The sequence below is a fragment of the Aegilops tauschii genome, chromosome 7 (genome assembly GCF_002575655.3).
Source record: "Aegilops tauschii subsp. strangulata cultivar AL8/78 chromosome 7, Aet v6.0, whole genome shotgun sequence".
Taxonomy (NCBI): domain Eukaryota; kingdom Viridiplantae; phylum Streptophyta; class Magnoliopsida; order Poales; family Poaceae; genus Aegilops; species Aegilops tauschii.
Genome location: NC_053041.3, coordinates 509,637,074 through 509,709,162, shown reverse-complemented (window position 1 = coordinate 509,709,162; position 72,089 = coordinate 509,637,074). Strand labels below are relative to the sequence as shown.

The 72,089-nt window shown below is 45.5% G+C and overlaps 1 protein-coding gene across 2 annotated transcripts; it reads right to left on the bottom strand.

The window, feature by feature from the left end:
- Positions 1 to 32,479: 32,479 nt before the first annotated feature.
- Positions 32,480 to 35,144, bottom strand: LOC109767966 (protein RDM1). 2 transcript variants are annotated; one of them, XM_020326702.4, is made up of 3 exons: positions 34,974 to 35,144; positions 34,745 to 34,894; positions 32,480 to 33,617 (listed from the first exon to the last, which is right to left on the bottom strand). In XM_020326702.4, the coding sequence occupies exons 2-3, from the start codon at positions 34,890 to 34,892 to the stop codon at positions 33,241 to 33,243; spliced, it is 525 nt and encodes a 174-aa protein (XP_020182291.1). In that variant the 5' UTR covers positions 34,893 to 34,894; positions 34,974 to 35,144; the 3' UTR covers positions 32,480 to 33,240. The 2 variants fall into 2 exon arrangements, with proteins under 2 accessions (XP_020182291.1, XP_020182290.1); XM_020326701.3 differs by having other exon boundaries at positions 32,480 to 33,068.
- Positions 35,145 to 72,089: the final 36,945 nt, after the last annotated feature.

The following is a 72,089-nucleotide window of genomic DNA, read 5'->3' as shown; positions in this document are numbered from 1 at the left end:
AATGACCCGTGAAAAAATGAAATTCCTCTTTTTTACACAAGCCACAAATAATTTATTTTTAGTGGATTTTTGATTTACATTATTCCATGAACAAAAACAAGTAAGAGAATTTTTGAAACGTTAAAAGAAGTAAATTTTCTATGAGCTAACACAAGTAAAACGAGCCCAAGTAAAACATGTGCCATGTGCTACCTCTGCATTTTGCCGCATTTTTATTTACATTGTTCCACGAAAAAAATTGGCCAAAGTAAAAACAAGTCGAGAAGTATATGTTCGTTAGAGGTTTATTTGCCCAAGCAACATTTTATTTAGTCGAACCATTTTTCGTTAAACATGGGTGCCTCTATGCTAAAAAAAGGGCTGGTGCCCCTATGCGGGTGGGCTGGTTTCTCTTTGGGCCTGGTTATTTCCTCACGGCCCAACATCTATTTGGCAGCCCAGGTTTTTTTTACTAGAAACTGAATTTGGGTGTGCACTCTGTTAACTGAAGAACAAAAATAGGGGCATGAACATTGAATAATTTTCCAAATTGCTGCTTCGACTCAGTTGCATCAACTTAGCATGGCGCACAGATCGCGTCCTCTGCCTTGACAGGCCTAAATGCCCATTCTAATGACGGATGAACAACAAGTACAAGAAGAACATAGCAATGATACAACAATAGAACCCCCCCTGCCCTGATATTTTCTTGCTTCTGCAAATCGATCATCTGCATTAGATGTTTGTTGATCTTCTTCAGTTCCTCGTTCAGTTCGGACTGCGCATGTAGTTCAGCATCATGCGCATACCTCAGCATCGACAGGACTCTGCCCGCCCCTCGCCCGTCCGAGCTCCTCAAATTCTCCACAGCAATCGGTGGCACCCCACTCAAATTGAGCTCATAGATTGCGGCCCCGCTCGAATCATTGTAGCCCTCAAACTGAATCCTCTCAATATAATCATCCATCCACTCTTAATGTGTACATTTCTTCAGGATCTGAAAACAACAACATGAACCCTAAATCCCAAATTCGACGAGAAAAAAGTAAATCTGGAGAAATGAGAGAAAACGACAGCGAAAGAACGGGCTAAGAACTGAGATCTAACCTTGCCATCCCTTCCTGCCATTGTTTTGCTCAAGCATTTCACAAATTCGCGCCCAAGATTGCCATTTCCGTCTTACTGACCCGTCGTTTAAGAAGCTCTGGGCGTGGGCACTCAGGGCACCTTGTGAGCGGCACTGGACCATGTTGTTGCCATTTTGAGTGCGTGTCAGAGGAGCTAGACATCTGCGCTAGGTCGCCGGAGAAGAGAAAGATTGGGGAAAGGGGAAGCAATGGGCGGCGGCGGGCGGACGGGCACGGGTGCTCGTCTCTTCTAGCTGCGGAGAGGTGGGTCCCGCTCTTACGTGGACAAGTGGTGGGTCTAGCGCATACATGGATAAGTGGTGGGTCCAACCCATAACACCTAACGAGGGCATCAGTTGAGTTTAAGGGCCATGTTGTGCCTTGGCTATTTACGGGCTCAAATGTGTCGCACCAGAGCCATTCGCTCGAACAACGTTGCACCCCTTCCAATTCACATGAAATGTGTCGCACAGGAGCTATTGACCCTGATGTGGATGGGATCAGGGAACCGTAGTGATCAGGAATTGGGATGTGCTTCATGTACTCTGTATACATTTTATCCCTCCTAAATAATGCACCTGCATATAGTAAGAGTACAAATATGCAACTCTATGCAGAAAAATAATAATCCTGTAGATAAGTTGTTCCAACGTAGACCTCTATTGTCCATGGCTGGTATGTGCAAACTCTAGCTCAGGAACCTTTTTGCTGACACTAGTTCCTGGTTTATTCCACTGATATATAGAGAAGGCAGCACTGAGGGTCGAGGCTAGCACTAAACTCAGTATACAATTTGAAGCGAACAGGTTTAAGAAATACTGAGGTTTCTTGCCCGGGATACCATTACAAAATTAAATACTTCTTTGCGAGAAATAAATTGAATCTTGAGAATCTCTAACTACAAGAGTGCTGATCTTTCGAGTTTTTAGTCACTATGCCACACTGGCTTTTGTGACCATTCCTCACGGGTTGTCCATGGTCCGTTGATCTCACTTGAGAAATCCACTTGAAACTGGTGTTCCCATAGCTTAGGGAGACCCACAAGAATTGGATGAAACAGACCACAAGCACAAACAAATTGTGCTTCTTGCTTGTGAAGATTACATTCCTTCTCTAGAACGGCAATATACGCATGAGAACTGGGCAAGAAGTGCATGAGACGATTTTGTGTTGGGATGCACCTGATCACTTGTATATGTCTATAAATAGTGTGTGGCTAGGAGCTGTGATAGCATGTTTCTCCTTATCAAAAGATAGCTTAGGATGAATGAAAATGTTTTTTTGTCTCTACGACATTTGATGAGATATTTGAGTAAACCAAACAAATAGGTATCGGCCTCCACCTTCCTCAATTCCGCATCCGCTACCTCCGCCCTCCCAAGCACCAAATCCAATGTCGCCGCTATCCAGCTCTTGAATCCTAGGTTATCCTTTGTTGTTCACGTCGCGTGCAATGTAATGCGAGGCCGCGATGTGGAGGCATGAGACATCCCTATCGCCACGGTAGGGGAGAGGAAGCTTCTTCCCCTCGATCAAGTCGAGGTCTTTAGTTTGCATCCAGGCTTATGCGGATCATGGCATCAGGATGTTCTCATTAGTATTTTCGACTGGAAAAGTAAGACCGGTGCATCCACATCAACCGATGCAGTTATCTGATGCGAGCTATGGACTCTGTTGATGCACTATAGGAATGACTCTACTGGGAAGGTGTTATTATATTGATGATCATGCTGAAGGCTCCATGGAGAGGAAGGACATTTTTACTAATAGGTGATGAATGCATTATGGCAGTCAAGCAACCACGTCATACTCACGACTTGGATGAAATTACTGGGAAATGGAAACCGCGTGGAATCTGGTTGTTTCCCCAGGTGTTTTCTTCACATGAAGAGAAACATTGTTTACCTCTATCAGTCAGGAAGAAATAGTATGACTTTGAGATCAAATCCTCCTAGATGATAGAAGTTAATATGTGGAACAATTTTTTTGGGGGGAGAGATCACTTGCAAGCCCGATTTCTGAATTATGGTATATAGTGTGACATACCTCCCCAAGATGGAAATCAAATAGTAGACTTGTAGATAGCAGAAACGTCAAAATCAGCTTTTCAAAATAAGAACATCGAGCCTAGCATGACCCACTTAGCCCTGAACAAGTATTGTGTCTCACCTGATGGGAAGCGGTTTGCATCTGTTATATAAGCATGTGAGGCTTAGAGCATCTCTAGCCCATCCACAGTAACATAATTTACCGCTCTATTCCCCATGCTATAATTGCTCATTTTGTAGGAATTAAACTTTCGTTCATATAGCCCAACGCCTAAAATTTAATCGACATTTTTTTGTTTTTCCCATTCATCCAAACGTTTGCATACAAACTTCATTTGAAGATATATGTTTGCAACATATTAATTCAAAACTTAAAAATTCAAGTATACACAGTTTAGATACATATCAAATTTAACGTTTCCTTCTCAATTGAAACCAATGATCATGTTTCACCACAACTCTTGCAATAGTGTTGAAGAGATCTTGATGCATCCAGAATTAGCGCCAAAAATAGTGAAGGGGGTATACTCGTTGGGTGCAAAGAAATTGATGGTTCATAATACTGGCATATCCCTTTATAGGATTTCTCGTGGGGCACAATACACATGAATATCATATTGGGAGCACACAGGATGAATGGTTTACCCAGGTTCAGGACCTCATGGTGGAGGTAATACCCTACGTCATGCATGTCAAATTATATTGATTGATATTTTGTATGAGAGATCTTGACATAAACCGACTTGGGAGGCCCCTACCTCCCCCTATATAGGTCAATGAGGGGCAGGATATGCTCTATGTCATTTGACCAGATATGCAACTTGTTGGTCGGATATGCTCTATGTGTTGCTCATTGTCCATATGCACCTTCGTGACAATGTCTTTTTTAATGCCCTCCCATGCATGCAACTTGTCTTTGAAAGTGAAAAAGAAGATTTTCGTCCTCATACATTACTTGTTGAAGTTGAATATGCAACCTAGGTGGCAAAATTGCATTGCCAATTCTATCAATACTGTTGACATTGGCAATGAGGAAGAAGCGAGTGATCCAACTAACCCAACAAAACAGCTGTGCAAGAAGTCTAGAAGAGGGATCTGGAGAAACAAGTGGGAGGATAAAAAGTTTAAGCGAGAAGGTGCAGCGGCCAAGATGGCGGAGGGATTCGAGGACTTTCGGGCGAAGAAGGAGGAGGCATGTGTCAAGCACTATGACGTGAAGGGGGGAAAGAAGGCGGGGAGGTTTAACATCTTGATGGCGGCGACCGAGAAGAATATCAAGCTCGAAGAGAAGAAGACCAACCTCGAAGAGAAGAAGGTGAGCTCGCGGCCTCTTAGGAGGATACCAAGCTGTTGACCATAAGGGTGGACCAGTAGGATCCTGATGCGGCAATGATCGTGCGTGTTGTCCATGTTAGTGTTGGGAACGTAGAATGCAATTTCAAAAAAAAATCCTACGCCCACTCAAGATCTATCTAGGAGATGCATAGCAATGAGAGGGGGAGAGTGTGTCCACGTAGCCTCGTAGAACGAAAGCGGAAGCGTTAGGTTAACGCGGTTTATGTAGTCGAACGTCTTCATGATCCAACCGATCCAAGTACCGAACGTACGGCACCTCCATGTTCAGCACATGTTTAGCTCGATGACGTCCCTCGAACTCTTGATCCAGTAGAGGGTCGAGGGAGAGTTCCGTCAGCATGACGGCGTGGTGAGGGTATTGATGATGTGATCCGCGCAGGGCTTCGCCTAAGCACTACGACACTACGACCGGAGGAGTAAACTGTGGAGGGGGGCACCGCACACGGCTATGAGAATAACTGATGTGCCTTTGGGGTGCCCCCCACCCCCATATATAAAGGAGGGGGAGGAGGCCGGCGGCCAGGAGGGGCGCGCCATGGGGGGGAGTCCTACTTGGACTCCTAGTCCAAGTAGGATTCGCCCCCCTTCCTTTCTCCACCGGAGGGAAAAGGAAGGAGAGGGAGAGGGAAAGGGAAAGGGAAAGGGGGGCGCCGCCCCCTCCCCTAGTCCAATTCGGACAGACATGGGGGGCGCGCGACCACCCCTTGTGGCCCTCCTCTCTCTCCACTAAGGCCCATATTTCCCCCGGGGGGTTCCGGTCACCCCTCGGTACTCCGGTAAAATACCCGAATCACTCTGAACCATTCCGATGTTCGAATATAACCTTCCAATATATGAATATTTACCTCTGGACCATTTCGAGACTCCTCGTCATGTCCGTGATCTCATCCGGGACTCCGAACAAACTTCGGTCACCAAAACACATAACTCATAATACAAATCGTCATTGAACGTTAAGCGTGCGGACCCTATACGGGTTCAAGAACTATCTAGACATGACCGAGACACATCTCCGGTCAATAACCAATAGCAGAACCTAGATGCTCATATTGGCTCCTACATATTCTACGAAGATCTTTATCGGTCAAACCGCATAACAGCATACATCATTCCCTTTGTCATCGGTATGTTACTTGCCCGAGATCCGATCGTCGGTATCATCATACCTAGTTCAATATCGTTACCGGCAAGTCTCTTTACTCGTTCCGTAATGCATCATCCCGCAACTAACTCATTAGTCACATGGCTTGCAAGGCTTATAGTGATGTGCATTACCGAGAGGGCCCAGAGATACCTCTCCAATACACGGAGTGACAAATCCTAATCTTGATCTATGCCAAGCCAACAAACACCTTCGGAGACATCTGTAGAGCATCTTTATAATCACCCAGTTACGTTGTGACGTTTGATAGCACACAAGGTATTCCTCCGGTATTCGGGGGTTGCATAATCTCATAGTTAGAGGAATATGTATAAGTCATAAAGAAAGCAATAGCAATAAAACTAAACGATCATAATGCTAAGCTAACGGATGGGTCTTGTCCATCACATCATTCTCTAATGATGTGATCCCGTTCATCAAATGACAACACATGTCTATGGTCAGGAAACATAACCATATTTGATCAATGAGCTAGTCAACTAGAGGCATACTAGGGACACTCTATTTTGTCTATGTATTCACACATGTACTATGTTTTCGGTTAATACAATTCTAGCATGAATAATAAACATTTATCATGATATAAGGAAATATAAATAACAACTTTATTGTTGCCTCTAGGGCATATTTCCTTCAATCTCCCACTTGCACTAGAGTCAATAATCTAGATTACATAGTAATGATTCTAACACCCATGGAGTCTTGGTGCTAATCATGTTTTGCTCGTGGAAGAGGCTTAGTCAATGGGTCTGCAACATTCAGATCTGTATGTATTTTTCAAATATGTGTGTCTCCCTTATTGACTTGATCGTGGATGGAATTGAAGCTTCTCTTGATGTGTTTGGTTCTCTTGTGAAATCTGGATTCCTTCGCCAAGGCTATTGCTCCAGTATTGTCACAAAAGATTTTCATTGGACCCGATGCACTAGGTATTACACCTAGATCGGATATGAACTCCTTCATCCAAACTCCTTCATTTGTTGCTTCCGAACCAGCTATGTACTCCGCTTCACATGTAGATCCCACCACGACGCTCTGCTTGGAACTGCACCAACTCACAGCTCCACCATTCAATATAAATACGTATCCGGTTTGCGACTTAGAGTCATCTGGATCAGTGTCAAAGATTGCATCAACGTAACCATTTACGACAAGCTCTTTGTCACCTCCATAAATGAGAAACATATCCTTAGTCCTTTTCAGGTATTTCAGGATGTTCTTGACCGTTGTCCAGTGATCCACTCCTGGATTACTTTGGTACCTCCCTGCTAGACTTATAGCAAGGCACACATCAGGTCTGGTACACAGCATTGCATACATGATAGAACCTATGGTTGAGGCATAGGGAATGACTTTCATTTTCTCTCTATCTTCTGCGGTGGTCGGGCATTGAGTCTGACTCAACTTCACACCTTGTAACACAGGCAAGAACCCTTCCTTGGACTGGTCCATTTTGAACGTCTTCAAAACTTTATCAATGTATGTGCTTTGTGAAAGTCCAATTAAGCGTCTTGATCTATCTCTATAGATCTTGATGCCCAATATATAAGCAGCTTCACCGAGGTCTTTCATTGAAAAATTCTTATTCAAGTATCCTTTTATGCTATCCAGAAATCATGTATTATTTCCAATCAACAATATGTCATCCACATATCATATTAGAAATGCTACAAAGCTCCCACTCACTTTCTTGTAAATACAGGCTTCTCCAAAAGTCTATATAAAACCATATGCTTTGATCACATTATCAAAGCGTATATTCCAACTCCGAGAGGCTTGCACCAGTCCATAAATGGAACGCTGGAGCTTGCACACTTTGTTAGCACCATTTGGATCGACAAAACCTTCTGGTTGCATCATATACAACTCTTCTTTAAGAAATCCATTAAGGAATGCAGTTTTGACATCCATTTGCCAAATTTCATAATCATAAAATGCGGCAATTGCTAACATGATTCGGGCAGACTTAAGTATCGCTACGGGTGAGAAGCTCTCATCGTAGTCAACTCCTTGAACTTGTCAAAAACCTTTCGCAACAAGTCGAGCTTTGTAGACAGTAACATTACCGTCAGCGTCAGTCTTCTTCTTGAAGGTCCATTTATTCTCTATGGCTTGCCGATCATTGGGCAAGTCAACCAAAGTCCACACTTTGTTCTCATACATGGATCCCATCTCAGATTTCATGGCCTCAAGCCATTTCGCGGAATCTGGGCTCATCATCGCTTCCTCATAGTTCGTAGGCTCATCATGGTCTAGCAACATGACTTCCAGAACAGGATTACCGTACCACTCTGGTGCGGACCGTACTCTGGTTGACCTATGAGGTTCGATAGTAACTTGATCTGAAGTTTCATGATCATCATCATTAGCTTCCTCACTAATTAGTGTAGGAATCACTGGAACTGATTTCTGTGATGAACTACTTTCCAATTCGGGAGAAGGTACAATTACCTCATCAAGTTCTACTTTCCTCCCACTCACTTCTTTCGAGAGAAACTCCTTCTCTAGAAAGGATCCATTCTTAGCAACGAATATTTTGCCTTCGGAACTGTGATAGAAGGTGTACCCAACAGTTTCCTTTGGGTATCCTATGAAGACACATTTCTCCAATTTGGGTTCGAGTTTATCAGGTTGAAGCTTTTTCACATAAGCATCGCAGCCCCAAACTTTAAGAAACGACAGCTTAGGTTTCTTGCCAAACCACAGTTCATACGGTGTCGTCTCAACGGATTTAGATGGTGCCCTATTTAAAGTGAATGCAGCCGTCTCTAAAGCATAACCCCAAAACGATAGTGATAAATCGGTAAGAGACATCATATATCGCACCATATCTAATAAAGTACGGTTACGATGTTCGGACACACCATTACGCTGTGGTGTTCCAGGTGGCGTGAGTTGCGAAACTATTCCACATTGTTTCAAATGAAGACCAAACTCATAACTCAAATATTCACCTCCACGATCAGATCGTAGAAACTTTATTTTCTTGTTACGATGATTTTCTACTTCACTCTGAAATTCTTTGAACTTTTCAAATATTTCAGACTTATGTTTCATTAACTAGATATACCCATATCTGCTCAAATCCTCTGTGAAGGTCAGAAAATAACGATACCCGCCGCGAGCCTCAACACTCATCGAACCGCATACATCGGTATGTACTATTTCCAATAAGTCAGTGGCTCACTCCATTGTTCCGGAGAACGGAGTCTTAGTCATCTTGCCCATGAGGCATGGTTCGCAAGCATCAAGTGATTCCAAAAGCCCATCAGCATGGAGTTTCTTCATGCGCTTTACACCAATATGACCTAAACGGCAGTGCCACAAATAATTTGCACTATCATTACTAACTTTGCATCTTTTGGCTTCAATATTATGAATATGTGTATCACTACGATCGAGATTCAATAAAAATAGACCACTCATCAAGGGTGCATGACCATAAAAGATATTACTCATATAAATAGAACAACCATTATTCTCCGATTTAAATGAATAACCGTCTCGCATCAAACAAGATCCAGATATAATGTTCATGCTCAACGCTGGCACCAAATAACAATTATTCAGGTCTAAAACTAATCCCGAAGGTAGATGTAGAGGTAGCGTGCCGGCGGTGATCACATCGACCTTGGAACCATTTTCGACGCGCATCGTCACCTCGTCCTTAGCCAATCTTTGTTTAATCTGTAGCCCTTGTTTCGAGTTGCAAATATGAGCAACAGAACCAGTATCAAATACCCAGGCGCTACTACAAGCATTAGTAAGGTACACATCAATAACATGTATATCAAATATACCTTTTGATACGCCTCCAACGTATCTATAATTTTTTATTGTTCCATGCTATATTATATTCTGTTTTGGATGTTTAATGGGCTTTATTATACACTTTTTATTATTTTTGGGACTAACCTATTAACCGGAGGCCCAGCCCAGATTGCTGTTTTTTGGCCTATTTCAGTGTTTCGAAGAAAAAGGATATCAAACGGAGTCCAAACGGAATGAAACCTTCGGGAACGTGATTTTCGGAACAAACGTGATCTAGAGGACTTGGAGTCTACGTAAAGTAATCAACAAGGAAGGCACGAGGCAGGGGCGCGCGCCTACCCCCTGGGCGCGCCCTCCACCCTCGTGGGCCCCTCGTTGCTCCACCGACGTACTTCTTCCTCCTATATATACCCATGTACCCTGGAAACACCATATACGGAGCCAAAACCCTATTTCCACCGCCGCAACCTTCTGTACCCGTGAGATCCCATCTTGGGGCCTTTTCCGGCGCTCCGCTGGAGGGGGCATCGATCACGGAGGGCTTCTACATCAACACCATAGCCTCTCCGATGATGTGTGAGTAGTTTACCTCAGACCTTCGGGTCCATAGTTATTAGCTAGATGGCTTCTTCTCTCTCTTTGGATCTCAATACAAAGTTCTCCTCGATCTTCTTGGAGATCTATTCGATGTAATCTTCTTTTGTGGTGTGTTTGTCGAGATCCGATGAATTGTGGGTTTATGATCAAGTTTATCTATGAACAATATTTGAATCTCCTCTGAATTCTTTTATGTATGATTGGTTATCTTTGCAAGTCTCTTCGAATTATCAGTTTGGTTTGGCCTACTAGATTGATCTTTCTTGCAATGGGAGAAGTGCTTAGCTTTGGGTTCAATCTTGCGGTGCTCGATCCCAGTGACAGAAAGGGAAACGACACGTATTGTATTGTTGCCATCGAGGATAAAAAAGATGGGGTTTATATCATATTGCATGAGTTTATCCCTCTACATCATGTCATCTTACTTAAAGCATTACTATGTTCTTTTGAACTTAATACTCTAGATGCATGCTGGATAGCGGTCGATGTGTGGAGTAATAGTAGTACATGCAGAATCGTTTCGGTCTACTTGTCGCGGACGTGATGCCTATATACATGATCATACCTAGATATTCTCATAACTATGCTCAATTCTATCAATTGCTCAACAGTAATTCGTTTACTCACCGTAATACTTATGCTCTTGAGAGAAGCCACTAGTGAAACATATGGCCCCCGGGTCTATTTTCCATCATATTAATCTCCCGTCAACAAGGTATTTTTGGCGCCGTTTATTTTACTTTGCATCTTTATTTCTCTTTATCATAAAATTACCAAAAATATTATCTTATCATATCTATCAGATCTCACTCTCGTAAGTGACCGTGAAGGGATTGACAACCCCTTTATCGCGTTGGTTGTGAGGTTCTTATTTGTTTGTGTAGGTGCGTGGGACTCGAGCGTGGTCTCCTACTGGATTGATACCCTCGTTCTCAAAAACTGAGGGAAATACTTACGCTACTTTACTGCATCACCCTTTCCTCTTCAAGGGAAAACCAACGCAGTGCTCAAGAGGTAGCAAGAAGGATTTCTGGCGCCGTTGCCGGGGAGGCTGACGCGAAGTCAAGTCAAGATTTGATTGCCCGACAACGAGCCATTTCTGGCGCCGTTGCTGGGGAGTCTACGCACAAGTCAAGACATACCAAGTACCCATCACAAACTCTTATCCCTCGCATTACATTATTTGTCATTTGCCTCTCGTTTTCTTCTCCCCCACTTCACCCTTGCCGTTTTATTTGCCCTCTCTTTTCCGTTCGTCGCTTTCTTGCTTGCCTTGTCGTTATGGCTAGTCCCTTATCTTCTCCGTTGTCTCCTGAGAATGAAGTTCTTAATTTTAAGCAAAGGGAGGGAGAAAATCTAAAAGACGCTTGGTATAGAATTTGCAATGCTCAAAATAGATCTACCGGGAAGCAATCTACTTCCGTTCTTCTCCGCAATTTTTATGTAGGCGCTAATCCTTGGTACAGATATATTCTGGATACCATTACCGGAGGGAATTTCTTGGGTAGCCATACTTTTGATTCTTATAATGCTATGATAGATTTGTTTGGCTCACCAGCTCTTTTGGTTAATGGAACTATGTTAACTTTGGAACATGTGATGCAAAGGCTTGAAATTATTGAAAATAAAGTTGCTACTGTAGAGTTGACTGAGATAAAAAGATCCACAACCAAATTACCCAATATGGATCTAAGGTGGGAGTTGCTCTGAAAAGTTTTAAGGAAAAAGAACCCATAGTTAATGAAAGAATAGATCAAGATTCTACTAGACTCGATAAACTTGAGGGAATTATCACCAACTTGGGGTCCGCTTTTTCTTCTGTTAAAAATACTCCAAATCCTCCTACCAAAATTGCCAACCTTGTTTATGTTCCTAAAAATAAGGGTGAATCCTCTAGTAAGGAAACTGCGGATTTAAAATCAATAAGTGTTCATCCCAATCTTTTTGCTATCATTAAGGAACCGTTTGCTACAAATGATTTTCTTGATTTTGTGCCTAGGAGTTTGATAATTAATAAAAAGAAAGAAACTCCTAAGGGTTATAGGTGTCTTATTGAAGAATTGCTCACCAAAGATGGCAATACCTAGATCTATCCTTGCTTTTATGCCTAGCTAGGGGCGTTAAACGATAGCGCTTGTTGGGAGGTAACCCAATTTTATTTTAGTTTTTTGCTTGTTGCTTATGTTTAGTAATAAATATTTTATCTATCCTCTGGTTAAATTTGTTTTTATGTTTTAATTAGTGTTTGTGCCAAGTTAAACCTATAGGACCTTCTTGGATGATAGTTATTTGATCTTGCTGAAAATTCCAGAAACTTTCTGTTCACGAAAAAAATTGTTTAAAATCAGCAGAACGTGATAAAATACTGATTCCAATTGCAGTAGATCAATAAACAAATTATTTAGGTAGTCCTATTTTGGTAGATTTTTCTGAGCTCCAGAAGTTTGCGTTAGTTACAGATTACTACAGACTGTTCTGTTTTTGACAGATTCTGTTTTTCGTGTGTGGTTTGCTTATTTTGATGAATCTACGGCTAGTAAAATAGTTTATAAACCATAGAAAAGTTGGCATACAGTAAGTTTAACACCAATATAAATAAAGAATGAGTTCAATACAGTACCTTGAAGTGGTGTTTTGTTTTCTTTCGCTAACGGAGCTCACGAGATTTTCTGTTGAGTTTTGTGTTGTGAAGTTTTCAAGTTTTGGGTAAAGATTTGATGGATTATGAAACAAGGAGTGGCAAGAGCCTAAGCTTGGGGATGCTTATGGCACCCCAAGGTAATCTAAGGACACCAAAAAGCCAAAGCTTGGGGATGCCCCGGAAGGCATCCCCTCTTTCGTCTTCGTCGGTAACTTTATTTGGAGCTCTATTTTTATTCACCACATGATATGTGTTTTGCTTGGAGCGTCTTGTATGATTTGAGTCTTTACTTTTTATTTTACCACAATCATCCTTGGTGTACACACCTTTTGAGAGAGACCCACATGATTCAGAATTTATTAGAATACTCTATGTGCTTCACTTATATCTTTTGAGCTATATAGTTTTTGCTCTAGTGCTTCACTTATATCTTTTAGAGCACGGCGGTGGTTTTGTTTTATAGAAACTATTGTTCTCTCCTGATTCACTTATATTATTTTGAGATTCCTACAAAACAGCATGGTAATTTGCTTTAATCATAAAATTAGTCCTAATATGATAGGCATCCAAGATTAGTAAAAAAAATCTTATAAGTGTGTTGAATACTATGAGAAGTTTGATGCTTGATAATTGTTTTGAGATATGAAGATGATGATATTAGAGTCATGCTAGTTGAGTGGCTATGAATTTGAGAAATACTTGTGTTAAAGTTTGTGATTCCCGTAGCATGCACGTATGGTGAACCGTTATGTGATGAAGTCGGAGCATGATTTATTTATTGATTGTCTTCCTTATGAGTGGCGGTCGGGGACGAGCGATGGTCTTTTCCTACCAATCTATCCCCCTAGGAGCATGCGCGTAATACTTTGCTTTGATAACTTGTAGATTTTTGCAACAAGTATATGAGTTCTTCATGACTAATGTTGAGTCCATGGATTATACGCACTCTCATCCTTCCACCATTGCTAGCCTCTCTAATACCGCGAACTTTTCGCCGGTATCATACACCCACCATATACCTTCCTCAAAACAGCCACCATACCTACCTATCATGGCATTTCCATAGCCATTCCGAGATATATTGCCATGCAACTTACCACCGTTTCGTTTACTATGACACGCTTCATCATTGTCATATTGCTTTGCGTGATCATGTAGTTGACATCGTATTTGTGGCAAAGCCACCGTTCATTATTTTCATACATGTCACTCTTGATTCATTGCATCCCGGTACACCGCCGGAGGCATTCACATAGAGTCATATTATGTTCTAAGTTTTGAGTTGTAATTCTTGAGTTGTAAGTAAATAAAGGTGTGATGATCATCATTATTAGAGCATTGTCCCATGTGAGGAAAGGATGATGGAGACTATGATTCCCCCACAAGTCGGGATGAGACTCCGGACTAAATAAAAAAAGAGGCCATAACAAAAGAGAAAAGGCCCAAAGAAAAAAATATGAGAGAAAAGGGAGAAGGGACAATGTTACCATCCTTTTACCACACTTGTGCTTCAAAGTAGCACCATGATCTTCATGATAGAGAGTCTCCTATGATATCACTTTCATATACTAGTGGGAATTTTTCATTATATAACTTGGCTTGTATATTCCAATGATGGGCTTCCTCAAAATGCCCTAGGTCTTCGTGAGCAAGCAAGTTGGATGCACACCCACTTAGTTTCTTTTTGAGCTTTCATATACTTATAGCTCTAGTGCATTCGATGCATGGCAATCCCTACCCACTCACATTGATATCTATTAATGGGCATCTTCATAGCCCGTTGATATGCCTAGTTGATGTGAGACTATCTTCTCCTTTTTGTCTTCTCCACAACCACCATTCTATTCCACATATAGTGCTATATCCATGGCTCACGCTCATGTATTGCGTGAAAATTGAAAATTTTGAGAACACCAAAAGTATGAAACAATTGCTTGGCTTGTCATCGGGGTTGTGCATGATTTAAATATTTTGTGCGGGGAAGATAGAGCATAGCCAGACTATATGATTTTGTAGGGATAACTTTCATTGGCCATGTTATTTTGAGAAGACATAATTACTTAGTTAGTATGCTTGAAGTATTATTATTTTTATGTCAATATTAAACTTTTATCTTGAATCTTTCGGATCTGAATATTCATATCACAATTAAGAGAATTACATTGAAAATTATGCTAAGTAGCATTCCACATCAAAAATTCTGTTTTTATCATTTACCTACTCGAGGACGAGCAGGAATTAAGCTTGGGGATGCTTGATACGTCTCCAACGTATCTATAATTTTTTATTGTTCCATGCTATATTATATTCTCTTTTGGATGTTTAATGGGTTTATTATACACTTTTATATTATTTTTGGGACTAACCTATTAACCGGAGGCCCAGCCCAGATTGCTGTTTTTTTGCCTATTTCAGTGTTTCGAAGGAAAACGATATCAAACGGAGTCCAAACGGAATGAAACCTTTGGGAACGTGATTTTCGGAACAAACGTGATCCAGAGGACTTGGAGTCTACGTAAAGTAATCAACGAGGAAGGCACGAGGCAGGGGGGCGCGCCTACCCCCCTGTGCGCGCCCTCCACCCTCATGGGCCCCTCGTTGCTCCACCGACGTACTTCTTCCTCCTATATATACCCATGTACCTTGGAAACACCATATACGGAGCCAAAACCCTATTTCCACCGCCGCAACCTTCTGTACCCGTGAGATCCCATCTTGGGGCCTTTTCCGGCGCTCCGCCGGAGGGGGCATCGATCACGGAGGGCTTCTACATCAACACCATAGCCTCTCCGATGATGTGTGAGTAGTTTACCTCAGACCTTCGGATCCATAGTTATTAGCTAGATGGCTTCTTCTCTCTCTTTGGATTTCAATACAAAGTTCTCCTAGATCTTCTTGGAGATCTATTCGATGCAATCTTCTTTTGCGGTGTGTTTGTCGAGATCCGATGAACTGTGGGTTTATGATCAAGTTTATCTATGAACAATATTTGAATCTCCTCTGGATTCTTTTATGTGTGATTGGTTATCTTTGCAAGTCTCTTCGAATTATTAGTTTGGTTTGGCCTACTAGATTGATCTTTCTTGCAATGGGAGAAGTGCTTAGCTTTGGGTTTAATCTTGCGGTGCTCGATCCCAGTGACAGAAAGGGAAACGACACGTATTGTATTGTTGCCATCGAGGATAAAAAGATGGGGTTTATATCATATTGCATGAGTTTATCCCTCTACATCATGTCATCTTACTTAAAGCATTACTCTGTTCTTTTGAACTTAATACTCTAGATGCATGCTGGATAGCGGTCAATGTGTGGAGTAATAGTAGTAGATGCAGAATCATTTCGGTCTACTTGTCGCGGACGTGATGCCTATATACATGATCATACCTAGATATTCTCATAACTATGCTCAATTCTATCAATTGCTCGACAGTAATTCGTTTACCCACCGTAATACTTATGCTCTTGAGAGAAGCCACTAGTGAAACCTATGGCCCCCGGGTCTATTTTCCATCATATTAATCTCCCGTCAACAAGCTATTTCTGGCGCCGTTTATTTTACTTTGCATCTTCATTTCTCTTTATCATAAAAATACCAAAAATATTATCTTATCATATCTATCAGATCTCACTCTCGTAAGTGACCGTGAAGGGATTGACAACCCCTTTATTGCGTTGGTTGCGAAGTTCTTATTTGTTTGTGTAGGTGCGTGGGACTCGAGCGTGGTCTCCTACTAGATTGATACATTGGTTCTCAAAAACTGAGGGAAATACTTACGCTACTTTACTGCATCACCCTTTCCTCTTCAAGGGAAAACCAACGCAGTGCTCAAGAGGTAGCAAGAAGGATTTCTCCTTTCACTTTGCCATCCTTCTTATCCGCCAAATACTTGGGGCAGTTCCGCTTCCAGTGACCAGTCCCTTGGCGGTAGAAGCACTCAGTTTCAGGCTTAGGTCCAGACTTGGGCTTCTTCCCGGGAGCAGCAACTTGCTTGCTATTCTTTTTGAAGTTCCCCTTCTTCCCTTTGCCCTTTTTCTTGAAACTAGTGGTCTCGTTAACCATCAACACTTGATGCTCCTTCTTGATTTCTACCTCCGCAGCCTTTAGCATCGCGAAGAGCTCGGGAATTGTCATTTCCATCCCTTGCATATTATAGTTCATCACGAAGCCTTTATAGCTTGGTGGTAGTGATTGAAGAACTCTGTCAATGACACTATCATCAGGAAGATTAACTCCCAGTTGAGTCAAGTGGTTATGGTACCCAGACATTCTGAGTATGTGTTCACTGACAGAACTATTCTCCTCCATCTTGCAGCTATAGAACTTGTTGGAGACTTCATATCTCTCAACTCGGGCATTTGCTTGAAATATTAATTTCAACTACTGGAACATCTCATATGCTCCATGACATTCAAAACGTCTTTGAAGTCCGGATTCTAAGCCATAAAGCATGGCACACTGAACTATCGAGTAGTCGTCAGCTTTAGCCTGCCAGACGTTCATAACGTCCGGAGTTGCTCCTGCAGTGGGCCTTGCACCTAGCGGTGCTTCCAGGACGTAATTCTTCTGTGCAGCAATGAGGATAATCCTCAAGTTACGGACCCAGTCCGTGTAGTTGCTACCATCATCTTTCAACTTAGCTTTCTCTAGGAACGCATTAAAATTCAAGGGAACGGTAGCACGGGCCATTGATCTACAACAACATTGATATGAAAAAACTATCAGGTACTAAGTTCGTGATAAATTAAAGTTCAATTAATCATATTACTTAAGAACTCCCTCTAGTCATCTAAATGATCACGTGATCCATATCAACTAAACCATGTCCGATCATCACGTGAGATGGAGTAGTTTTCAATGGTGAACATCTCTATGTTGATCATATCTACTATATGATTCACGTTTGACCTTTCGGTCTCAGTGTTCCGAGGCCATATCTGCATATGCTAGGCTCGTCAAGTTTAACCCGAGTATTCTGCACGTGCAAACTGGCTTGCACTCGTTGTATGTGAACGTAGAGCTTATCACACCCGATCATCACGTGGTGTCTCAACACAACGAACTGTGGCAATGGTGCATACTCAGGGAGAACACTTATACCTTGAAATTTAGTGAGGGATCATCTTATAATGCTACCGCCGTACTAAGCGAAATAAGATGCATAAAAGATAAACATCACATGCAATCAAAATATGTGACATGATATGGCCATCATCATCTTGTCCTTTGATCTCCATCTCCAAAGCACCGTCATGATCTCCATCGTCACCGGCTTGACACCTTGATCTCCATCGTAGCATCGTTGTCGTCTCGCCAACTATTGCTTCTACGACTATCGCTACCGCTTAGTGATAAAGTAAAGCAATTACATGGCGATTGCATTTCATACAATAAAGCGACAACCATAAGGCTCCTGCCAGTTACCGATAACTTTTACAAAACATGATTATCTCATACAATAAATTATATCACATCATGTCTTGACCATATCACATCACAACATGCCCTGCAAAAACAAGTTAGATGTCTCTACTTTGCTGTTGCATGTTTTACGTGGCTGCTACGGGCTTCTAGCAAGAACCGTTCTTACCTACGCATCAAAACCACAACAATTTTTCGTCAAGTGTGCTGTTTTAACCTTCACCGAGGACCGGCTGTAGTCAAACTCGATTCAACTAAAGTTGGAGAAACAGACACCCGCCAGCCACCTGTGTGCGAAGCACGTTGGTAGAACCAGTCTCATGAACGCGGTCATGTAATGTCGGTTCGGGCCGCTTCATCCAACAATACCACCGAATCAAAGTAAGACGTTGGTGGTAAGCAGTGTGACTATTATCGCCCACAACTCTTTGTGTTCTACTCGTGCATATCATCTACACATAGACCTGGCTTGGATGCCACTGTTGGGAACGTAGCATGCAATTTCAAAAAAAAAAATCTACGCTCACGCAAGATCTATCTAGGAGATGCATAGCAACTAGAGGGGGAGAGTGTGTCCACGTACCCTCATAGACCGAAAGCGGAAGCGTTAGGTTAATGCGGTTGATGTAGTCGAATATCTTCACGATCCAACCGATCCAAGTACCAAACGTACGGCACCTCCGTGTTCAGCACATGTTCAGCTCGATGACGTCCCTTTTTGATTGCAAATAGACGGTATAAAGACCACACTTTATTTTTCTTATATTGCTATGCATTTGAAGTGAAGAATGACCGGACCTGGGAAGACGTTCAGGGTATGCAATTGGATGACTGACTTCCATATCCGTATCTGCAAACTGGTCCGACAAGTCCGTGGACAAATAGTGTGTCCATTTTAGAGGTCATTGTTGAAGTTGTCCTAACTAGATAGTAAAAGTTGGATCTATGTTGATGAGTCTATCAAATACAGACTTTGTAAATTATACACATAAATTGTATGGAATACAGACTCAAATTGTTTCTGACCTTGCAGCAAGGAGGTGTCGCTCTATTTTCGTATTATGGCCATTTTTTTTGGCTTTTTTGGACTTCTATAATAAGCTGCCCCCTATCCAGTTTATTCTAGAAGCTCAACCAAAAATATTTTTAGAAACCTACTAGTCAATTCTTAATTAGATGGCTTCTAAAAAGATAAACTTAGTTGGGCATCTAGAATAAACTGGGTAGGGGCAGCTTATTCCAGCTTATTCTATAAGCCAACATCAGAACTGGCTCTTAGTAACACTGAGGACACATATCGGTTGTTTTTCCTCTAAAGCACGCCATTCTATGTTTTTAATGCTACAATTAAAGTTGCTCGCATACACAAGCATACACTCATCCCTATGAACGCACGCATGTCTACCCTACCTCTATGAGCACCTCCGAGCGACTGAGCCGGCACATGATCTTAAGATTGACGAAGTAGCCACAGACGCCTTCATACTCAACGGAAACATCTCATTTCACTGAACACACATTGCCGGAAGGCCTGAAATAAATTCAGAAAAATACGAGCAACAATGTCAAGTCTAGGGCTTGAACTCTCGTGGGCTGGGATACCACTGTCCTCCTAGCCATCCAAGCCCACTGTACTCCTAGCCATCCAACCACAGATGGGTTCGCCAAGCCATTCTATGTTAATGGTGCTTTCTCTACCTAACATGCATACCGTGCAACAATGTAACTAGACATGAATTGTTTATACGGTTGTGTTACTTGCAAGACTTTTAAGTTGTACTAGGATTAACTATTGCAAGTTTTTTAAGATGTATTGGGAGTAAAGCTATGGATGAGATATTACACACATGTACCCCTATATATCTTCCATGTTAGATGTTATATATTAGATATCTTACGCTTGAAAATGTAGCTCCCTTTTGTTTTTATTTCTCCTCTCGCAAGGCGAGTTGGGCAAAGCTTTCCTTCACTCGATCTCCGCAGGCGAGCCCGTGGATTTTCCACCCCTCTTCCCACCACTCCAGTGGCCAGTAGCGGTGACGGGAATTCCAGTGTCTCAGCTCCGGCTAGTAGATAGGTTAGGGTTTTAGTTGGCAGCACTCCGAAAGATGGCGGCGCTTCTTCTTCTAGTAAGTCTTTCGAGCTCTGACCCTCTCAAGTTCGTATGTCGGGACGGACCAGACGGAGCTCCCACGTAGATTCCTGCCAACTCCTCGGGGCGGCAAGGTTAGGGTTCAATGGAGACAATTACGGTTCTGGGGTGTTGGTCCTTAGAAGCACGTGCACGAAGATTTTCAGTTATCATAGACAAGGTCAGGCCGACTGCAGTATGGGAGTGGTGACAGCGGCTCGTTCTGGCGGCGGCAGTGGTCGTTCGGTGGTTCAAAGACCATGATGCAATTTTTATTATGTTTGAGTTGTTTTGTGCTTCGAATGAACTTTTATAATAGATCTGAGTCCTTTCCACACAAAAAGAAGACGTCAGATATTAGAAGCATGCCTAGTATTCTCCCATAATACACTAGCACATGAATAAGTTTCTTTATATAATCCAAATTAAAGGTTTAGGTACTCCCCTCATTAATATGACTTACACTATTGTGTTCACTAATGAATGCATCTTGCATCATGTTTTACTTAGTTTTTTTGCATCGTAGATGTAAGATTTTCTGTATTTTACCATGATCGCTCACCTGTTTTCATATCATTTCACCAGGATTCCCATAATCAGTAGATTTGGATTGTTCATTCGAAAACACCCATTTTTGGTCAAAAATATATTTATTGGACCTCACAAAACCTTCCATACAAAAAGACAAACACGTGAGAAGAAACACGTTGCATTTGGCCTTGTGCGCACCTACTCGTACCAACAGTTGTACCACTTGTTGTCGCCTTCTCCTGGTTAACTATTTCCACCCCTGCAATCGAATCTCAGTTACGACAAACAGATAGACTCCATCGTACGGAACAGTACCGGTAACCTCACATCCGAAAGGGATCCGGATGGGGAATCAGCAGAAGGGCATCCATCTCACCACTGCTTCAATCACGGTGGACACGGTATCGAGCTTGATCCTCTCCATCACTATCAATCCCACCGTTGTCGACTCTCCCATCCATCTTGTTGTAATACCAAAACCTATTGTGTATTCATATGTTCACCTCTATTTTTGTTATTGCTCAAACACACTTGCAACCTCTCAACCATCACATCACTTCTGCTTGAAATCTAAGGGCATACCAATGGTGTACCTCAAATCGGACACACTAAACGTTCGCGGACGCGTCCGCGGACCCTATACGGAAGCCGGACATCCAATCCTATGACCAAATGTTCACCTCTATTTTTTTCTATGTTCCGAGCACTCAAAATAATTATATAAAATAACATAATCCATCAATAAATAGTATGTAGATATTCTAGTACAACAATAGTTCAAATATAAGTATTACGTCTGAAATAATCCTAGAGCAAAGTATTGTTCATACACAGGCTGTGCACCTTGAGCTTCATCCAACAATGCATCAACATGAATGGTCCGCCCTCCGTTATTTGATACAATATGGCAGCGCGTGGAGGATATACAAGCACGTGATCATCAAGTTGGTACATTGAGTGAATCAATAAATTGACCAATATGTGGGGCAACAAGAAGAAAAACTTATGATCACCATGATTTGTTATCCCGATGGCCACCCTCTTTCCCCGTGTAGTCGCACTACAATACTTCATGACAGAGTTTGAGATGGTCTATCGTCGATGGGCTAGCGATTTCACATTGCATTCATAGATCACATGCAAGTTGTAGGGCGCGAAGTGTTTTTGCTCATGAAACCAAGAATGCACATTTTGCCAAAATATTGTGCCCTCTTGCTTCAGGCATACAAAGTCCGCACTTCTGGCAACCATGCATCGCACAACAACCCATCCTTCATTATCGAGTATGCCCATTGTGTTTGGTTCAAAGTAAACATCAATAACATCAAAGAAAATCTCGTTAGCATTTGGCCGGACACTTGTCAGACGTGGTGTCCGCCATGGACGACGCCGGCAGGGGGGAGTATACCTGGTTGTGGACGGATCCAACACATATGGTGGGGTAGTCCAAGGCGGACAACTGGCAAGCCCTCACGGTGGCAGATGTCCGGCAAGGCCTGGGCGGCGGCCGAAGTGGTAGAGCAGCAACGTCGAACTTGAAAGGTGCGGATACAGAGCAAGGGGGAGGACGGAGTGGGGGAGTGGTTTTGGAGAAGGGGTTGGGTGGACTGGGGTGTCGGAAGCCTAGGTGCCGCATGTCCGGACTCTCGCAAACCTCCTACCAATTTGTGGCTGGTTTGTAGGAATTCGGACACCCGGACGTGTCCGCGGACGTTTGTGCACGGCGTTGGATGACAAAAAATGTCCGGACTGTTAGAGTTGTGTCGAATATTGTGTACAAGTTAGGTTACAGTTGGACTTATAGTTGTATTGTGTTTAGATAGGATAACTCGTGTCCTATTAGGACGCTTGTATCCTTGGCCTCTCATATATAATGGGGGTAGACACACGACGTAACCTATGCCAACATAATAGCACAGGAACGCAGGGGAAGCCGGCGGCGTGTGCTGGCGTCCTGGTGCGTATTGTAGCGGTGTCATGGGGAGGAGCGCCCATAGTCAGGCCCCTGGGATGTAGCCATATCGGTGAACCTCGTTAACAAATCTCGGTGTCGTGCTCGTGTGATTGCTTGGTCCTCGAATGATTGACTGAGTGCCTCGGATTTATTCTAACAAGTGGTATGTGAGCTAGGTGTGAGACGATGTTCGTGTCGATCTAGAGGATGAGATCGGAAGGATTCGCCGAGATTTACGAGGCGCGTGCACTTCGCCCGCGAAAGCTACGGATTGATCGGCACATCGATCGGCGGCGTGTATGAGCGTGCACATACGCGATTGGCGTTGAGTTGCAGCAACACGCGTCGTGTTCGAAGCCGACTCGGCGAGATCGATAGCAGATTGATCGTGTGCGGAAACCGACGCAGCAGGCAGGCAACTGGGACTTGGCGTACAGGCGGCGCGTGATACGCGCTGGTCGTGGCGCGGGAGCACACGGCCCAGTCATCATGGCTGCGGCCCAGGTGTTGGGTGGCCCAGACGTGCGAGGCTAGCAAAGGCAGGGCGCGCAGTGAGTCGTTGCTCCGACGCAATCGGAAGACAGCGGACAGAGATTTGTTTGGAAACAAAAAGGACCGAGTCCTGGAAGTCCTCGTATTCGGCAACCTGCAGGTGCGCTATTACATAGCAGCAAGGGCTGGGTAACCGTACGTGGCAAGGCATCAGATCAGATTTGTGCAGAGAAAATCCATTGCTGATTATGTGCATCCATTGGAAAGGCGTTGGCAAGGCAAAGTCAAAAGCTAGCATCGTGGTTTGAGCTAAAGCACGAGCCATCACGTGATTACCAGAAGATTTTCTTTTGGTTGGAATTGCTATTAGTACATGAGGGTGTACCACGTCAGGTTTTGCTTGTGTACTTGGGCATCACGTGAGGAAAGTTTGGATAATTTTTCGCAGGGTCAGCCGTACAAAGAACTGTGGCGCCATCGGGTACTAGGTTTGAGGTGAAGAAGTTCAACGAGACTGAAAACCTTGAATTATGGCAGACCAGGGTGAAAGATTTGTTGGCACAACAGGGATGCTTGAAGGCGTTGCGGGAAGTCAAGTCAGCTGTGACAGAATTATCATGTGATGGATGGAAATCCGTGGAATGATCTGGGAGCCTGGGTCGGACTAGATAGTCTGACGGATCGACGCAAGTCCGTTGGTACAGAAGACGGTGGTGGGATCGGCGACGACGACATAGGAGCGTGATGTTGATGGTGACCGACTTTTGGGCGTGGAAACACGTGGCGCAAGCCCCGAGGGCTTGTGTGGCTTCGATAAGACTATGGCGCGGGGTTGATTCAAGACGGTGCGCACATGAGAGCTTGATGTCGACGGGGCACGAGGGTGGACTGATCATCTACCATGAAGTCATGTTGAAGGTGGAGCTGGAGTCTGGAAGACTTCACTCGGTGCTGATTGAGGGGCTACGGCGTAAGAGCTTAGAGAGTCGAAGCATATTTCAGCGAGAAAAGCGAGTGACACGCAGTTCGGACTGGAGCCCAGTGGTCCGATGGAAGTGTGAAACTCGTCATCGGTCGGTGATGATCGGTGGTACTCTGCAGTGGGGGTTGAGTGGTGTGGGTTTGTGACCCTTGAGACTCGACCGGGACAGCGGAGGCTCGACGCGGTAATAGCGGCGAGGCGTGCGGTATGCATGGGACATGGAGACGGGCCAGGACTCTGGTGGTCATACATGTGGTGAGACAACTGCGAATTTAACTCAGGATGACTACAAGCAATGGTGAAATTCCTTCAAGTTTCAGACAGGCGGTCAAGAAAGGAGCGATGATGTTGAGTTCAGGTAACTCTTATGTGTGACACCCAATATGGGAGTTGTTCACTTTCATGCAGGTCAGTGATCAGTGTGTGATGGCATTGAACGGATACTCTGAAAGTTGGGAGCACAAACTAGAGTAAGGGGAATTTAATTTCGCTTGAGCGTTGACTGTGGTCAAGAAATGAAGGACTACAAGTTGCAGGTGGAGTCATATGGAGTCTTTGAAGTAGCAGCCGTACTCTTGGGATAAGCTCAAGTCCAATGTACATGGAAGTTTGACGCATTAACGAATTTAAGGTGGTGGAGAATATTCGCCAAGGTGGAGTTTGTTAGAGTTGTGTCGAATATTATGTACAAGGTAGGTTACAGTTGGACTTGTAGTTGTATTGTGTTTAGATAGGATAAGTCGTGTCCTATTAGGACACTTGTATCCTGGGCCTCTCATATATAATGGGGGTAGACACACGATGTAACCTATGCCAACATAATAGCACAGGAACGCAGGGAAAGCCGGCGGCGTGTGCTGGCGTCCAGAGCGTCCTGGTGCGTATTGTAACGGTGTCATGGGGAGGAGCGCCCATAGTTAGGCCCCGAAGATGTAGCCATATCGGTGAACCTCGTTAACAAATCTCGATGTCATGCTCGTGTGATTACTTGGTCCTCAGATGATCGACTGAGTGCCTCGGATTTATTCTAACACGGACATCGTGGTCCAGATGTTTAGGGACGCTTTGGAGTATGCCGTTGAAGATGCCCTTAGAGAACTTGAAGGCACTTTGCGATCAATCTCTATAGAGGCAAATGACCATTTTCTCAGCTCTTTGTAGGATCAATACTCTTACTTCAAAAGCAGCTATAACCAGCCCTGTGCACTTGCAAGATATCATTCGCCCAAGTTTTATGAAACATATTTTGTTTACTATTTTTATCCCTTTACATACAATTACAAATTCACAGGAGTTATTATACACTCTATGTACGCATGTTGTTATGTGTCCACTGTAGAGCTTTGTCGAAGCCTATGCATCTTACGTGTAGAGTAAAATTTGGTAAAGTTATTCTACATTCATGACGCAAATCCTGCTCGGTAGCTGGAGAATTACAGCTAGTGTTTTTACCTTGAAGTTTTTAGTTGATGATATGGATACACGAGCCTTTGCCACCATCCCTCACAGATCAACCAATAAATCCGCCTGCAATTGCCGTAGCAAAGGAAGGCTGAGACGAACCGAATGGAGTGGTCCGTAAGCAGAAACATCTCTTATGCTGAGATTTTTTTTCCAGGAAAGGCAATCTACGCATGACAACTAGGCAAAAAGTGTATGGTAGGACTAGGGTTCCTACCGGGCCTCCGGCGTAGATTGTACGGACAAGGGGGAGGAAGACGAGGGCTGGAGCGGGCGCGCCGGCGATGGGGCGCCGTCGCGGCTAGGGTTAGGTGCGGCGGCTAGGGTTCCGACTCCTTGGGGAGCCGGGCAACAGAAGATTATAATATCTTTATTGCTTGCCTCAAACGGTGTCTTACAACTAGTATTTATAACTTTAGCCTAAGATAACTTGCCTAATATAACTTGCCTAAGATAACTTGTGGGTCAAGCCCCTAATACTAATGCCCGGTGGGCCTCTTTCTGGTATAGACCAAACCGGTCATAACATCTCTCCCCGCCTGCGCAAACAGCTCGTCCTCGAGCTGAAAGTCTGGATAGTGTTGGCGGAATTCGTCACGCTGCTCCCAAGTAGCCTCCTCCTCCGGAAGGCCCGCCCACTGAACGAGGACGAACCAGACGCCACGACGGAGCTGCGCCTGCAACACCTTTGCCGGCTCGGGAAGAATGCGACCATCAGCGAGTGGAGGAAGCGCCGGAGGAGCTGCCGGTGGCTCGCCACGGAAAGGCTTGAGCAGCCCAACATGGAAGACGTCGTGGATGCGAGCGCGGGCTGGAAGCTGAAGACGATAGGCCACCTTCCCAATGCGCTCCAAGATAGGGAAGGGCCCGGCGTAGCGAGGGCCGAGCTTGCGCTTCGCGCGCGGGTCGAGTGACTGCGTAGAGCGGTGGAGGAGACGCAGCCACACCCAATCATCCACCGCGAACTCCGCCTCGCGATGATGATCGTCGTAGTAGTGCTTGGCCAGCTGCTGTGCCTGAAGGAGACGCTGACGAACCTCAGCAAGCATCTCGTCACGAGTGCGGATAAGGTCACCCGCAACCTCTGTCCGAGCCGTCTCCGGGTCCACCGGAAGTATAGGCGGGGGTGGTCGACCATAGACCACCTCAAATGGCGTCGCGCACAGGGCGGAGTGATAAGAGGTATTGTAGCAGTACTCCGCCCAAGAGAGCCAATCCACCCAAGCGCGAGGCCGATCACCTGTCACACAACGCAAATACATGGCAATGACCTTGTTAACCACCTCGGACTGACCATCTGTCTGAGGATGGAACGCCGTACTCAGGCGGAGTTGGACACCCGCCATCCTGAAGAGATCGCGCCAGACATGGCCCGTGAACACTGGGTCCCGATCACTGACGATCGAAGCAAGGAACCCGTGAAGACGGACGATGCCGTCGAAGAAGGCCCGGGCCACTGACGCCGCCGTGTACGGATGGCCGAGCACGATGAAGTGGGCGTACTTGGAGAAGCGGTCGACCACGGTGAGAATGACCGACTTGCCGCCCACCTTGGGAAGGCCCTCGATGAAGTCCATGGAGATATCCGCCCAAACCTGAGACGGCACCTCCAAAGGCTGAAGTAAGCCAGCCGGCCTAAGGGTCTCCGTCTTGTTGCGCTGGCATGTCTGACAAGACCGAACCCAGTCGCGGACCAGGGCGGGATCGCCAGGGATGTAGAAGTCGGCGCGAAGACGATGGAGGGTTTTCTGCACACCCTCACGACCCGCCGAGTGGGCGAGCTGTAACACCTGGTGACGGAGATCATCATGCGCCGGAACAAAGATCCGGCGCCCATGGAGAAGCAGTCCGTCAGAGAAGCGCCAAGGCTCCTCCAGGTCGCCGTCCGTGAGCTGCTGCTGAAGAAGGACGGCGTCGTTGGCCGTCGCAGTGGCGCGGCGAATGTCGGTGAAGAGACCGAACGTCGGCCCGGAGCGGATGCACAGGGCCGCCCCCGGCGGACTCGTCGGTGGAGGAAGCAAGGTCGGAGTCGCGACGGGACAGCGCGTCGGCCACGATGTTAAGACGGCCCGGCCGATACTCGACGGAGAAGTCGAAGCCGAAGAGCTTGCTGATCCACTGGTGCTGCGGCACGGTCGACAACCGTTGGTCCAGCAAGAACTTCAGGCTGTAGTGGTCCGTGCGAATGTGGAAGGATCGCCCCACAAGTACGGCCGCCAATGACGAACGGCCTGTACAAGGCCAATGAGCTCCCGCTCGTATGCCGCCAGCTTAAGATGGCGTGGAGCGAAAGGCCGGCTGAAGAAAGCGAGGGGCCCATCGCCCTGATGAAGCACGGCGCCGAACCCGGCGCCCGAGGCGTCACAGTCCACCACGAACGGGCGGTCGAAGTCGGGCATCTAGAGGACGGGGCCCGTCGTGAGGGCCCCCTTGAGGGCCTCGAACGCCGTCGTCGCCTCGTCGTCCCAGGCGAAAGCGTCGCGGCGAAGCAACCGCGTGAGGGGCGCCGCGATGAGCCCGAACTCCCGGATAAATTTCCGGTAGTAGCCGGCTAGGCCGAGGAACCCGCGGAGAGCCCGCGGCAAGTGAGGCGTCGGCCATGCAGAGACGGCCGCCACCTTGTCGGCGTCCATAGCCACCCCGTCGGCCGAGATGACATGGCCGAGGTAGGCGACGGTAGGTGTCCCGAACGAGCACTTCGAGCGCTTAAGGTGGAGGTGGTGCGCCCGAAGCTCGTTGAAGACGATGGCGACGTGCTGGAGGTGCTCGGCCCAGGTGGCGCTGTAGATAAGAATGTCATCAAAGAAAACAAGCACAAACAGCCGTAAGTAGGGTCGAAGGACGTCGTTCATCAGGGCCTGGAAAGTCGCCGGGGCGTTGGCGAGGCCGAAGGGCATCACCAAGAACTCGAAGTGGCCATGGTGGGTGCGAAACGCCGTCTTGGCGATGTCGTCTGGATGCATGCGCACCTGATGATAGCCCGACCGGAGATCGAGCTTGGTGAAGAAGCGCGCCCCATGGAGCTCATCCAAGAGCTCGTCGACCACCGGTATAGGGAACTTGTCCTTGAGCGTGAGCGCGTTGAGGGCGCGATAGTCAATGCAGAAACGCCACGTGCCGTCCGACTTACGGACGAGAAGCATCGGCGCGGAGAAGGGCGACGTGGAGATCCGGATGATGCCTGCCGCGAGCATAAGGGCACACTGTCGCTCCAACTCATCCTTCTACAGCTGAGGGTAGCGGTAGGGACGAACCGCCACGGGGGTGGAGCCCGGTACGAGGTGAATATGATGGTCGTACACCCGGGCGGGTGGAAGACCCCGTGGCTCGTCGAAGAGGTCGCTGTGCTGCTGTAGAAGGGGATCCAGCAGGGGGTGCTCGGCCTCCTGGGACGCGGCGGCCAGCTGGAGGTGTGGCACGGCTGGCGCGGCGCCCCCAAGGCCGTCCCACCGGATGCGGCGGCCCAGCCGCCAGAACGTCATCGAGAGTGCGTCGAAGTCCCATAGGATGGGCCCGAGGGTCCGGAGAAAATCCACCCCGAGGATGAAGTCGAAGCAGCCGAGGTCGATGCCTGCACATGTAATGGAGAAGTGCTCGCCACCGATGGAGATGGGAACGTCGCGGGCGAGCCCATGGCACCGGAGGCGATCGCCGTTTGCCACCGTGATCCGCAGGCGCTCCCCGCCCGTGGTCGACAGTGCTAGCCGACGCATGGTCGCCGCGGGCAGGAAGTTATGGGTGGAGCCAGTATCCAGCAGGGCCACCAGCCGCTCGCCATGGACTGTCACCGGTAACAACATGGTCCGTTCGCCACGGATGCCGGCGAGAGCGTGGAGGGAGACGACGCACGCCGTCGCCGTGGAATCCGCGGGCGTGTCCGCGGCCGCCGCGGTTGGTGGCTCGTCGGTCGGGTCGTCCGCCTCGGTGTAGTCGACCGTCTCCAAGTAAAATAGGCGGGGGCAGACATGGGTCGGCGTGTAGGGCTCATCACAGTTGAAGCAGAGGCCCTGACGGCGACGCTCCTGCTGCTCGGCTGGTGACAACCGACGGAAGGTCTGGGTGGTGGCCGGAGGTGCGGTCATCGTGGCTGGAGGAAGCCGGCCCGGTGATGGTGGAGTCGGCGCGGGTCGACTGGGATGGCGGCCGCCCCGGCCGGCCGGTTGCTGCAGCGCCTGAGCCCGCTGTTCGAAGGCCCGGGCGTAGTACATGGCCGTCTGGAGGTCGGGGGGATCCCGGAGCTCGACGTCCACGCGAATATGGTCCGGTAATCCGCCCACAAATAACTCGGCGCGCTGAGTCGCGGAGACGCCCGGCGCATGGCATGCCAGGGCCTGGAAGCGGTCGGCGTAGTCCTGCACCGTGGATGTGAAAGGCAAGCGGCCGAGGGCCGCCAGTCGGCTCCCGCGGATAGGAGGCCTGAACCGGAGGAGACAAAGCTCCCGGAAGCGCTCCCATGGTGGCATGCCGCCCTCGTCCTGCTCGAGGGCGTAGTACCAAGTCTGCGCCGCGCCTCGGAGATGATAGGACGCGAGCCAGGTACGATCCGAAGCGAGCGTCCGCTGCCCTCGAAAGAACTGCTCGCACTGGTTGAGCCGGTTAAGGGGGTCCTCCGTGCCGTCGTAAGTGGCGAAGTCCAGTTTGGCGAAGCGAGGGGGTGTCGGGCCACCGTGCCCGAGAGCTGCAGTCAACGGTAGTGCGTGTGCCGGGTCGGGGATCTCTGGGGTGTGGTTCGCCGAGCTGGAGGGACGGTTAGATCAGAAGGAGGGCATTGGGTGTTCCGGCGCCGTAGTATACACCGGGTCCGGAGACGAGCCGGCCTCCCACGCGGGAATCGGCGATGGCGAGGGCGGAAATTGCACCTGGTGAAGGGGCCGGCCAGTAGGGCGGGACGCGGGTGGTGGTGCTGTCGATGCCGGCGGCGCCTGGTGGTGCTGCTGCACCGTCGCCTGCGTCGCGGGGGCCGGCGGTGGCGCTGGGAGGAACTGCTGAGGCGGGCCCCCCAGCGATGCGGTGGCGGTCGGCCATGCTGGCCAAGGCGTTCCCGCGGCCGGGTAGGGCAGCAGGAGCGGCGGCGGAGGCGCCCCTCCGTAGGGCGCCTGGAAGGCCGGGGCGGGCCACTGCTGCAGCGGCGGCCCATAGGCGGTGGTGGCGGCGCTCGGCGGCGGGGGCTAGTTCCCGGCGAGGTAGAGGGTGATGCCCCGGACGGCCTGGACGAGTTCTCGCAGGGTGCCCGACACCTCCTCGGGCGTAAGGAGCGGGGGCGGATCTGCCGTGGTGGTGGTCGTCGCTGGCGCGGTGGTGGTGAAGGTCCCGGACGTGATCGCCGTCATCGGCGAGGAGGTGGCCGGCGGCAGCGGTGGTGGGGCGGAGGTGGATGGCAGCGGCGGCGGTGATGGAGGAAGCGACATGATCGGCCTGGTGTCTCTGGATACCAAATTGGTAGGACTAGGGTTCCTACCGGGCCTCCGGCGTAGATTGTACGGACAAGGGGGAGGAAGACGAGGGCTGGAGCGGGCGCGCCGGCGATGGGGCGCCGTCGCGGCTAGGGTTAGGTGCGGCGGCTAGGGTTCCGGCTCCTTAGGGAGCCGGGCAACAGAAGATTATAATATCTTTATTGCTTGCCTCAAACGGTGTCTTACAACTAGTATTTATAACTTTAGCCTAAAATAACTTGCCTAATATAACTTGCCTAAGATAACTTGTGGGTCAAGCCCCTAATACTAATGCCCGGTGGGCCTCTTTCTGGTATAGACCAAACCGGTTATAACAGTGTATGATGCACCCTCCACTTATATATGCCTGCAAATAGTGTGTGGTTAGGAGCCACAAATGCATTTTTTTTTTCCTTCTCAAGTGAGAGCTCGGGATGACACTTATATATGCCTGCAAATAATGTTTCTTTATCTTTTGTTGTCGTACTGAAATCTGAAATGCTTCGTGAGCTATTCGAGCAAACCAAGCAAATAGAATTGAGTCCTGGAAAATAGCAGCGGGAGAAGAGATGGATCTTGCGAAGGTAGAAGAGATTGATCCACCAAAGCTCCATATAGATTCCGCAGATTGTTCCCATGTGCGGCACAACGACACCTCATTCTGATAAGAAATTCCCAAGGGCTTACAGGTGCGGGGGCACGCACCTGCTCGGCACCGCCCGCCCGGAGCATTGCCCCACGATCCACAAACTCATTTGATTCCTTGCAATTCCCTTCAGCCTTAACGTTAATGGTGAGGTTCAAAAGACAGTTTGAAGTTTTAGTTTTTGAAAGTTATTGAATTAATTAATTCATTCCTACCAAGTTTCAACAGGTCAAACTTTGTGAAGTTTTAAAAGCTTGTTATAACGTATTTGGAAGTGATCTTATTTCAAAGACCTCGTCACAAGGAACCCGAATATGCAAACTAAACATAAATTACACTTTTGGTTCAAGAGATATAATAGATTTAAATTTGAAAGTCCAAAGAAAAAGCATGAGAGATAGGGTCACAAATCGTCTCCCTCATTCTGATCCAAATACCATTTGATGCCTGTCTCTGCGAAAATCAAGAACGCACGATTCTGCACGATTCTGATCCAATACCATTTGATATCTCTCCCTGTAATTTCATTAGCAAGAACATAAGAATGCTGTGCCTTTTGTGGACGAGTTCATTGAGTTGACCAGTTTAGTCGGTAAACCCATTTAGTCAGCCTTCCGAGACAAGAAAGAGAAAGAGAAAAAACACTTCACCATAATACACAGATCTCACCGGTAAGAATGGCTATGATACATTGCCGCAAAGCTGGTTCGCAGGATCTATCATAGCCGAAGATGGACACGGGAGCACACGGAAAAGGGAGCACTGCTCTGGCAAAATAGCAGGCGTGTCAAAGTTTAAACCAGCCCAAAGACAGATAGGTGATACAGAATAAGCATAGCCCCGATTGACCAGAGTGAACTTCGCGACAAAACTAAACAGCAGACACACCAACAGTAACGACGGAAGCTAACACGGACAAATAACATATGTTCTGGACACTGTCAAGTATCGAAGCCAGAGTAGACACCACTCCCCCTCAGGAGCCGCTTCTCCTCCTCGACGTAGTTCTTACCCCTGCTGGCCTGCCCACGGTCTCTCTTCCGCTTCTCCTTCTGTGAGAATGAAGCAGCATCCTTCTCTTTCTCGGTCTGCCTTGGTTGGGGGTTCATCACACCGATAAGCTTCTCTCCTTCAGTTACTGCAGCCCTTGTGCGTTCCCGCTCTTCAAAAGACTCAGTTAGAACTTCCTTCTCGTTGCGATCTTTCCCAGTGGACCAAGTCCAGTTAGGTTCAACCTTTGGAGGAGCAACTGTCAGTATAGATGGTCCGCCACGATACCCGTGCCGGCTCAAAGCACTGAAATCCACACCACCAGGTTTCTTCTTCTTCAACAAAGACGCTGTTCAGAGAGCTAAAATCAGCGTTAAAAGAGACCCTGACCATGACATATCGTACGTTTAACATCAGTGATATATGGTTCATATCACTTCGCTAACAACCAAAATGTGCCAGATTACACAGCAGGCAGAAACAAAATAGACAGGATAAGACGGTCCAACTTGCGATGTTTGCTAATGCAACTTTAGGGAAGGGAACACTGGATCTATGTTAGCATGATACATGGGGTCTTTAGCCCAGAGCTTCTCTAAGTGGTCACTAGAGGTGGTCAGCCTATGGACTTCTTCAGTGGCCCAAATGAGGGCTTGAGCTTTCATAGGGTGAATGATAGCATCCAGAGGCTGGTGCTCATTATCGCTCCCAACCCTCTGTTGATCCCACTGTCTCAAGAGGATGTTGGTGAGGTAATGCAAGGGCTGCTCGTACAACTGCTTCACCGATCTTCCGAGTCCCAGCCATGATGTGGATGGGATCAAGGAGCTGCAGTGATCAGGAATTGGGATGTGCTTCATGTACTCTTGATACATTTCAGCCCTCCTGATCAATGCACCTGCAGTATCCCATAATAGTAAGAGTACAAATATGCAACTCTATGCAGAAAACATATAATCATAAAACCACAGGAGCTAATCCAATGCAGATATATACTGTCCATGGCTGGTGAGTGCAAACTCTAGCTCAGGGTCTCAAGAAGTGCTTGATGACTGAAACAGGACTTAAACCTTTTTACTGACACTAGTTCCTGGTTTATTCCATCGGTATATAGAGAAGGTGTGGCACTGAAGGTCAAGGCTAGCCCCCAATTAAGTATACAACTTGAAGCGATCAGATTTACGAAATACTGAGGTTTCTTGGCCGGGTGAACATTAGGAAATAAAATACTTTGTTGCAAGAAACAAATTGTATCTTGTATACATAATTATTATAAGCATGTTGTCATTTGCGCGGATTTATCATTAAATGAACCCAAAACATATTGTGAAAATTTGCATGTTAATCAGATATTACTCTCCTCGCGTAAGAATAAACAATGCTCGGATATTGACCTTGGCCAGTAAAACAGGCTATAGTGGTAACCAGTCCAGGCTGGCCAGAATCAGTTAGCATATGTCCAAGTGTGAAAGAAAACTATCATTTCCAACACAACCTAAGCTATTCCTCTGTTAGTAATGGTAACAGACAAGAAAAGTGGTATCTGCATATCAAATCTCAAGTATACAAAACACTACTAAGATAAATATATGCAGGATAAACACAATAACTCCACAACACTTGCACACAGCTACTTAAGAAAGTTTAACATATAACAATTTAACATCTAAGCCAATTTGTTAGGTGCGTTCAGAATTATTACCCCCAATACCAAATCCTAGGCAGGAAATTAATTCTCTTGGACTTTTGGTGAATTATTACCCTCAAAATTGTTGCTTCTCAAAGAAGGCAAAATAATGACCCCCTAAGAACTAACGCTGTACATAGACTAAATTGTGCGCTTTAATACAAGCAAATGAAAGCTATAAAATTTATAATTGTTTAATTCCTCTTAGAGCCATTGGACAAATATACAAACTAAAATTACACCAATTTAGTATAACAAGGGTCGGAGACATAAATCAACTCTAATGAGCGCGCAAATCGATTCGTTTGACAACAAAAAGCGACCGGAATAGCTCTCACCTTTTGCTGGAGCTGCAGATTTGGAGGACATGGGCAGCCGGAAGGAGTTCTCGCCTTTCCCGTTCCCGGCCTCATCGTCGGAATCCGAGCTCAGGTCGTCGCCGGAAGAGAGCTCCACCGGCTCCTCCGACGGCGCGGCCCTCTTCATACCTACGGACCGGCCCACAACCACGTCAGCGTCACTCCGTTCGGAACAAGACCGTAAAAGAGCGAAGTTTTGTGCCCTCACCTGGTCTACGGAACGGGGAAACACGCAGCCGGCGAGAGGACGGGGGTTGGAGGTCTCGCTCCCTGGTCGCCGGCGTCGGAGAAGGCGAGATGACAAGGAAGCCGAAACCCTCGATTCTCCGCTTAGTCTGTCCTCTTTTTTTTCTAAGAAGAGGCCTATCCTCTTTTTTAATATGTCCCTGGGCTTGTTGGGCTTGGATGAGAGGTTAGTGTCAGAAAGATTCTCTTCCCTAGGTACCGACCCACAAAATGGCTGTTAATGTTTTTTTTTTCTTGTTTCTAAAAAATGGGTTTTTCCCTTCAAAATGACCCAATTTTCAAACACGCCGCTGGTATAAAATTTTAGGTCCAAATTTATTTAAAATTTTAAAATACATATCTTAAAAAAGAAAATTCATGATGTGAATTATAATACTCCAAATCGGTGACAATTAATATAGATAGGAGGGAGTGTTACAAATTGGGTCTTGGACTCGAGCCATTTTCTTTATCATAAATGAAAATTCTTGTTTCTCGTACTATGTTTCAAATTTGGATTTGGAAATTTAAATTTTGATGAATTCTTATTACAACTAATACATTGGTTTCTTAATAATTTTTCAACATCTATAAATAGGATAATTTAACTCAGGTGCACTAGTATCACCAGATACTTCCCCATGCCAACCCCACCCATCATTTTTCAAAACAAACACCCATAATGTTAGGAAGGAATAGGAAAACTAGAGGAACAGAAAACATATATAAGCAACCTGTGGTTCAATGATTAGAATAACAGTGGTACCCTCATTCCACCAGGGATCAACCTCAGATTAGACGCTTTGGTTTCTCGTAAAAGCGAAATATTTTTCGAATGGGAGGCGGCGTTCCCGTCGATAGCAAGACGCTTGTAGTAACTTCGTCAATCTCTATACCTGTCGACTCAGTCTTTCGGACGTACTCATTGTGGAAGAATATGTGTGCATGCGTTCATAGTGACAACTGTATATACACTGCTTGCTTGTGAATCAGTTGCCACAAACGGCCATCTCCTATTTATGAGAGATGCTAGACTTACGGACGTATTCTCATAGGATTTCTGTTACGAACTCATGCGTAGAGTTGTGGTTGGAGAGGATTAGGGAGGAGAGGTCCCACCAACGAAAATCAGGGGTTGGTTGGCGAGAGAGCAGGCCGTAAAACCAGTCCGTACTAGAATTCCGTAAGTGTGGCATTTTGCCTACTTATACTGTTCTCCTCTCCCTTCCTTTTGGCCTAAGCGCCGCCGACTCTCCCATCTTGTTACGGACGAGGGAGGAGAATAAAAAGTCTAATCCCCCCTTCGCCCCGGTGGGTAAAGAAGGGTGCTCTTTTAGATTTTTTTATTCTTCTTTTTTATATATCCTATCACTTGACCGAGACTTGATTAAATCTCGACTTCCTCCCAAACGAGCGGACCACGCGGAACCACCTAATACGTCTCCCAATGTATCTACCTTTTCTCACGCTTTTCCTCTTGTTTTGGACTCTAATTTGCATGATTTAAATGAAACTAACCCCGGACTGACGTTGTTTTCAGCAGAACTACCATGGTATTGTTTTTGTGCAGAAATAAAAGTTCTCGGAATGGAACGAAACTTTGCGAGGATTTTTTATATCAATAATAAGAATTTCTGGAGCCAAGACCCACCAGAGAGGGGCCCCTAGTTGGGCACAACCCACCAGGGCGCGCCCTCCTCTCCTGGCGTGCCCAGGTGGGTTGTACCCACCTGGTGGCCCCGCTGACGACCCCCTTGATACTATAAATTCACATTATTTCAGAAAAAAATTCAGGGAGAAAGAATTATCGCGATCCACGAGACGGAGCCGCCGCCAAGCCTTGTTCTTCCTCGGGAGGGCAGATCTGGAGTCCGTTTGGGGCTCTGGAGAGGGGGATCTTCGTTCTTCGTCATCACCAACCAATCTCCATCGCCAATTCCATGATGCTCCCCACCGGGAGTGAGTAATTCCTTCGTAGGCTCGTTGGTCGGTGAGGAGTTGGATGAGATTCATCATGTAATTGAGTTAGTTTTGTTAGGGCCTGATCCCTAGTATCCACTATGTTCTTAGATTGATGTTGCTATGACTTTGCTATGCTTAATGCTTGTCACTTTGGGCCCGGGTGCCATGAACTCAGATCTGAACCGTTTATGAATTCATCTTTATATCCATGTTTTATATCCGATCTTGCAAGTTATAGTCACCTACTACGGTTATGATCCGGCAACCCCGGAGTGACAACAACCGGGCCCACTTCCAGTGATGACCGTGGTTTTCCGGAGTTCATGTATTCACTATGTGTTAATGCTTTGTTCCGATTCTCTATTAAAAGGAGGCCTTAATATCCCTTAGTTTCCAATATGGACCCCGCTGCCACGGGAGGGTAGGACAAAAGATGTCATGCAAGTTCTTTTAATAAAGCACGTATGACTATTTACGGAATACATGCCTACATTATATCGATGAACTGGAGCTAGTGCCGTATCGCCCTAGGTTATAACTGTCACATGATGAATATCATCCAACAAGTCACCGATCCAATGCCTAGGAATTTATCTTATATTGTTTCTGCTAAGTTACTACTGCTATCATCACTGTTGCACTTGCTACAAAATTACTGCTATCACTGTTACTGTTACCGTTGCTGCCGTCACTACTATCAAAACTATCAAACTACTTTGCTACTGATCATTTTGCTGTAGATAATTAATCTCCAGGTGTGGTTGAATTGACAACTCAGCTGCTAATATCTTCAAATATTCTTTGGCTCCCCTTGTGTCGAATCTATAACTTTGGGTTGAATACTCTACCCTCGAAAACTGTTGCGATCCCCTATACTTGTGGGTTATCAAGACCTTTTTCTGGCGCCGTTGCCGGGGAGCATAGCTATATTTGTTGAGTCACTTGGGATTATTATCAATTTATTACTATGAATAAGCTGAAGGATCCAAAGAATAAGATATTTCCCTCAAAGACAAGGGGAGGTAAGGAACTGCCATCCAGTTCTGCTTTAGATTCACCTTCTGTTATGAGTAAACTTACAACACCACCACATGCTATCAATTCTAATATGTCGCAAGTTATTGATGATGCTACTTCTGCTATGAATGGTGCTTATGATGATGCTAGTACTTTGCTTGATAATGATGATGTGCCACTTGGTGAATTTCTTGATGAACAAATTGCTAGAGTAATACACCATGATGTTGTTGAATCTGATGATGAGCTTGAAACTGAAACTCCTGAAACACGAACTAGTCTTCCTAGTTATGAATTGCCTAAGGTACCGGAAGGTTATGTTATGAGTGAAGAAGCAACTAGAGATATTCTTGCTTGTAAGGATAGAGATGGTCTAGAGAAATTACTATGCAAGTATAAAGAAAAATCTCTGAATGCTAGAATGAAATGTGATCCTAAGTTTGCTACTTCACCTATCTGTATTGCTGATAAGGATTATGAATTGTCTGTCGACCCAAAGTTAATTACTTTGGTTGAATCTGATCCTTTCTATGGTTATGAAACTGAAACTGTTGTGGCACATCTTACTAAGTTGAATGATATAGCCACCCTTTTTACTCATGATGAGGAAACTCGTTATTACTTTATTCTCAAATTATTTCCTTTCTCATTAAAGGGTGATACTAAAGCATGGTACAATACCCTTACTCCTGGTTGTGTGCGTAGTCCCCAGGATATGATTTATTACTTCTCTAAAAAATATTTTCCTGCTCATAAGAAACAAGCTGCCTTACAGGAAATATTTAACTTTGTGCAAATTAAAGAAGAGAGTCTCCCACAAGCTTGGGGGAGGCTTTGCCAGTTGCTTAATGCTTTGCCTGATCATCCTTTTAAGAAAAATGAAATACTTGATATCTTCTATAATGGGCTAACCAATGCTTCTAGGGACTTCTGTAACATCCCAAATTTTCAATTTGGTATGTTATACATAGATCATCGTTGCATATCATATTTTATTGCATTTTGACAAATCCTCGATAAATCCTAAGCAACTCAAGGACCCTCGGAGAGAGTTGGGGAATTTCTCGAATTTTCATATTTGATTTCCATCAAATAATAAAACGAGGATTTTGGATTTAATTATTTTCTCTCCGGAAAAATATTTCATTTTAAAAATAAATGAGAGGAGAAAATATGACTTCTCCAAAACAATTGAAATATTGGAGGAAAAGTGTTAAAATCATTTATTGGATTTATTTGGATTTTATTTGCAATTTTAATTGCATTAAAAATATTGCATGTTTTCAAAAACATTATTTGGTGTTAAAAAAATGTTCACCCTATTCTAGATTTTCTAACTAGACGGGGAAAATTTATTTTATCTTTTTTGGACTTTTATTTATTTTTCTACGAATTTTTCCGCGGAACGTATTTAAAAAAAAACTGCGCGCCGCCCTACCGGGCCGAGGCCCAGCCGAGCCGCCGGCCCGCCCGCGCCGTTTCCTTCCCCAGCACGCCGCCCGCCGCCGCCGGAGTCCGGCTTGGACACGGGAGCCGCCGCCGCCTTTGCCCCCTCCTCCAAGCACCTCCCCCTCCATAAATAGGCCGCCGCCCCCCCTCTTCTCACCCCGTCGCCGCCCGCATCTGCCCCGCACCCCGCCGCCGCCGGAGCCGAAGCTCGAGGCCGCCGCCGCTCGCCGTTCGCCGCCCCTCGCCGCACCCTCGCACCCCCGAGCCCCCGCCGCACACCACCGCCCTCGCCGGAGCAGCCGGAGCCCCGCCGGAGCCCGCCCCCGACGAGGTATACCTCGCTGCCGTTCGTTGCCGGTTTTGTTTTAAAAAAACCGTTCGTTTAAAAAAAACCCTAGATCGGTTTTTTCCGGTTTTGTTATTTTGTGAACGTTCACCGACTCGTTCGTTCTAACGAACGTGTTCGTCGAATTTTCTCTGTTAACGAACGTCCGTTCTTTAACCGTTCGTCCGTTTTTCTTTTTCGTCGGATTTTTCCGCGATTATCTCAGATTTCGATTTCTGATCGAATCTTCGTTTCTGTTTAACTTTTCGCTCGTTTATCAGAATCAGGCGATTCAAGCGCCTAGAGTTTCGTCTCGAAATTCTCTTTCCGTTTAACCTACTCAAACAAGTTTTTGCTACTGTAAAATTTGACCTAGATCCAGATTAGTAAACGAAGCTTGTTTCTTTCGCAGTTTGACTTTCGTTGCTTCGTTCGAGTTGATTCTTTTTGCAAACCGGAGTTCTTAAGTTGAACTTTCTGGTTGGATCTTTCATTCGAGTTTTACCTGTGCATTAGATGAGTACTGATTGTCTGCTTGTTTGTTTGCGATAGAGTACCCGGAGTGTGCCGCTTGTTACTTCGAATCGCTAGGTTTTGCGGATCATCAGCAAGGCAAGTAACACTTTGATCATACTTTCCATACCCAGTTTTATTGCATTAGATCTTTTCCTCAAACAATTGCATGATTAGGATCTAATTAAATTGTGGGAACTGGGAAGTAGTTGAGGTAGTACCTATTACCTGTTCTTTTATCAAACCCTTGGGAGTTACTTCTACGTTGCTATTATATTGCCATGCTATGCTCGTAGACGTGGATTGGGTTTGAGAGATATTCATGACAGATGTGAGATTGTTAATAATGGTTTACCTAAGGTGGCAACTAAAACTCACATCTGGGTGGATTGAGGCACCTGGAGAATCCAGTGTTGTCTGTTTGTATAAGGACCGCCACCCAGGCTCAAAGGGATCATAAGATTATTCATGCTAGAAACTTCCGTGTGCAGCCACAAGCTATTATGGGCTCTAGCATAGTTGAGTAGGTTACATGAGCTCTTGAAGAGGTGGGCTAGCAGATGTAGGGGAAAGTAGGTGTACCGGTCCACCCGGAGTAAAGAGTGATTGTTCCTGAAAGACTGTGTCTTGGTCATCCGTTTCTCAAACATCATGCAGTGCGAGAATCAAGCGGAGGCGATCGAGTCTTGTGGGGAAAAGTGCGCAAACCTCTGCAGAGTGTACAAACTAATCATGGTTAGCCGTGTCCCCGGTTATGGACAACTTGAGTATCTAGTACCTGGATTATCATTTGAATCTCATCACCATGTTACTTATAATTAATTTTGTTGGGTTAATGATGACTTTTAATTGGGATTGAGATGCTGTCAACTATCTCAATGTTTCACAACCACCATGATAGTTAAATAAAACTTATTCCTTTGAAGTAGGGAAAAATTGGCTTTTCGCATAAACTGTAACCATAGAGCTTTCCACCAGCCATATATGCATGTAGTGTAGTATTATTATTGTTCGTTATTCTCTATGTGTTACATTGCCAGCATATTCTATGTGCTGACCCGTTTTCGGGCTGTAACGTTTCATGTTGCAGACTTTTCAGACGACGAGTAAGGTGCCTTAGGTCGTGGTCTTATACTCAGTGATGCCGCTGGAGTTGATGGACTCACTTATCTTCCAAGTCTTCCGCTGTTATCGTTTTTAGATGGCCTTAAGCCATATTTATCATACTTAATCTCTTTGGAGATATTCGATGTAATAAGTGTGTGATTGCTACTCTGTTATAAATCCTCCATTTGTACTGTGCGTGTCAGCATTATTGATCCAGGGATGACACTGGTGCACAGCAGCACATGCCATTTGAGGTCTGGTCGCTACAAAAGGTGGTATCAGAGCACACGCTGACTGTAGGACACGACCACTAAGCTTAAGCCCTAGAACCATTCTCTCTTCCCATTTCTGACCCCTCTCACTTTCTACTCTTTTAGGAATGGCGGATGCAAGGAGCAAGTTCATGCAACCAGATGAAGACACGCCGTTTGGTCGACACTTGAAGGAAGTCACTAAGTATTTGAACATAGGAATACCAAGCATCACCGGAACCTACAACGCCACATTACCCGAAGAGGAGAGCTGGAAGATTCAAGTTCACATTCCAGGAAGGACGTTTGTGCCAGTTACTGAACCCATAAGATTGGTTTTTGAAGCACCAACCTGGAGTTTAGGGAAGAGCATGGCCGCACACATCGCCATGGGACGCATTGGAGAAGTCTACCACCAGGAGCTTAAGGATACAATTTATCAGATTTGTGGACGCCGAGACGCGCAATGGGAGATGATCAGAACCAAGAAGGATGGATCAATTGCAGCTTTCATCCAGGAGCAAAACCAACATATTCGTCGCCAGGAGAACCAGATGTGCACGGACAAGGAAGAACTGAAGAAGGCATTGACCAAGATCAAGGAGCTGGAGGAAGAACTCAAGGCTACATGCGAGGATTATATGGAGGAAATCATCGCGCTAGTAGGGAAGAATGACGACCTGGAGAAGAAGATTGGAGTATTCATGGGAAATCCAGTGCCAAAAGCAAAAGATGACGAATGCACTTGTCCGGATAACTACATCATCATCGACGACACCGACTCGGAACCAAGTGAAGATGACTTTGTTGATGAAGCTGGAGCAGACATCATGGAGTCTTCAACTGATCAGAATTTCTAGTAGACCACCATATCAGTAGTAGTTTTCCCCCATTTAATAGTATAGTTCAAGCACTTTGTAACGCTAGTTAGATCGATTGTTATGCCTTGTTTGAATTGATTGAGTGATATTGATTGTATTTGTCTCATGAGCATATGGGTAGTGTTTTCTCTCTAGACCTCATTCTATTCTTAACTCTCATCTTTTCTAACCTATCAGATGCCTCCGAGACGCGACACCGGATTTGTTTTCCCACCAGAGATCACCCAGTTGATTCAGCAACAGAATGCCCTGATGCAAGTGTTAGTGCAGAACCAAGGCAACAACAACAACAACCCACCGCCGCCACCACCTGTTGATCACTTAGCCCGTTTCTTGAGGCTAAACCCGCCGGTGTTTTCCAGTAGCACTGAGCCGATTGTTGCAGATGATTGGCTCCGCAAAGTTGGAAGGGAGTTGACCACTGCAGGATGCACAGATGCGGAAAGAGTGCGATTTGCCGCACATCAGCTTGATGGACCCGCAACATCATGGTGGGAGAATTATACAGCCACGCACCCTATTGACACTGTCACATGGGACCAGTTTCAGCAAGCTTTCCATACAGCACATGTTTCAGCAGGAGCTATGGCTATGAAGAAGCGTGAGTTTCGCAACCTATGCCAAGGAGGATGCACCGTAGGCCAGTATGTGGAGGATTTCAGTAAGTTAGCACGTTATGCACCAGATGACGTTGCCAGAGATGCTGCCAAGCAGGAGAAATTTTTGGAAGGACTGAATGATGAACTGAGTATGCAGTTGATGGTAGCAACCTTCAACAACTACCAGGAGCTGGTAGATAGAGCTCTCATGATTGAAGGGAAGCAACAACAGATTGAAAACCGTAAGAGGAAGTATGGACAAGGGAAGTACAATTCTGGAGCTCAGCAGAAGCCACGATTTGCCCCGAAGCCGGGAGGACAGTTTCAGCATACCCATGGAGGAGGTAGTTCGCACAACCATAATGGCTCTAAGAATGGTAATGGGAATGGAGGAAGCAACGGACAGAACCGCACCAACCCATCTACCCCAGCCAAGAGGGACCTAAGTCATGTTACTTGTTTCAAGTGCCAGAAGACTGGACACTATGCTACTGATTGTCCTGAAGCCCAAAATGGAAATGGCAATGGAAGCTCTGGGAAGAAGCCGAACCCGTTCAACAAAGGACATGTGAACCACGTGAGCGTGGAGGAGGTTGAAGCTCAGCCTGATGCAGTAATAGGTAAGTTTTTGGTTAAGTCATTTACTGGAACCGTTCTTTTCGATACTGGTGCATCGCATTCATACATATCAAGGGGATTTGTGAATAAGTTTAAGCTGTCCACCCAAGTTCTCAAAACCCCTATGTTAGTAACCTCGCCAGGAGCAGAGTATATGGCCAGCCAAGGATGTTTTCAGATACCATTGGCCATTGGTAGGCATGTTTTCCCCTCAGATCTCATAGTTTTGGAGTTGCAAGGTTTGGATGTGATTTTGGGAATGGATTGGCTATCGTTGTATGGAGGAAACATCGATTGTGCCAGCAAGACGATTTTGCTTACCACCCCGGAAGGAAAAAGGATCAAGTATGTATCCCGGCATATGCCGAAGAGGACTCAAGTGAATTCCTTATCAGGAGTTGTACAGGAGGAAGTACCAGTGGTGAAGGATTATCCGGATGTATTTCCAGAAGAGTTGCCAGGCATGCCACCGGATAGAGACATTGAGTTCTTGATTGAACTTTTGCCAGGCACAGGGCCAATATCTAAGAAACCGTACAGGATGCCCGCAAAAGATTTGGAGGAAATTAAGAAGCAGATCAAGGAGTTACTGGATAAAGGCTATATTCGCCCAAGTTCGTCACCTTGGGGATCACCAGTACTTCTAGTGGAGAAGAAAGATGGATCGCTGAGGATGGTTGTTGATTACCGTGGATTGAATGAAGTGACCATCAAAAACAAGTACCCACTGCCGATGATCAATGATTTGTTTGACCGCCTACAAGGAGCTAAAGTATTTTCCAAGATCGATCTACGATCAGGATACCATCAGTTAAAGATTCGAGAGCAGGATATACCTAAGACGGCTTTTACCACCAGATATGGATTGTATGAGTATACCATTATGTCATTTGGTCTGACTAACGCACCTGCCTATTTCATGAACCTGATGAACAAAGTGTTTATGGAGTTTTTGGATAAGTTCGTCGTGGTGTTCATTGATGATATTTTAGTCTTTTCCAAGAACGAGGAAGAGCATGAGGAGCATTTACGATTGGTACTTGAGAAGCTCAGAGAACATCAGTTATATGCCAAGTTCAGCAAATGTGAATTTTGGCTGAAGGAAGTTGGATTCCTTGGACATGTTATTTCTGGAGAAGGAAAGCAGTAGACCCTGCCAAAGTTGACACCGTGACAAATTGGGAATCACCCACGACAGTTGGAGAAATCCGGAGTTTTCTTGGACTTGCAGGATACTACCGGAGATTCATCGAGAATTTCTCGAGGATTGCTAAGCCCATGACTGAGCTATTGAAGAAGGACACCAAATTCAATTGGACTGAGGATTGTGAAGCTAGTTTCCAAGAGTTGAAGAAACAATTGGTTACATCACCAGTGTTGATTCTGCCAGATCAACGCAAGGATTATGAGTTTATTGCGACGCTTCTCGTCGAGGACCTGGAGCAGTGCTTATGCAGGAAGGAAGAGTTGTGTCATATGCTTCACGACAACTTAAACCCCATGAGAAGAATTATGCTATGCATGATTTGGAGTTAGCAGTCGTGGTACATGCATTGAAGACATGGAGACATTTTCTCATCGGAAACCATTGTGAGGTGTACACGGATCACAAAAGTTTGAAGTATATTTTCACGCAGAAGGAGTTAAATCTCAGACAGAGGAGATGGTTGGAGCTCATAAAGGACTATGATATGAGATTGCATTATCACCCAGGGAAGGCTAACGTAGTAGCAGACGCGTTGAGCCGCAAGAGTCATGTCAACACCCTCATGACAGGAGAGTTACCTCAGGAGTTAGCCGAGGACCTTCGCGAACTATGTTTGGAGATAGTCCCAAGAGGCTATTTAGCGACACTGGAGATTCAGTCTACCTTGATGGAAAGGATCAGAGAAGCTCAGAAGACAGACAAGGAGATTGACGAGATAAAGGATAAGATGAGCAAAGGTAAAGCCAAGGGATTTCGTGAGGATGAGCACGATACCTTATGGTGTGAGGACCGCGTATATGTGCCAAATGATCCGGAGATCAGGAAGTTGATTTTGCAAGAAGCCCATGATTCACCGTACTCGATTCACCCAGGGAATACCAAGATGTATTTGGATCTGAAGAATACTTTCTGGTGGACCGGAATGAAGAAGGATATTGCAGAGTATGTAGCAGTTTGTGATGTATGTCAGAGAGTAAAGGCAGAGCATCAGAAGCCAGCAGGATTGCTACAGCCATTGCCGATACCCGAATGGAAGTGGAATAAAATAGGCATGGATTTTATCACAGGATTACCCAGGACTCGTTCAGGCTATGACTCAATATGGGTTGTAGTCGACCTTTTGACGAAAGTGGCTCATTTCATTCCAGTAAAGACCACTTACACCAGTGCTAAGTTGGCAAAGATATACATGACCAGGATCGTATGTTTGCATGGAGTTCCGAGGACCATTGTATCAGATAGAGGAACCCAGTTTACCTCGAAGTTTTGGAAGCAGTTACATGAAACATTGGGAACCAGGCTAGAATTTAGCACAGCTTTTCACCCACAGACAGATGGACAGACCGAGAGAGTCAACCAGATTTTGGAGGACATGTTGAGAGCTTGTGCACTAGATTATGGATCTAGTTGGGACGACAATTTGCCATAAGCGGAGTTTTCGTATAACAACAGTTATCGGACCAGTTTAAAGATGGCCCCTTTCGAAGCCTTGTACGGAAGGAGGTGTAGAACACCGTTGTTATGGGACGAAGTTGGAGACCGTCAGTTGTTTGGACCAGATTTGATTAAGGAGTCTGAACAGAAAGTGAGGTTGATTCGCGATAGGCTCAAGGTAGCCCAGTCCAGACAGAAGAGTTATGCTGATTCTAAACGAAAGGAGACAGTTCACGAAGTCGGAGACAGAGTTTATCTTCGAGTATCACCACTTCGAGGAGTGAAGCGCTTTGGAGTTAGAGGAAAGTTAGCACCCCGTTTTATCGGACCATACAGAGTTTTGGAACGTATGGGAGAGGTTGCCTACAAGCTGGAATTGCCCGAAGGATTGTCTGGAGTTCATGATGTATTTCACGTTTCCCAGTTGAAGAAGTGCCACGCAGAGATGGCTGAGATACCACTGAGAGATACTGTGCCACTGGAAGCGATTCAGCTGGAAAGTGATTTGACCTATGAGGAGAAACCGGTTAAGATTCTTGAGTATGCCAGCCGAGTTACCCGCAGTAAGGTTATCAAGTTTTGCAAAGTCCAGTGGAGTCACCACACGGAAGATGAAGCCACCTGGGAGCGAGAGGAAGATCTACGGAAGGACCACTCCCACCTGTTTTCTAGCCAACCCGAATCTCGAGGGCGAGATTCATCTTAAGGGGGGTAGGTTTGTAACATCCCAAATTTTCAATTTGGTATGTTATACATAGATCATCGTTGCATATCATATTTTATTGCATTTTGACAAATCCTCGATAAATCCTAAGCAACTCAAGGACCCTCGGAGAGAGTTGGGGAATTTCTCGAATTTTCATATTTGATTTCCATCAAATAATAAAACGAGGATTTTGGATTTAATTATTTTCTCTTCGGAAAATATTTCATTTTAAAAATAAATGAGAGGAGAAAATATGACTTCTCCAAAACAATTGAAATATTGGAGGAGAAGTGTTAAAATCATTTATTGGATTTATTTGGATTTTATTTGCAATTTTAATTGCATTAAAAATATTGCATGTTTCCAAAAATTTTATTTGGTGTTAGAAAAAATGTTCACCCTATTCTAGATTTTCTAACTAGACGGGGAAAATTTATTTTATCTTTTTTGGACTTTTATTTATTTTTCTACGAATTTTTCCGCGGAACGTATTTAAAAAAAAAACTGCGCGCCGCCCGACCGGGCCGAGGCCCAGCCGAGCCGCCGGCCCGCCCGCGCCGTCAACTTCCCCAGCACGCCGCCCGCCGCCGCCGGAGTCCGGCTTGGACACGGGAGCCGCCGCCGCCTTTGCCCCCTCCTCCAAGCACCTCCCCCCTCCATAAATAGGCCGCCGCCGCCCCTCTTCTCACCCCGCCGCCGCCCGCACCTGCCCCGCACCCCGCCGCCGCCGGAGCCGAAGCTCGAGGCCGCCGCTGCTCGCCGTTCGCCGCCCCTCGCCGCCCCCTCGCACCCCGAGCACCCCCGAGCCCCCGCCGCACCCCGCCGCCCTCGCCGGAGCAGCCGGAGCCCCGCCGGAGCCCGCCCCCGACGAGGTATACCTCGCTGCCGTTCGTTGCCGGTTTTGTTTTAAAAAAACCGTTCGTTTAAAAAAAAACCCTAGATCGGTTTTTTTTCGGTTTTGTTATTTTGTGAACGTTCACCGGCTCGTTCATTCTAACGAACGTGTTCGTCGGTTTTTCTCTGTTAACGAACGTCCGTTCTTTAACCGTTCGTCCGTTTTTCTTTTTCGTCGGATTTTTCCGCGATTATCTCAGATTTCGATTTCTGATCGAATCTTCGTTTCTGTTTAACTTTTCGCTCGTTTATTGGAATCATGCGATTCAAGCGCCTAGAGTTTCGTCTCAAAATTCTCTTTTCGTTTAACCTACTCAAACAAGTTTTTGCTACTGTAAAATTTGACCTAGTTCCAGATTAGTAAACGAAGCTTGTTTCTTTCGCAGTTTGACTTTCGTTGCTTCGTTCGAGTTGATTCTTTTTGCAAACCGGAGTTCTTAAGTTGAACTTTCTGGTTGGATCTTTCATTCGAGTTTTACCTGTGCATTAGATGAGTACTGATTGTCTGCTTGTTTGTTTGCGATAGAGTACCCGGAGTGTGCCGCTTGTTACTTCGAATCGCTAGGTTTTGCGGATCATCAGCAAGGCAAGTAACACTTTGATCATACTTTCCATACCCAGTTTTATTGCATTAGATCTTTTCCTCAAACAATTGCATGATTAGGATCTAATTAAATTATGGGAACTGGGAAGTAGTTGAGGTAGTACCTATTACCTGTTCTTTTATCAAACCCTTGGGAGTTACTTCTACGTTGCTATTATATTGCCATGCTATGCTCGTAGACGTGGATTGGGTTTGAGAGATATTCATGACAGATGTGAGATTGTTAATAATGGTTTACCTAAGGTGGCAACTAAAACTCACATCTGGGTGGATTGAGGCACCTGGAGAATCCAGTGTTGTCTGTTTGTATAAGGACCGCCACCCAGGCTCAAAGGGATCATAAGATTATTCATGCTAGAAACTTCCGTGTGCAGCCACAAGCTATTATGGGCTCTAGCATAGTTGAGTAGGTTACATGAGCTCTTGAAGAGGTGGGCTAGCAGATGTAGGGGAAAGTAGGTGTACCGGTCCACCCGGAGTAAAGAGTGATTGTTCCTGAAAGACTGTGTCTCGGTCATCCGTTTCTCAAACATCCTGCAGTGCGAGAATCAAGCGGAGGCGATCGAGTCTTGTGGGGAAAAGTGCGCAAACCTCTGCAGAGTGTACAAACTAATCATGGTTAGCCGTGTCCCCGGTTATGGACAACTTGAGTATCTAGTACCTGGATTATCATTTGAATCTCATCACCATGTTACTTATAATTAATTTTGTTGGGTTAATGATGACTTTTAATTGGGATTGAGATGCTGTCAACCATCTCAATGTTTCACAACCACCATGATAGTTAAATAAAACTTATTCCTTTGAAGTAGGGAAAAATTGGCTTTTCGCATAAACTGTAACCATAGAGCTTTCCACCAGCCATATATGCATGTAGTGTAGCATTATTATTGTTCATTATTCTCTATGTGTTACATTGCCAGCATATTCTATGTGCTGACCCGTTTTCGGGCTGCAACGTTTCATGTTGCAGACTTTTCAGACAATGAGTAAGGTGCCTTAGGTCGTGGTCTTATACTCAGTGATGCCGCTGGAGTTGATGGACTCACTTATCTTCCAAGTCTTCCGCTGTTATCGTTTTTAGATGGCCTTAAGCCATATTTATCATACTTAATCTCTTTGGAGATATTCGATGTAATAAGTGTGTGATTGCTACTCTGTTATAAATCCTCCATTTGTTCTGTGCGTGTCAGCATTACTGATCCTGGGATGACACTGGTGCACAGCAGCACAGGCCATTTGAGGTCTGGTCGCTACAACTTCCTAGATAGTTGTGCTGGTTGTGTTTTCAGGGAACGAACTATTGCTCAAGCTGAAGAATTATTGAATAATATATTGAAAAATTATGATGATTGGACTCTTCCTGAAACACCGCCTAAACCCACTCCAAAGAAGAGGGGTATATTATATCTCAGTCCCGAAGATATGCAAAAGGCAAAGAAATCTATGAAGGAAAAAGGTATTAAAGCTGAGGATGTTAAAAATTTACCTCCTATTGAAGAAATACATGGGATTAATACACCACCAATGCCTAAGGTGGTAGAGGTAAATTCTCTTATGAAGTTCAATGAAAATGACAATCCTTACAATATGCATCCTAGTCAATGCCTTTTTGAGTTTGAAAACTATATTAGAAAACAATATCACTTCAATGTAAATGTTATGAAACAATTGAAATATAATTCGGATATGATTGCTCGCTTGAGTGACTTGTTATTTAGAATATCAAATGATGTTAGAGGTGTTGGAAAAAAATGCTTCTATGGTTCAAACCCAGTTAGAACAAGTTGCTAAATCACAAAGAGAATTACTTGATGAAATGAATCATAATATGGATGACTTTGCTGTTAGAGTTGCAACTAGAGGAGGTAAAATGACTCAGGAACCACTTTATCCTAAGGGACACCCAAAAAGAATAGAACACGATTCATAAAGAAATAACACTAGTGCACCTAGTCCTTATAGAAAGAAAAAGAAAAAGAAAAATGATAGGACTTTGCACACTTCTGGTGAACCTGAAATATAAAAACCTCCTAATAATAAAAATGAAACTTCTATCTCAGATGCTGAAACTCAGTCTGGTAATGAACATCCACCTAGCGACAATGAAAAAGATAATGATGAGGTTCATGAAGACACTCACCCAAATAATGAAAAAGAACCAGACAATGATGTTGAGATAGAACCACCTATTGATCTTGATAACCCACAACCTAAGAATAAAAGGTATGATAAAAGAGACTTCATTGCTAGAAAACACGGTAAAGAAAGAGAACCGTGGGTTCAAAAACCTATGCCTTTTCCACCCAAGTCAACTAAAAAGAATGATGATGAAGAATTTGAACGCTTTGCTGAAATGTTGAGGCCAGTCTTTTTGCGTACCCGCTTGAATGATATCTTGAAAATGCCTCCTTATGCAAAGTATATGAAAGACATCATCACAAATAAGAGAAAAAAACCGGAAGCTGAAATCTCCACTATGCTTGCTAATTATACTTTCAAAGATGGAGTACCTAAAAAACTTGGAGATCCGGGTATACCAACTATACCTTGCTCTATCAAAAATAATTATGTGATTTAGGAGCCGGTGTTAGTGTTATGCCTTTATCTTTATATAAAATACTTGAATTGAAGAAACTCACACCTACTGAAATATCTTTGCAAATGGCTGACAAGACAACTGCCATACCTATTGGTATCTGTGAGGATGTGCCCGTTGTTGTTGCTAATGTTACTATTTTGACTGACTTTGTTATACTTGAGATGCGCGAGGACACAACATGTCGATTATCCTTGGTAGACCCTTCTTGAATACTGCAGGGGCTATTATTGATTGCAATAAAAGCAAGGTCACTTTTCATATTAATGGTAATGAGCATACGGTGCACTTTCCGAAGAAACAATTCCAAGTGAATGGTATTAACGTTATTGAAAAATCTCCGACAATCACTATTGGAAGTTTTCAAATACCTCTACATATTGTCAAAAAGAAATATGAAATGCTTATCGTTGGGGAGATGCATATCCCCATTGAGGTAATTTAGTGATTTACGAAAGTTCTTCGGTTTCATGCTAATCAAAAGTGGTTGTTAATAAGACCTGATCAACCTTATTAATAAATCATTTTTGAACGGTATGAAGTTGATGAATTTAGTAAGCTCTACTTTTCGTCCCTACTTTTTATTCTTTGTTTTTATTAGTTAAATAAAATAAAATACCATGTTTTGTCTGTTTTCTGAATTTCCCATGCAATAAAAAATGACCCAAAAATAAAAGTGCTCAGAATGCCCTGAAAATTTTATATGATTTTTTTTGAATATTTAAGAATTTTTGGTGTAAATAATACCAGAGGGGGTGCACCAGGTGGGCACAACCCACCTGGGCGCGCCAGCCCCCCTAGCGTGCCCTGGGGGTTGTGGTCCCCACGTGGGCCCCCTCACTTATCTCTTTAGCCCACATCATCACTCACCTCCAGAAAAAATCCCCATTGCTCTCTCTCCCGTGTTCTTGAGCTCAAACCCGCGGATTTCGATCTCTTTGCTCGAAGCTCCGTTTCCGAAACTGTTACGAGGGATTGTTGCTTGGTATGTGACTCCACCATTTGTCCAATTAGTTTTTGTTTTAATAGTTTATACTTTGAATAATTAGCTACTCTTGGTGCTGCTGTAGATGTGCTTGCATGTTCAATTCTTAGTGTTCTAAGTAGTTTGAATGCTTGCTATGGCTTCTATGTATCCCTATGAGTAGTTGCTATCAATTTTGTGAAGTTTTGTTGAGAAAATTTTGTGAACTAAAAATTCAGATTTTTGCTCATAGGAAAAATTGTGCGCGGACATGAATATCTTCAGGAAATTTGGCTCAAAGAAGAACTCCAAGGGTGTTATTGGGGAGTCTTCTGACAGTGATCTCCGCCCTCGGAGGTTGGCGGAGGTACGGCCGTGCGAATGGCCGCACACCCCGTTCCTGCAAGAGGCTGGAATTCATGAGGAGTTCATGCAATTTACTGCCAACGCCGGCCTCACCGACTTCATCGCAGATGAGTGTGACCAACACCAAATCCTCACAAACATGTTTGTTCAAAGTTTTACTTTCCTGCCTAGAAATAATCCTCCTGAAGTGAGCTTCGACTTATATGTGATAACCCACAAGTATAGGGGATCGCAACAGTTTTCGAGGGTAGAGTATTCAACCCAAATTTATTGATTCGACACAAGGGGAGCCAAAGAATATTCTCAAGTATTAGCAGCTAAGTTGTCAATTCAACCACACCTAGATAACTTAATATCTGCAGCAAAGTATTTAGTAGCAAAGTAGTATGGAAGTAACGGTAACAGTGGCAAAGGTAACAGTAGCAGTTTTGTAGTAATTGTAACAGTAGCAACGGTAAAGTAACTAAGAGAAGAGCAATATGTGAAAAGCTCGTAGGCATTGGATCAGTGATGGATAATTATGTCGGATGTGATTCTTCATGCAACAGTTATAACATAGGGTGACACAGAACTAGCTCCAGTTCATCAATATAATGTAGGCATGTATTCCGAATAAAGTCATACATGCTTATGGAAAAGAACTTGCATGACATGTTTTGTCCTACCCTCCCATGGCAGTGGGGTCCTATTGGAAACTAAGGGATATTAAGGCCTCCTTTTAATAGAGTACCGGACCAAAGCATTAACACTTAGTGAATACATGAACTCCTCAAACTACGGTCATCACCGGTAAGGATCTCGATTATTGTCACTTCGGGGTTAATGGATCATAACACATAATAGGTGACTATAGACTTGCAAGATAGGATCAAGCACTCACATATATTCATGAAAACATAATAGGTTCAGATCTGAAATCATGGCACTCGGGCCCTAGTGACAAGCATTAAGCATAGCAAAGTCATAGCAATCAATCTCAGAACATAGTGGATACTAGGGATCAAACCCTAACAAAACTAACTCGATTACATGATAAATCTCATTCAACCCATCACCGTCCAGCAAGCCTACAATGGAATTACTCACGCACGGCGGTGAGCATCATGAAATTGGTGATGGAGGATGGTTGATGATGACGACGGCGACGGATTCCCCTCTCCGGAGCCCCGAACTGACTCCAGATCAGCCCTCCCGAGAGAGTTCAGGGCTTGGCGGCGGCTCCGTATCGTAAAGCGCGATGAATCCTTCTCTTTGATTCCCCCCGAACGTGAATATATAGAGTTGGAGTTGAGGTCGGTGGAGCTCTAGGGGGCCCACGAGGCAGGGGGCGCGCCCAGGGGGGATAGGCGCGCCCCCACCCTCGTGGGCAGGGTGTGGGCCCCCTGGCCATGATTCTTTCGTCAGTATTTTTTATTAATTCCAAAAATATTCTCCGTGAAGTTTTAGGTCATTCCGAGAACTTTTATTTCTGCACAAAACTAACACCATGGCAATTCTGCTGAAAACAGCGTCAGTCCGGGTTAGTTCCATTCAAATCATGCAAGTTAGAGTCCAAAACAAGGGCAAAAGTATTTGGAAAAGTAGATACGATGGAGACGTATCAATATGCTGAAAACCATCAGATACCACTTACTGATTTTTGTAACATATGCATGATCCCTTCCGATGGGAGCTTGGCTGAGCCTAGGCTGGCTGAGTTTGAGGACTTCTGTCGCACTTTGACAGTGGGTGATGAGAGGAGAGTGTCAGCCATCACTGCCGGTGGTTTACATTTTCCTGTTGTTCGTTATTTTGCATATTTCATTACCAAATGCTTGCTTGCTAGGGAGAAGGTGGGTGCACTTAGTTCACCAGACCTTGCTGTTTTACGTCGTGCAATAGAGGGTGACAACACGTATAGCTTGGGAGCTATCATGGCTCGTCGCCTGCACCTTAATAAATCCCAGGGTAAAATACATGGTGGGATTTTTGCTACTCGTTTGGCGGCTCACTTCGAGATTGAGATACGCCCTCATGATTACCCTCTAACCAAGGTTTACCTAGACGAGGCAGCCATGTATCACCATCACTTTCTTGCACATGATCGTCCTGATGTTGCCATTCCTTATAATCTGGTTTATAGCGTTGACACTCGTGATGTTATCCCCTTGCCTGCACCTGCTTTGTTTGATTCTGTTGCCAGGGGCGGATACCGGATTATGCCTACAGACATCCTCGCCTACTGGAATGCTCACGCTGCTGCAGAGGCTGCATAGGCACCTCAGCAGTGGGATGTGTGGATGCCCGCTCCTCAGGATCCCTACTACCCTCCAGGCTACTGATCGATTACCAACTTAGGCCAAAAGCCTAAGCTTGGGGGGGGGTACGTGTTTCTCACCGACATTATATTCATGCTCACACTTATTCTGTTTGTCGGTGCTCACACTTCTCATTGTATCATCCATGCTTAGGTTTATTTTCCTGCTTTCTTCTTGCGTGTTTGAAAAACTTTAGAAAATCCAAAAAAATTAGTTGCAGTAATTTACTTTCTATGCATGCTTAGTAGTAGTATTAAAAAGAAAATCCAAAAAGATTTCCTTGTTCTTCTTTGGCTTGTTGGGAGCTTTCCCGTGTAAATAGTTTTTCCCGTTTTTGTTTTTCCCTTTTATTTGCTTGTTGAAGAAAACCAAAAACTTCAAAAATATTTCAGTGTGTTTCTCTGAATTTCTTTTCTTTTTATTTGAGTTGTACCGAGGAGAAGACCACGATGAAAATGTTGAGTGGCTCTCATATGAATAACTGTTGAACTAATAAAGAGCACATTTTACCTTGTCTTCTCCTGTTGAATAAAATATTTTGCAGATTCCAACTTAGTCCATGGCACTCTTGCACTATTATTATTTTCATATCATTTGGTCGTGTAAGTGAAAGGCAATAATGACGATATTCGATGAGCTGGCCGTGGCAAAGAGAAACTGGTATGAACTCGACTTGTTCTGTCTGTGTAAATATGTTAACCTAGTATCCAGGCTTCAGCCCCTTATGATTAAACATGTTTGCAACGATTATAGTTTCTCATGCCATGCATAAGTAGCTGGGAGTGGATAATGATTTATCTTGGATATCAACATAGCGTTAAAATGATTGTGATTTAGTATGATGATATGGTATCCTCCTCTGAATATTCGAGTGGCTTGACTTGGTACATGTTCATGCACGTAGTTGAATCAAAACCAACATAGCCTCTATAATATTTATGTTCATGGTGTTCATATCCTACTCATGCTAGTGTCCAATGTTACTTGTGCATAATGCCTGGTTATGATCGTTGTTGCTCTCTAGCTGGCCGCTTCTCAATCTTAATTGCTAGCCTTCGCCTGTACTAAATGGGAATTCTGCTTGTACATCGAAAACCTTGAACCCAAAAGTTATTCCAGATGAGTCCACCATACCTACCTATATGCGGTATTACCCTGCCGTCCTAAGTAAATTTGCATGTGCCACCTCTAAAAACTTCTAAAAAATTATACTATTTGTGTGCCTGGATCGTTCATGGAACGACATGAGGTGGTCGATATCTTCCGTTCTAAGTGGGCTATCCTTAGGTTGAGTGTTTATTCACTCGCCATCGCACGAGGAAATGGGCGGTAATAGGGATTCCCAGTCCCGAACTCAAAAATGCAAATAATTAAACAAAACTCCCCCGGGACTGATGTTGGTATGGACGGCACCCGTTGTTTCGGACAAGCCGTGGAGTGTGATTGATGGTGGAGGGGGATTAAACCTCTACTTTTACTACTTGGGAACCGCCACTAGTGTGCTTAGCATGGAATATGTTGATAACTGATAGTCGTGAAGTGAATAAGAAGGGTGCATGTCTCAAAATATCATTTACCTCTGTTTTAAAAATTGAGCTCTGACACCTCTGCAAATCACTGCTTCCCTCTGGGAAGGGACTTTCTATTTACTTTTATGTTGTGTCATCACCTTCTAGAAACAAGCGCCAAAAACTGAGTAGAGCACAGCTGTCATGATTTATGCATTGTGTATAGCTAATGTTGGGTGCATCATGACTGGATCTTTTCTACCATGAATTACAATGTTTAGTCGCTGCTTGAACTTCGGAGGTGCTCTGCATTTATGTTTTGCGGTCTTAGAAAGGGCTAGCGAGATACCATTATAGTCATATTATATCATGGTTGTTTTGACAACATGTTGCTATTTGAGATATCTTATTATTGCTCGCTAGCTGATTATGTCATTGATATGAGTCATTATAATCTTTAAGAGTTATTGTTAACATGGTTAGTTATAATGTTGGCTGAAAACCTGGGTGTTGTTTAAGCTTATTTATGCAAACAAGAGCAAAAGAATTCGTAAAAGTTTTTCTTTCTCACTTTCAGTTTATAAACTGAATTGCTTGAGGACAAGCAAAGGTTTAAGCTTGGGGGAGTTGATACGTCTCGAACGTATCTACTTTTTCTCATGCTTTTCCTCTTGTTTTGGACTCTAATTTGCATGATTTGAATAAAACTAACCCCGGACTAGCACTGTTTTCAGCAGAACTACCATGGTGTTGTTTTTGTGAAAAATAAAAGTTCTCGGAATGGAACGAAACTTTGCGAGGATTTTTTATATCAATAATAAGAATTTCTGGAGCAAGACCCACCAGAGAGGAGCCCCTGGTTGGGCACAACCCACCAGGGCACGCCCCCTCTCCTGGCGCGTCCCAGGTGGGTTGTACCCACCTGGTGGCCCCGCTGACGACCCCCCTGATACAATAAATTCACATTATTCCAGAAAAAAATCAGGGAGAAAGAATTATCGCGACCCACGAGACAGAGCCGCCCTCAAGCCCTGTTCTTCCTCGAGAGGGCATATCTGGAGTCCGTTCGGGGCTCCGGAGAGGGGGATCTTCGTTCTTCGTCATCACCAACCAATCTCCATCGCCAATTCCATGATGCTCCCCACCGGGAGTGAGTAATTCCTTCGTAGCCTCGCTGGTCGGTGAGGAGTTGGATGAGATTCATCATGTAATCAAGTTAGTTTTGTTAAGGCCTGATCCCTAGTATCCACTATGTTCTTAGATTGATGTTGCTATGACTTTGCTATGCTTAATGCTTGTCACTTTGGGCCCGGGTGTCATGAACTCAGATCTGAACCTTTTATGAATTCATCTTTATATCCATGTTTTAGATCTGATCTTGCAAGTTGTAGTCACCTACTACGGTTATGATCCGGCAACCCCGGAGTGACAACAACCGGGCCCACTCCTGGTGATGACCGTAGTTTGAGGAGTTCATGTATTCACTATGTGTTAATGCTTTGTTCCGGTTCTCTATTAAAAGGAGGCCTTAATATCCCTTAGTTTTCAATATGGACCCTGCTGCCACGGGAGGGTAGGACAAAAGATGTCATGCAAGTTCTTTTAATAAAGCACGTATTACTATTTACGGAATACATGCCTACATTATGTCGATGAACTGGAGCTAGTGCCGTATCGCCCTAGGTTATAACTATCACATGATGAATATCATCCAACAAGTCACCGATCCAATGCCTATGAATTTATCTTATATTGTTTCTGCTAAGTTACTACTGCTATCATCACTGTTACACTTGCTACAAAATTACTGCTATGACTGTTACTGTTACCGTTGCTGCCATCACTACTATCAAAACTATCAAACTACTTTGCTACTGATCACTTTGCTGCAGATAATTAATCTCCAGGTGTGGTTGAATTGACAACTCAGCTGCTAATACCTTCAAATATTCTTTGGCTCCCCTTGTGTCGAATCTCTAAATTTGGGTTGAATACTCTACCCTCAAAAACTGTTGCGATCCCCTATACTTGTGGGTTATCACCACCTCTCTCGCGTGCCTCTGCCCCTCAGCGCCGCCTCCCTCCCTCACCTCTCCCTCTTGTTCGCACACAAACACGTCACCATGTACCTCCAACGCCGAGGGTGATTTACCGCAGCTCACGTCGAAGGAGACCCGTTCGGAAGCGCGGTACGCAAGCAATCCGGCGGGTGCTTTTCAGGACCCGAAACCCCACGCGCCCGGGAGGGACCCCGTCTGGACGCGTGGCGGCTATGGGCTGCCCTAGGTCGGTTTTCCGCGTCGGTTCGCCCGCCCCTAGAGCCTCGAGGATCGCTGCCCTTCAACACGAAGAACGAACGAAGAACAAGAGAGAATGAACCAGGGAGAGATGTAAACCTAGGGTAAAAAGTAGATGGGTTTTGCGATTGTGTGTTGTTCAATTGGCCATCACCCCTTAGGTATATAAGAGGCGGATGGACTTCCCGTACAAGAAAAGGACTCCAAATCATGTCCAAACCTTTGCAAAATTAAAATTAAGTCTGGAACATCAGTTCGGTTTTTCGGTCCCACAGGCCACAAATGACCTTGGATGAAGATGAGCCCAGAAGCAAATTTGACCATTTCAACGAGGCAAACAAATTTTGTATTGTACGTTTTTCGATTTGAAGCCATCTTCATGGCCGAATTGCTTGCACAAAACAGACTGTTACTCGCGCTACCCATCAGACACGGTGTGTGATGGAGCGCGCCACTTTTGCCCCGTGATAGGGCCGCACTCAGGTGGTTGTAAATTTTACATACAATCTCGGATTGATAAAAAATTTATATATCAAAATCGACCGTTTGACGAGACGAAGACCATTCATGTAGAATGTTTTCTCATTTGAGGCATCCCTTGAGGCGTAATTGGCCGAATGGTGCACTGGATACAAAATCTTAGTATTTCAAACACAACTTCGGCTTTGAGATGAGATTGGATGGTGATGGCCAAACTTCAAAGATGTTCATGTCGACAATACGGAACTTTTTCATGTAGATCATTTCTCCATTTGAGACCATCTTAATTGCATTTCATTCCATGCCAAAATCTGGTGTCAACACATGCCCCCCTGTTTTTCGGCAAAGCTTGAATGCTGAAAAATAATTTACACTGTGTTTGTTCTAAGGACAATGTCAACACTCCATCGGCCATTTATATTTCCCAGGGGGATAATTATGTATCGGCCATTTATATTTCTCAGGGGGATAATTATGTATCGGACATTGATTTTAACTTCTTGTTTACATCATACCTTGGAACCGATTACAACCAATCAAATTTAAAGAGATGGGAATGAACCCGTTCCTTGTAGTACTAAGGAAATCAAGCTCTGAGAGGTCACGCCCTGTTAAGCAACTAACATCGGGATGATTTCAATCCACCGATGCATCGGCCAAAGCAACACATGCCGAATTATCCACGTGAATGACTTCTACCTCATCATCGACCCATTGTATTAAGAATTGATGCATGGTAGATGGCACACATTGGTTAGCATGAACCCAACCGCGACCTAATATAACATTATAGTTACCTTGCACCTTGGCGATGAAGAATGTGGTGGCCAAAGTTTTGCTTCCCAAAGTGAGTTCCATGCACATCTTACCTTTGGCCTCTGTCTTTTCTTTGCCCTCAAATCCATTAAGTAACATATTGGTCTTCATCAACGCATCATCATTTAACCCAACTTCTTGAAGACCGAATAGGGCATAAGATTTACCACAACAAGACCATCAACGAGCATCCTAGCAACCGACGATCCGTTAATATGACCTTTGAGGTACAATGGCTTCAAGTGTTTCACCGGTTCTTTTGGCTTCTCGAAGATAGCGTTCTTAGGACCAAAATCTAGCTGGGCCACATCCTCTTCTTCACCTATAGCACGAAACTTGGAAGGTAAGTAATACACCATATTAATATCCATACCTTCCCGAACTGGCGTAGATTCGTAATCCACCATCTCATCTTCATCTCCCAATGTGAATATTGGGCTTAAAGTTTCCTCAATTGAAGGGGATGTTTCAGGTGGTGTGGACGATGTAATAGGGGTCGCATCATCCTCTTTTTGTGGTGAAGGTGTTGCTGCAGCTAATGTTGAAGCATCTGCGTTTTCTTGTTGTTTAGGCCTCCACACTTGTTTTGCGAGTGCCATGGGCCGAATTTCATTGAACAATTCATCCCTTTGCTTCTCGTCTTTGTGTTCTACCTTCTTGTGGTTCCTCATGCGTTGTAATCTCCTTTTAATGGTCTTAGTTAAACTGGGAGGACACCACTTAGGTTGAGTATATTTGGGATCCCTAGGTCTGGCCTTGCTTGTGCTCGCCTCATGATCATTAACCATGGAACTGTTGGGGAACGTAGTAATTTCAAACAAAATCCTACGCACACGCAAGATCATGGTGATGCATAGCAACGAGAGGGGAGAGTGTTGTCCACGTACCCTCGTAGACCGAAAGCGGAAGCGTTAGACAACACGGTTGATGTAGTCGTACATCTTCATGATCCGACTGATCCAAGTACCGAACACACGGCACCTCCGAGTTCAGCACATGTTCAACTCGATGACGTCCCACGAACTCCGATCTAGCAGAGTTTCGAGGGAGAGTTCCGTCAGCATGACGGCGTGAAGACGGTGATGATGTTGCTACCGACGCAGGGCTTCGCCTAAGCACCGCTACAATATTATCGAGGTGGATTATGGTGGAGGGGGGCACCGCACACGGCTAAGAGATCAATGATCAATTGTTGTGTCTCCAAGGGGTGCCTCCCTTCCCGTATATAAAGGAGTGGAGGAGGGGGAGGTGCCATCCCCCTATGGCGTGCCCCATGAGGAGTCCTACTCCCACCGGGAGTAGGACTCCCCCCTTCCAAGTAGGAGTAGGAGAGGAGAGGGAAGGGAGAGAGGAAGAGAAGGAAAGGGGGGCGCCGCCCCCCTCCTTGTCGAATTCAGACTAGAGGGGGAGGGGGCGTGCGGCTGCCCTGGCCGCCCCTCCTCTTCTCCCAGTAGGGCCCAATAGGCCCAATAAACTCCCCGGGGGGTTCCGGTAATCCCCCGGTACTCCGGTATATGTCCGAAACCTCCCGAAACACTTCCGGTGTCCGAACATAGTCGTCCAATATATCGATCTTTACGTCTTGACCATTTCGAGACTCCTCGTCATGTCCGTGATCATATCTGGGCTCCGAATGACCTTCGGTACATCAAAACACAAAAACTCATAATACCGATCATCACCGAACTTTAAGCGTGCGGACCCTACGGGTTCGAGAACTATGTAGACATGAACGAGACACGTCTCTGGTCAATAACCAATAGCGGAACCTGGATGCTTATATTGGCTCCCACATATTCTACGAAGATCTTTATTGGTCAAACCGCATAACAACATAAGTTGTTCCCTTTGTCATCGGTATGTTACTTGCCCGAGATTCGATCGTCGCTATCTTAATACCTAGTTCAATCTCGTTACCGGCAAGTCTCTTTACTTGTTCCGTAATACATCATCCCGCAACTAACTCATTAGTTACAATGCTTGCAAGGCTTATAGTGATGTGCATTACTGAGAGGGCCCAGAGATACCTCTTCAACAATCGGAGTGACAAATCCTAATCTCGATCTATGCCAACTCAACAAGTACCTTCGGAGACACCTGTAGAGCACCTTTATAATCACCCAGTTACGTTGTGACGTTTGGTAGCACACAAAGTGTTCCTCCGGTATTTGGGAGTTGCATAATCTCATAGTCATAGGAACATGTATAAGTCATGAAGAAAGCAATAGCAACATACTAAACGATCACGTGCTAAGCTAACGGAATGGGTCAAGTCAATCGCATCATTCTCTAATGATGTGATCCCGTTTATCAAATGACAACTCATGTCTATGGTCAGGAAACATAACCATCTTTGATCAACGAGCTAGCCAAGTAGAGGCATACTATGACACTCTGTTTGTCTATGTATTCACACATGTATTATGTTTCCGGTTAATACAATTCTAGCATGAATAATAAACATTTATTATGAAATAAGGAAATAAGTAATAACTTTATTATTGCCTCTAGGGCATATTTCCTTCAGTCTCCCACTTGCACTAGAGTCAATAATCTAGATTACGCAGTAATGATTCTTACACCCATGGAGCCTTGGTGCTGATCATGTTTTGCTTGTGAGAGAGGCTTAGTCAAAGGGTCTGCAACATTCAGATCCGTATGTATCTTGCAAATCTCTATGTCCCCACCCTAGACTTGATCGCGGATGGAATTGAAGCGTCTCTTGATGTGCTTGGTTCTCTTGTGAAATATGGATTCCTTTGCCAAGGCAATTGCACCAGTATTGTCACAAAATATTTTCATTGGACCCGATGCACTAGGTATGACACCTAGATCGGATATGAACTCCTTCATCCAGACTCCTTCATTTGCTGCTTCCGAAGCAGCTATGTACTCCGCTTCACACGTAGATCCCGCCACGACGCTTTGTTTAGAACTGCTCCAACTGACAGCTCCACTGTTCAATATAAACACGTATCCGGTTTGCGATTTAGAATTGTGCGGATCAGTGTCAAAGCTTGCATCGACGTAACCATTTACGACGAGCTCTTTGTCACCTCCATAAACAAGAAACATATCCTTAGTCCTTTTCAGGTATTTCAGGATGTTCTTGACCGCTGTCTAGTGATCCAATCCTGGATTACTTTGGTACCTCCCTGCTAAACTAATAGCAAGGCACACATCAGGTCAGGTACACAACATTGCATACATGATAGAGCCTATAGCTGAAGCATAGGGAACATCTTTCATTTTCTCTCTATCTTCTGAAGTGGTCGGGCATTGAGTCTTACCACTACAAAAAAAAGACACATCCGTGACATTTTGGGCCGAACGAAATTTTTTTCCGTCATACATATGACACTTCTATGACGATAATTGTGACAAAACCCGGTATCATCATAGATGTGGTGGGCTCCTACTTCTATGACAAAAAATCATGACAGAAAATGGGCTTTTCGTCCTGGGCGGGCCGGAGACGCAGCTGCATGACATTCTTTGGGCCGTCCATGACGGAAAAAACCGTGGTAGAAGCGAGGGGGAGGAAAATTTTGGGGAGTTCCCGGTTACGGTGGGAGGTCGGGGGCCGAGCGATGCGCGTTTCTCTCGTACACGTACGCGCGTGTGTGCGAGGCGTCGGCTCTAACTGAACCCGAGCGAGGCGTTGGGCTCTAACTGAACCCTAGCAATTGCAGTGCAGGCTACGCATTACTGAACCCGAGCGATCGATCGATGGCTGTTAACTAAACCCGATCGAGTGATTCCTTCGCTACTGCTGCTAACTGCAGCCGATCGATTGGATGAATAGTGAGCGTTGCGGGGGGGGGGGGGGGGTTGGGTGAACAGTGAGCGGTGGCGTTGCCTCTGGATGAACAGGACCCCGTGGTGTGGAGGGCTAGATGAACAGTAGACGGTAGAGGGGTGCCCGTGGAGGGGTGGTTGAACAGGACCCCGTGGTGTGGAGGGCTGGATGAACAGTAGACGGTGGAGGGGTGCCCGTGGAGGGGTGGTTGAACAGTAGCCGGTGGAGTAGCGCGCGGTGGAGGCTGGATGAACAGGAGCCCGTGGAGGCTGGAGGAGGTCAACGGTAGCCCGTGGAGGCTGGAGGAGGTCGACGATGGAGATGAACAGTATCCCGTGGAGTCCCGTTTTGCAGTACGCCACACCCCTCCCGATGAACAGGACCCCCGTTTCGACTTTAGGAGGTCCGTTTCGTCCGTTTTGCGGTACGCCACACCCCTCTCGATCAACAGGACCTCTGTTTCGACCATAGGAGGTCCGCTTCGTCCGTTTTGCGGTACGCCACACCCCTCCCGATCAACAGGACCCCCGTTTCGACCGTAGGAGGTCTGTTTCATCCGTTTTGCGGTACGCCACACCCCTCCCGATCAACAGGACCCCCGTTTCAACCGTAGGGGGCCCGCTTCCTTCCTTTTGCGGTACGCCACACCCCTCCCGATCAACAGGACCCCGTTCCGAATGTAGGAGGTCCGTTTCCTCCGTTTTGCGGTATGCCAGGCCTCGTTTCCATCGCCTGTTCCGTCCAAGCCCTCCCGATGAACACGACCACGCATTCCATTCTGACCCAGCCGGTTGGCTCCCACGCATTCCGTTGCCTCCCGATGAGCACGACGCATTCCGTTGCCTCCCCATGAACACGATGCATTCCGTTGCCTCCCCATGAACACGACGACGACGCTGTTTCTCCGTTCCGACCCAGCCATGTGCACGAGCCCTGGCCGTACGTATGCGCGAGTAGGCGTTCGAGACCCCGCCCGTATGTACACATACGTGGCCGTATTTTCTTTCTTGCACCCTGGCCGCTGTACGTACGTGTACATGCTACGTGCGCGCCTCTACTATGACACGTGCACGCCTCTACATCGACCAGTATGTACGTACACGTTCGCGACCAGAATGACAACGCTACGTACGCTTCGACTAGGTGGGTCCCGACTGTCAGGCACTTTCTTGCCTGCGAAGATGTAGCTGGTGGGTCCCAGCAGTCAGGGGGCGAATCATTTTTTTTGCCCGGACGCACTTCCTTGTGTGCGAAGATGTAGCCGGTGGGTCCCAGCAGTCAGGGGGCGAATCATTTTTTTTGCCCGGACGCACTTCCTTGCGTGCGAAGGTGTAGCTGGTGGGTCCCAGCAGTCAGGGGGCGAATCATTTTTTTGCCCGGACGCACTTCCTTGCGTGCGAAGATGAAGCTGGTGGGTCCCAGCAGTCAGGGGGAAATGTTTTTTCCATGAAATACAGTGGCCCGTCCGGTGGGTCCCAGCTGTCAGGTGGAGGAATCATTATTTTTCGCGTAATAAGGAGGCACTTCTTTGCTGCGACCGTGGACCCAGCTGTCAGCCTCTCCATGTACAGTCCACGTCCGATGGAAGTCGTTCCTTGACCACATTGACCAGGCCGTGCCGAGAGCACCACGGCGGTGGACGACGGCGAGGCCCAGGAAGGGGACGACGCGAAGCCGGGGAAGACGCGGCAGTGGAAGCCCACGCGGAGAGGAGTACGAGGGTTCACTGGTTCGGCTGCGGTGTGAGGCTGCCGTCGCCGCAGGGCCTAGCCAGCGGTGGGAATAGTAGGGGGCGGTTAGGCCTCCGCGGCAGCACAGCCGGCCACGGGAGGCAGGAGCATGCGGCACGACCGGCGCTGCTTTGGGCGGTTGGAGCTAGGGCTGCAAAAAAATCTCAAGGCTCGTGAGCCGCTCGAGATCGACTCGTTTTTTGACTCGACTCGAGATCGACTCGAAAAGAAACAAGCTGAGTTTTAACACTTTATGTAGCTCGACCAGGAAACGAGCCGATCTTGAGCCAATGTTGGCTCGGTCGATTTAGCTCGATAGCTCGACAGAATATCATTATGTTAAATAATCATGTCATATATTAAATGGAAATAAGATAATTTATTATCATACATGTTGTCCATAATTTTTCTTCATTTTATTTACCAACGAACATGGAAACTTAAGTAAGTGCAGAGAAGATTTAGGCCTAATTATGGCACATGGTCGACTATGTGTTAAATATCCTATATTTTTGGCAAAGGTTCCCAATATATTCACCTTAATTTTTTTGTTATTCATCCATAGATTTATATTTTTTACCATCTCATTTAGCTCGAAACTAGCTCGAGATCGACTCGAGATCGTTACAAGCTGAGCACGAGTCATGTTCTACAGCTCGATCATGAGCTTCACTAAGTTTGAGCTCGCTCGAATTTTCATATAAGTTGAGCTGAGCCAACTCCAACTCGCTCGAGCTCGACTCGTTTGCAGGCCTAGCTGGAGCAAGAAGACCAGAGGTTGAAGAAGCACTACGACCGTTGGATGGACATCATACGGTCACTGGAGCTCGAATCGTTCATATTGACTAAGTTGACAAAGCCCTCCATCCCCGTCAACTTAGTTGGCCCACAAGTCATCCTCCCACTATGGTGGGTCCCAGCTAGCAGGGGGTATTCATTTTTTTGTGTAATAAGGAGACACTTCCTTGCGTGCGAAGATATAGCTGGTGGGTCCGACATGTCCGCGGGGGGAACGTTTTTTTCGCGAAATACAGAGGCCCTTCCGATGGGTCCCAGCTGTCAGGTGGAGGAATCATTATTTTGCGCGTACAGTCCACGGCCGATGGATGTCGTTCGTTGACCAGGCCGCGCCGAGAGCACCATGGCGGTGGACGACGGCGAGGGCTAGGAAGGGAACGACACGGAGCCGGGGAAGACTCGGCAATGGTTGCCCACGCGGTGGGGAGTACGAGGGTTTACTGGTCCGGCTGCTGTCGCCGGAAAATAACAGGAGGTGTGGGTGAGTAGAGGAATGGCCTGGCCAGCAATGAAGTAGGGTGGGGCGGTGCGGCCTGTGCGGCAGCACAGCCGGCCACGGGAGGCGGGAGCAGGCAGTCCCACCGGAGCTGATTTGGGCGGCTGGAGCAAGAAGATCAGATATTGAAGAAGCAGCACGGCCGTTGGATTAACATCCTACGGTCACTGCTGCTAGAATCGTTTGTGGACTAAGTTGACAAAGCCAAAGTACACGTCGACCTAGTAGACCCACAAGTCAGCCTCCAAATCTGTCCCATACAGCATACAGCCCGAAATTTCTAGCCAGATTCAAATTAATTTTAAATCTAAATATACCTTAATTTAAATTCAATGAAATTTTACCCGCACAAAAACAATGAAATTTAAAATATCAAAATCCGAAAGAAAATAGTATTTTGGAACTAATTGCCTGTTTGCTGTATTTTTTCATTTTACAGCCCATTTATTATTACTTATAGCCCATTTCTTATTACTTATAGCCCATTTTCTCGGCAAAATGCATCCCTCCTTGTCTTGAAAGATTTCCGGCCCAGCAGGGCGTAGAAAAGCAAGTAGGCCTACGTTGGTTATTCTGCAAAAAACAAAATAGCTGGCTAGCCATTTTCAGAAAGGAAAAAAACAAACTGGGCTGGTCATGTGCTAAACATATGAAATAAAAGCCTGGGCTAGACGGGCCACGGGTCCCGCACAACCCAGTTGATACCCTTCTCCGTCCCGAAAAAACAAAATTACTGCGTGCGCTGCTGCGTCCCTACTGTCATCCTCACCATGTACAGTCATCTCCTTATTCCTCTCGGTTGTTGACCATGTTGACAACACCGGAGGGCGGCGCCGCGGCGAGCGAACCAAGGCGGAGGACGATGGTGAGGCCTCGGACGGGAACGAACAGGAGCCGGGGAAGATCACAGCCAGCCGTGGGAGGCGGGAGCAGGCGGTCCCGCCGGCGCTGGTTTGGCTTTGGCGGCTCGAGGAAGAAGAGACTGAAGAAACGCGACAGACGTTGAATGTCAATCCAACGGTCAAGGTTGGCACAATCGTTTGTTGACTAAGCGGACACCAAGTAGCATACTTTTATATATATAGGAAGAAAACTGCGAGGAAAATGCGTTCGTCTGCAGTCCTCCTCACAGGGAACATTCGCCACATAAGTGACTAGCACCCTTGGTTTTCAACCGAGAGGTCTTGGGTTCGAGTCCCAGGAACTCTCAATTTTGTCCTCCTTCCTTCCTCGCAAAAAAGGGAAAGAAAATCAAAGACTTGGGAAGGCGTACAGAACAAGCTAGTGTACCAGTAAAGAGACGTTGCCGAGTTTTAGAAAAAAGAAAGACGTGCTCCTGTAGCTGGTTCGAATCCAAACCTAGACTATGACTATATATGGTGCTATGCTACTTTGCAAGTAATGAAACTGACATATCCAACGTTCGCTTATCCTCTTCTCTACTTACTATGCCTAGCATCAGAAGCTCTGGCCGCAGCAACCATGTCCGCTGGCTGCTCGTCCACCTGCTCTTCAGCAGGCAACAACCAGATATGCGCCAAGTCGCCACCCGTACCATCGCCTGTGGGTCTCATCACACCCCCACCGGCACGCGCACCGCAGCCAATTGCTCATCGCAACCCGCTGCCGTTGGTGTGGTGCCACTGCTGCAAATCACGTAGAGTCATCCGTCGCGTCTCAACCACAATCCGCAACCCTGGCCGAGTCTTCTACAAATGCCTGAATCATGGGGTAATAATATGTTTAAGTGTTGTTCTGCTGCTTTCAGTTGCTGATTTTTTTAATAGTTTGGTTGATGATCTTCCAATTTGATTCGTGCAGAAAAGGGAAGATTCGTGTGATTTGTATTTCTGGGAAGTTGCCGATGTGGGGGAATGCAACTACGCTGATTATTTGGTTAGCCGAGGAATCCCAATACCAGTAGGTTGGGGTGTTGGACAAGTAACTGAAGGAACGGCAGAAGAGGAAGATGCAGAGCAGAAGGTTAAAGATGCAGTCCCTCTGATCATGGCCAAGCAACAGCTGCTGAACGGCCTTGACAACAATGAGGAGATGAAAGAGCTTGTGAAGATAATGGGCAAAATCGATGTGCTCTGTAGGATGATTGTCTCTTTATTTGCAGTGTATGTAGCACTCGTGATGTATTCAGTGGCTACGACATGAGTTCTTTGCTGAAACTAGTAATGAATGAAACCTGTGTAGCAGGCTGGGCGTAGTGTTGTGAACATCTAATGATTTCTATTAACGGAAATTAGGGGGTATCCCCTTTTGCTCATATAAATAAATAAATAGCAGAGGCCCTGTCGGGTCAGCTTTGTTCTCATTCGAAGACGTCGAGCAAATTGCAGTCCAACAGCAAACTATGTCATCAAATTCAAGTTTCACAGCCAAATATGAGTACAACTAAACAACAATGTCATCATGTTTTAGTTGTCATACAATCACCAAACACAAATCAGCATACATAACAAGTGATGTTCTCACAGCAAAATACTAAACAACATGTTCATCAGGTTTCAGTTGTCATAGCAAACACAATTTCACATAGTAGATAAAAAATGTCTTCTGACAGGCAAATACGACAAAAGCAATGTAATCATCATCCGCAGCAGCAGCGTCAACATCTTCGCCATGTGTATCAGTCTGAATCGTAATTCCCCACGGTCTCATCTTCTTCTTCGTCCTCAACGTCCTCGAACGTTGGCTTCTTCTTGATCAACTCTTGTATGTCCACAACACGACAGGCAATCTTTTCGCCGGCGTCATTGACGTGATGGTTCTCAAAGATATTAGGAACATCTGTGTTATCTTGTACATCAGGAGCAGTGTAAGCATCATCTTGTTGTGCAACTTCATTAAACGAATTCCTCTGCTCAAACCTTTGCAATACTCTCCAGTCATCGCTACGTGCAAATGTGTCTTCCAAGAAAAATATCTGTGTTGCTTGATTTGCCAAAATAAAAGGCTCGTTGATCTGGTACGCCGCCTTGACATTGATGGATTTGAAATAATCATCAGCTCTGGGTTTTGCGATCCTGGAAAACAGGTTATACCGACGACAGCACAACAGAACCACACACCGATGATCCTCGAAACTGGAGATATACTGCAACTGAACAATGTCTGTTATGTTAGCATACATTTCAGTTGTCTCTTTGTCATACGTATCCGTGCTCATGATGGAACTGTTTTGTGTCTTCCTGCCTTCGTCTCGTGCAAGGGTGTTGTAGCGCACATCTCCAACAACGCAAGATTCATAATGTCTTACCCGAGTATCAGGACCCATTGCTAGTGAGTAAAGGGCATCTTCAACTGCCTGCCCATCCTCCCGCATCTTCTTAACCTATGGTTAGAAAATAGACAAGCTGATCATCTTATGTACTCAATATATTAAAAAAACTGACAGTGCACTTCAAAAGCTTACATGGTTCTTGAACCATTTCGCAAATCCTGCCATAACCAGTTTGTCAATGTTTCTTGGATTTTGCGGCATTAACTCCTCTTTGTAGATGCTGCACAACATAGTGATCACGTCAAACATCTAAATATATAAGAATGTGCTGCAAGTTTAGTAGATTACGATGTATAAGCTGCAGTACTGCACTTACTTGATATAAGGTAGTATCTCAGGACAGTTATTCAACACATACCAAACCATTTTGTCCAAATCTTTAGGTTTGTCCTCTTGTCGACTCTTCCCTGTAACTCGAACAGAATAATCGAAAACATTGAGCCCGGGATTGTCTTCACCCACCTCTCACTAGTGCAGAACAGGCCTTTATCACCGGTTCGTAAGGGCCTTTACTGCCGGTTCTGCAACCAGCACTATGGAGTGGAGACTAAAGGCCCCCCCTTTACTACTGGTTCGGCACGAACCGGCGCTAAAGTGCCACCATGTGGCACGAGCCAGGCCCAGGTGCTGGTAGACCATTAGTACCGGTTGGTAGCACCAACCGGTACAAAATGTTTGGGGGGGGGGTTGGTTTTAATTTTTATTTTTCCATTAATTTTGTGTTTTCCATTTAATTCTTTTTTGTTTGCTGGTATTTTACGATACTACATATTGTACACGTTATGCATATATATAAATAGATTTTCTCGTAGAACCGATCATATATATATATAATCGAATGTCTCACAACCACCATTAATTATTCACACATACACATGTATATATATACAATTTCTCCTACATGTTGCCTGGGTGCCTTCGGAGCACGATGACAAGTGGTTCATGGGGGCGGTAGCGGGTAATAGTATTCTCCTTTGGGATCTATGACCTGGTCGAGCAAAAATCCCGCTATTTCCTCTTGAAGTGCTCGTATGCGCTCCTCTGATAGGAGCTTGTCCCGCACCTCTTTGAACTGTTAAGAAGGAGATCAATATGCATGTGTATTAGTTGTGTGACTAGATATCGACAATCATGTAAGATTTGTGAATAGTGTTCTGGCAAACGTACCCAGTACTGTCTATCAGATCTGCTCCTTTCGGACGCCATCATGCGAATGTTCTCGCAAACGTAGTATGCACACACTTCAGTCCCCGGCGCCTGCTTCAGGGCCTTTACGACAATAGAATTTAATCAGATAATAATTAATCAAGCATGTTAATTAATTAATGGTATTGAAACAAGAATTAAAGAGATGGTAGCTAGCTAGCTAGTACTACTTAATTACTTACCTTGGGTCGATACCAACATAGCTTTTGTCGCCATTTTCCTGGAGTCACCTTGATGTACTTTGCCCAAGCCCTGCCCGCCGGCAAAGAAAATTAATAAAGGGGTTATTAAAAATATTTCATATCAGGAAATGATGTACTAAATAGGCCGAGATATAGTTAATAATGATTGAAATAACTTGTCGACTATCCCCTTCACGATGCTGTAGTCACTATTTTTTTTAAGTAGTGAGTCCAGTACTTCAACTTTTCCTTCGTCAACTTTAATGTCTAACAAGATCCAGTGGAAGCTGCATGCGCATACGTTTGCATGTATAAATTAAGCGGGCATGTGCATAACACTAATCAACTATAACCCTAAACCCTATACACTTATTAACATCTAGCTAGTAAGCAAAAACAGAATTTGTAGTACAAGACAGTGTGACTCACTCGAAGTTGTAAGGAAGTAGTATATCTTCATTGCTATTGAGGCGCTTCAAGAACTCTAGCATGCATTTCTCTACATCTTGTCTACACCATTCCAATTTCCATGTGTATTCATTAACGGTATTTGGGTCAATGAACCCAATGCCATAGCGTCCAGCTTTTTTCATTTCATACATCTTCATCCTGCATAATACCACAGAAAAGAATATATAGTGCGGATATATAATTACAGGTAATTAATGATCAATCAATGAGCACTAGAGCTAGCTTGAGACT

Excerpts from the sequence above, each read along its gene's own strand:
- LOC109767966 (XM_020326701.3), bottom strand. The coding sequence starts at position 34,892 with ATGAAGAGGGCCGCGCCGTCGGAGGAGCCGGTGGAGCTCTCTTCCGGC. Across the intron at positions 33,069-34,744 it reads ATCTGCAGCTCCAGCAAAAG|CGTCTTTGTTGAAGAAGAAG; the intron begins GTGAGAGCTATT and ends CTCTCTGAACAG.